At 35.5% G+C, this 50,555-nt stretch overlaps 1 protein-coding gene across 1 annotated transcript; it reads left to right on the top strand.

Annotated features, from left to right (window-relative positions):
* The first annotated feature begins 19,803 nt into the window (after positions 1-19,803).
* On the top strand, positions 19,804-30,264 carry LOC138711765 (uncharacterized). The gene is made up of 2 exons (XM_069842955.1): positions 19,804-20,176; positions 24,704-30,264. The coding sequence occupies exons 1-2, from the start codon at positions 20,099-20,101 to the stop codon at positions 25,589-25,591; spliced, it is 966 nt and encodes a 321-aa protein (XP_069699056.1). The 5' UTR covers positions 19,804-20,098; the 3' UTR covers positions 25,592-30,264.
* The last annotated feature ends 20,291 nt before the right edge of the window (positions 30,265-50,555 follow it).

The raw sequence follows: 50,555 nt of genomic DNA, 5'->3' as shown, positions 1-50,555 counted from the left end.
TTTCGGAATTTACTTTCAACCCTATCGCTTTAATTGCTTCAAGTAGAATTTCCGTGTTTTCCCTAATCATTTGTGGATTTTCTCCTAACATATTCACGTCATCCGCATAGACAAGAAGCTGATGTAACCCGTTCAATTCCAAACCCTGTCTGTTATCCTGGACTTTCCTAATGGCATATTCTAGAGCAAAGTTAAAAAGTAGAGGTGACAATGCATCTCCCTGCTTCAGCCCGCAGTGAATTGGAAAAGCATCAGATAGAAACTGGCCTATACAGACTCTGCTGTAAGTTTCACTAAGACACATTTTAATTAATCGAACTAGTTTCTTGGGAATACCAAATTCAATAAGAATATCATATAAAACTTCTCTCTTAACCGAGTCATACGCCTTTTTGAAATCTATGAATAACTGATGCACTGTACCCTTATACTCCCATTTTTTCTCCAATATCTGTCGAATACAAAAAATCTGATCAGTAGTCGATCTATTACGCCTAAAACCACACTGATGATCCCGAATAATTTCATCTACATATGGAGTTAATCTTCTCAAAAGGATATTAGACAAAATGCCATTACTTTTGTTTTTTCTTTCGAAATGTTAGATTCATATCTTTCGTAATTTTATATAATTCAAATAGTCCCCTTTGTAACATATCCTAGTCACTAGCTAATATGACTTGATCATCAGCAAAGAGGAGGTTTTTTTAAGAATTTTTTGTTTTTGATGTTTTCTGATATGTTCTGCGTGGAGCTGGTAACACCACCAGAGGACTCCAATTACTCGAAAGCTCCAAAGAAATAGCCGGACTGATCTATTACAACAACCTAGGCAAATGAATAAGGATTGTAACAATTTCTGCATCGAATTCCGAGGGATGCAAGATGATTTTTTTTTAATTAATTATACCGTTCTGCATGGATTTTGTTGTTTTGAAATAAATGAGCGTTTCTGAATCACAATTTCACACTGATTGCAAAAATGAAATCCGTTTTCGCGTACCACGTCAGAATTTTTTACAATTTAAAATTTTATGTTTTCAATATTTTTCCTAATATAGTAATATTACAGTGTACTTGTTGTGTGTTAAAAAGGCACGATAGCTTATAATTTAAACTTTATTACTTAAAATGTGACATAATATATTTTATTATGTTTGTATTTGATATTTATTAAAATCTACCTACCATATCCGCCCTTGAGGGATGTACAAAATTGTATCCTCCACCTTAAAATGAACCGAGGTTAATACATCCGTTGTTTATTCTTGGAGATTTTTATCTGTCTGCACCCAACGTTATCTATAAACAGGAAGTTGAAATGTTTAGTGTCTCAGGTCATAAAAAAATTACGAAGGAAATATTTACTCTTAGAGACTGCTATGAAAACTAACAATGAATTAGAGAAATGACGTAGGATCCCTGTGTATATATATTTATTTATGGAAGTGCAATCCAGCTTATGAGGCTACAGATTTCCTTACTGAGATAATAAACCTATCCCCTTTAAAAGTTGTTTTAAAATTAGAGGTTCAGTTTTGTGTTGTTGGTTGTCGTGTAAAAGTGAAGTGTGTGAGTTCTCATTTTTATGCGAGAGTACAACATAATAGTGTTGTGTCCTATCAATGTCGAAACGTGGTTGTGTAAATGATTCAAATTTGTTTTGCTATATATGTGGGTGATATACGTTAGTAAAACAGAGACAGAATATAACAGCTTTTGTAAAGAATACTTATTTTGAATATTTTGGCATTAAATTAGGAGACCAGGACAAATCCTGGTGCCCCCATAAAGTATGTCGTAATTGTGTTGAAAAGTTGAGAAGTTGGAACAATGGGAAAAGGAAGTCATTGCCCTTTGGTATCCTTATGATTTGGAGGGAACCTACAAATCATGGAGACGATTGTTATTTTTGTACAGTTAAGGTAGCTGGATATACTGCTAAAAACAAGAAAGATATTCTATATCCTAACATTCCCTCTGCCATTCGGCCCGTACCTCATGGTCCTGATATTCCCGTTCCGCTACCCCTGAATCAGATACACTGTCATCTGGATCCAGAAGCACTGAAACTGAATCTCCATTGGATCATATTTATGAACCAGACAGTACTGGTGAAAATGGATGTTTTAATCAAAGTGAGCTTAATGATTTAGTGAGAGATTTACATTTTCCTAAAGAATCAGCAGAACTATTAGGTTCTATGTTAAAGGAAAAGAAAGTATTGGTAGAAGATATATATTTTTCATGGTACAGGCATCGTGAGAAGGAACGTCCCTTTTTTTGCTGAAGAAGAAAATTTAGCGTGTTGCCAAGACATCCTTGCCATTTTAAAATTTCATAACATAAACTATAATTCCAAAGAGTGGAGGTTCTTCATAGATTTTTCTCAGACAAGTCTTACAGGTGTTTTGCTTCATAGTGGAAACATTGCGGACTATAACTGGATGATAAAAAGGGACTGCTCTGAACAATATGCGAGGAGGTCAAAGACGAGAAAATTTGAAGTGCAATATTGAGATAAGGTTATGAAAGTGCTTATAATTATTAATTAATATTAATTAATGGTTAATTAGTGGCAAACAACAAATTTTGGCGTAGCTTTTCTCACAACATTCTTGTTGAAAATAAATTTATGACGTTTCACTAAGATATTTTATTTCATTTCTGGTTATTCATGAATTGTCTGAAAACCTGACGTGATGGGGATAAATGGAGATTATTTTCGAATTCAGCACAAAAAATCCGTTTAGAATCGCCTATCAGATTGAAAACAACAGAAAATAAGTTTTGAAATGCAGAACGGTGTTATTTAACGATGCTGTATCAACTACTGAGTTATATAGAATCGATGAAATGTTAAAATGAGACTGAGAATTCACCATACATTAGTGACATTCACCTTACAGTTGGGGGGGGGGGAAGAGAGCACCCTGGCCATTGGGACTGAGGCAGCTGATGTTTATGAAATTATAATTGCTACCTGAATTAGCGTTATGATAACTTCCAAGGCACTCTTAATGACACATCAATGTTTGTGTGTGTTTGTTACAGTACAATTTTTTTTAGTAGTGACTGCTTTTACCGCTTGTGGTGAGAGCAGACTGCAGGTCCTCAGGTAGACAGTTCCGAGAAACAACTGTCACATCTAAGCAACTGTGCTGAACATTTAGGTGATGATTAATCTAAAATGGGACTTTTGTCGAAAATTATTTGATGAAAACTTAATTTTTATGTGAAGGTTTGAAAATATGTATTTATAAAAAAAAAAAATTCAAAATATATGTTTTTAGGTGAAATAAAATTTAAAATACATGCTCAGGTGACCTTGCCTGAAACTTAAAACACAATTGAGGCAATTTCCGGAAGATGGGCCTATAGTCCTATAAGCCCTTTTTCGGGAAATTGTTTAAACGTAACCGCTATATTAGGTAGATTATTCCACCAAAATTTTATTTCAATATCTCAACGCTACAGGTCGGGATTCATTGCTAAAGTACAGGCAGTATCAATAGGCGGGTTTTTGGTTTGGTACGGAAACAACTCACCCCACACTTTCTCTAGCGGTTTATGACCTGAACAAAGAGGCCTTTCTGTCGCTCCGTTCGAGTGTTAGTTATTGACAAGTGCTTGTCTGTGAGACTACTGTGCTACATTTTGTTCGTAAATACAATATAGGGCCTATCTCATAATAAACAGTATATTTAAACAGCTACTAATCATCCGAGTATTGTAATCGCTATCATGTCTCAGTCGGGCCCTGATATCAGAAGCCTTACTAAAGGTGGTGTTTATCAACTTCACTGTTTCTTGAAAGAACTGTGAGGACATTAAAAATGTCCTATCTTCAATGCAGACAGTCACTGTCAACGGCCAGTTGCGCTTCTTTACGATCGGTCCAGAGAATTTATGCAAAAGGGAGAAGAATAGCAGTAAAACAAAAATCCTATGGAGGCTAATTTTACATTTAAATTACTAATATTTTTTTTTTTAGATATTGTAACATTTTATTTTATGTTATATGAAGTTGTTTATTTAAGACATTAACAATGGAAAATTGTTTCATTATTTAGATTGTTGAAGACCATTATTAAGTTAATTTAATTTTTTTTATAAATTGTTCACGGAATAAGGTAAATTTCTTAATAACTTACTTACTTACTTACTTACAAATGGCTTTTAAGGAACCCGAAGGTTCATTGCCGCCCTCACATAAGCCCGCCAGCAGTCCCTATCCTGTGCAAGATTAATCCAGTCTCTATCATCATACCCCACCTCCCTCAAATCCATTTTAATATTATCCTCCCATCTACGTCTCGGCCTCCCTAAAGGTCTTTTTCCCTCCGGTCTCCCAACTAACACTCTATATGCATTTCTGGATTCGCCCATACGTGCTACATGCCCTGCCCATCTCAAACGTCTGGATTTAATGTTCCTAATTATGTCAGGTGAAGAATACAATGCGTGCAGTTCTGTGTTGTGTAACTTTCTCCATTCTCCTGTAACTTCATCCCGCTTAGCCCCAAATATTTTCCTAAGCACCTTATTCTCAAACACCCTTAACCTATGTTCCTCTCTCAAAGTGAGAGTCCAAGTTTCACAACCATACAGAAGAACCGGTAATATAACTGTTTTATAAATTCTAACTTTAAGATTTTTGGACAGCAGACTGGATGATAAGAGCTTCTCAACCGAATAATAACACGCATTTCCTATATTTATTCTGCGTTTAATTTCCTCCCGAGTGTCATTCATATTTGTTACTGTATATGCTAATTATATCTCTGTCAAATGGACTATTATATTGTAGTCTACTACATATTCTTTACTGCTAAATTTTTAGGAGCTCCAGTGTTAGTTATAATTAGGTAAAATACATTACGTTTGGGTAATAAAATAATATTAGGATCATAAAATGAAACATTATTTAATAACTTGTCAATAATACATTAACTTGAGTAGATATAACTGTCACTGGGGACTATTTTATCAACTTTTTTCAGTGAATATTTTCTGTTTCAACACTTCTTGTGTTGAATTGTTGATGGACTTCGATAATACAGACGCATAAACAAGATGAAATTCACAGCACAGAATCAGAATAGTGCTGAATACCCAATTTATAAAACGATTTTTTATGTCATACTTATTATGTTATTTATTTTATTAAGCAAAGCTATTCGTAAGTGTGCTTTCATTACAAAACTCGTTCATGTTATAATATACATATTCCACAATCAGTAAACATACATTAATATTTTGTACTTTAATTTTTAATTTTATGGTGATTTATAAAGTTGGTAAGTATACTGCATAGACATTATTTAGTAATTACTGTTTCAACACAACATTCTGAAAATACATAAATACAAAGTATTTGTGTAATGCTAAATATTTGATTTATATTAGGTTTATATTACACTTTATTACATTTGTGAAATGACTGAACTTGCAAAATATTGTAATGATAATATTGAATAAAGAACGTAGGCCCTATTTGTAATTACTACAAACCTCGTTATTATTTTATTTATTTTCTAAGTTTTCCTGTAGTGAAAAAGTATCAATGGACGAGAAAGTTATTTGGGACAGGACCATACACCAAGCAGGTTCTGAGGGGTGTAGGAGTCGGGGTAGACAATTAGGGGTTCGCTAGACCCGCCGATTTCTTCTGCCCCTAGTATAATACAGCAAGTGTACAGTAAGTTCAGGCTGCGGTTGTTAGTGCAATAGCTGTTCTATACCTACCATACTAATGGGCAAAAAAAAGATTATCTTATGACAATTCGAATAACAAGAGAAAGAAAAGAAGAGAAAATGGTCAGACCTACATTTCAAGCAACGGAATTGACATAAAAGAAACAACATTTTCAGCAGTATCATTGTGTTGTCAAGAACAATGCTATCTCAAAGTACCTATCAGTAAGCAAGAAGAGCTTTGTGGAACGTTCTGTAGTGATCAAGGTAAGGAATACAGGATTCAATTTTAAGTCAATGTATGTCGAAGAAGTCAAATACACACTCGGAAGGCAACTTTAAATATTTTCTCCATACAAATGGCACTAAATTAAAAGTTTGTCGTGGTTTGATATTAAAGCTATATCAGGTATCAGTTAAAATACTCAGTTATTCAAGATAAAACACTGGCCACTGATTCATCTGTGGAGGGAAGAGGCAAACATTCACAAAATAGAGGCTAATATTTGGAAAATGTTAGAAGAACGCCTAAGCACAATTCCCAGCCAAGAAAGCCATTACTGCTGACACAAATCTTCTTTGAGGTATTTCGAAGATCCGAATCTAAATGTCAGAATATTGTACGATCTTTTCTCGGAGAAATTCTTAGAGGATACAGGTAAAAAGCTCCAAAAGAGTTACGTAACTTAAAATATTTCAAACAACACTGTAACTATAGCTTCAAACAGCCTAAAACTGATGTCAGACTGATTTCTGGACAAAGGGCACATAATGGCTTATAACAAATAATATTTTAAAATTAAATATATTGATAAAAATGCTTTGTATTGTGAAAGTGTGTTCATAATGATATTCTACGTATATTTAACTTATTCTTGTATGCAAGAATAAAGTGTTCATTGAAATAAATTAAAACAAAATCTTTAAACTAGGATTACTCGAATCACCATATTGTCTTATGTGCCCTTCTTCCAGAAATGGCCTCAATCACGAGTTTCTATTACAGTGCAAATCAAATATTTATTTACCTAAGAATCCTAGCGCTAGTGATGTTAAAATGGATTTGAGGGAGGTGGGATGTGATGGTAGAGACTAGATTAATCTTGTGTAGGATAGAGACTGATAGTGGGCTTATGTGAGGGCGGCAATGAACCTCCAGGTTCTGTAAAAGCCATTTGTAAGTAAGTACACAGTTTTTAAAGTGATGACTGTTTTGCAGTGAAACATATACTACGGAACATTTCAGGTACTTTATCTTTTCTTAGATGCTACATACATTTAGCAAATTTTCTCTGTAACTTAGTTGGCATTATTATTCAAACATTTGTCATAGCAGGAGATAACTTTCTGTAGACCCTTCCCATACAAGTCAGCCATCTGAGACAACCATCATTCCTGAACTCCTGTTTTCACTTCATCGTTGGTGTTGAAATGCTTGCTGGCGAGGAACCTCCTCAGATGGAGGCAGACATAGTCTGTTGGCGCCAGGTCTGGACTGTATGGGGATGATCCACTTGCTGCCAGCCAAGAGATTATCAGTATGAGGCCTTGCATTGTCGTGAAACAAAAGAACCACAGCAAACACTTTGGTCTCTGTTCCAAATTTAAAAAAAAATCAATTAAAAATTATTGTTTAGAGAGAAAATATAAAGTTTAATTATTATGATATGCGTTTGTCTTTTTCATTTTTCACTTTTTATTCCGCTGGTTAATAAAATATTTGTGTTAAAATTTTGTGGAATGCTCGCAGAGCACCAGTATGTACTGTTTTTTCTGTGTGATGCTAGAGAGATTTTTTATAGATATAAAAAATATGTATATTTGTTCTAGCAATAAATTTATTATTATTATTTTCCCGCTTAGATCGAATAAATGACGCTATAGATAAATTGAACAAAGACATTGACTCGATTGTGACATGGACAAAGAAATTCCATCTTAATATCAATCCTGGAAAGACACAAGCAATCATATTAGGACACAAACGGCAAACCGACGCTGTAAAGCACCTCGACATTTCCCCCGTTAAAGTAAGTACAGTGCATATCCCTTTCAGTTCTTCGGTAAAAAATCTTGGCATTCACATGGATAATAATCTCAACTGGGACATGCAAATCACAGAAGCCTGCAGAAAAGTATATTCTATTATTCATGTGCTAAAAAGGATAAATGTTCATCTTCCCTCTTGCTTAAAAAAGTCCCTTGTGCAGACGCTTGTATTTCCCCATTTTGACTATGCTGACATTTTACTGACTGACCTTTCCAGCGACAACAAAATGAAACTTCAACATGCTCATAATTTGTGTGTACGTTTTGTAAGCAATGTTCGTAAGTATGATCATATTACCCCATCCCTGGAAGCAATAGGTTGGCTTAAACTAGATAAGAAAAGAAATTTACATTCACTTCTCTTTCTCTTCGAAATCTTGAACTCTTCTATTCCTTCGTACCTGTCGTCTCGCTTCACTTACCTTTCTTCCCACCACAATCTGAACACACGCTCTCGCCATGAAACAATACTAACAATACCATCCCATCGCACCTCCTCATACTCATCCTCTTTCACAATAGCCCTGCCAAGACTCTGGAATTCGTTACCTGCTAGCATCAGGGACTGTCGAAATAAAATTCAATTCAAACGCAAACTTACTAGGCACTTGGTCAGTAATTGAGACTCGTTCAGACATGGTTTCTTGTAAATAGTTCTTTTAATCTACCACAAAATATCTCAATATCCGGTAATTTCATCACTATAGAATTTTGTTATTGTAGGTTTAATTTGTAATTTAGTAAATACAAAAATATTCTTTGTTCTTAACTTCTATGATAAAATGTCTAGCTTTCATTAATCAGGTATTCTTGTCGTACTTTAATTTTTATTGTAATTGTAATTGTAAATTTAATATTAATTGTAATCTTATTGTTCATGTTATAGTTGTAATCCCCTGGTAGAGGGGCAGAGAAGGCCTGACGGCCTTATCTCTACCAGGTTAAATAAATAAATCTAAATCTAATCTAATCTAAAACAAACCAAAAGTGTCATTCAGTTTTTTTTTAAATTTAGATGGCTCTGCTGGATAAATGGTTGATGTGACACGGGAAAGAGTATTACCACAAAACTGAGCACCCTCAAATTAGTAAGGTGAGCCAGTGTTTCATCTGTGTTCGAGTGTTCAGTTGCAGAAGCATCCCTTGTTAGATTTACAGCACGTGAAAGAACTCTGTTCCTCGAATGAGTGGGTGCAGTTTTTATTGATTCTGGATACTGTTGACTACATTGAACTCTCCTGTAGCAAAATATAACTGCTGAATAATTCGTTTAATACTTTACATTTTTGTTCTAATAGCATTCGATTGTTTTTCAATTAGTGAGCCATCTAGTATTTTCAATTGGATAACCATCAGCAGAGTAACATTGGCCCAGTAAGGGTAACTTAGGCCCAGCAGAGAAAATATATTTTAATTTTTATATTTCCTACAAAATGTGGTATATCTTACAAGCAAACATTCTGATGGGGGCAGATAAAAAAATTAATTTTTTTTTCTTACACCATGTTGGGCGGCCGGGTAGCTCAGTTGGTAGAGCAGCTGGCTGCCGACTGAAAGGTCCGGGGTTCGATCCCAGGTGGTGACAGGATTTTTTCTCGTTGCCAAACTTTCAGAAAGGCCCCAAGGTTCACTCAGCCTTCTATAAAATTGAGTACCGGGTCTTTCCCGGGGGTAAAAGGCGGTCAGAGCGTGGTGCCGACCACACCACCTCATTCTAGTGCCGAGGTCATGGAAAGCATGGGGCTCTACCTCCATGCCCCCCAAGTGCCTTCATGGCATGTTACGGGGATACCTTTACCTTTTTACACCATGTTAATAATGTCAAAAGAAGTGCTTATACAAATTTTGGCCACTCGACTGCAATTACGAGGTCGTCCAGAAAGTGATTTTCCCTGGGGCCATTTACAGAAAAACACGATTGCATGGATAGACTTATTGAAACAGATACAGCAATTGTTGCGCTATTTGTCAGCATATCCCCACTAGGATTGAGACATTTGTCATACCATAGGATCAATTTTTGTATCTTTGTGTCGTAGAAGTCATCTGCCTGGGATCGGAACCAGTGTTTGACAACTGCGTGCACCTCTCCGTCGATCACATATAACAAATGTCTCAGTTTTAGTGGGGGGGGGGGATATGTTGACAAATAGCGCAACAATTGCTGTATCTGTTTCAATAAATCTTTTCAATGAAATCGTGTTTTCTTTCTGTTAACGGCCCCTGGCGAACTTATTTTTTTACGGCCCTCGTAATTGCAGTTGAGTGGCCAAAATTTATATAAGCACTTCTTTTGATATTATTAACATGATGAAAGAAAAAAAATTAACATTTTTATCTGCCCCCATCAGAATGTTTGTTTGTTAGTAGTTTTAATTGTACTGTGTAAATGGCAGCTTCAGCTAGCTTATACTTGGAGTCCATTTTCTTCGCAATGAAGGTTAATAAATGAAAGAGAAATGATTAAAAACTACTATTCGGATTTGTAACCATATTTATTTATACAGGAGTAAAAGTTGTTTAGCTTTAAATTATGGATCATACGAGTTTTGACAACAACCTTCGAATCATGAATGTTCTGAGAGTGCTCCATTTGGAACATGTGAGTTCAGATAATGACCAGTTGGGATCATGTGAGATTTGACAGTAACAAATTAAGATATTACACAAGAACATTACCTCAAGCATATTTTTAAATTCAGTGTAAAAAAAAATAGTTGTCCAATTATTTATTTATTTGTCTAATGGCCAGTACATGATATTTACTATCATTGACTGAGCGAAAAACAAAGTGGTGAAAAAAACTACAGATTAAGTAATTAAAACCATTCGGGCTCTGGCTTCCCAGTAGCGGTCGACTTCCTTGGAGGATTTCAGAGCAGGGCATTTTGCAAGATGTTGTCTATCCATGTCTTCCTGTTGATGGCACAAAATGCAGGATGCTGATGGAAGGATGCCAAGACGATTGAGGTGTTTACCCATGATGTCATGTTCAGTGTTAAGACGAAAGCTTGCAACTGCCAGTCTTCTGGGTTCAGGAGGTACATCCTTCATCCTACGTTGTTGCGAAATGTTTATGTCCAGTTCTTGTTGGTGATTATTTTTTTGTAGTTGCTTGATATACTGTTTTACTGAGCTAAATGACAAAGGTTTCCGTGGGTTTATTTTGAGATTGGCACCCTTCTTAGCTAATGTGTCAGCCTGTTCATTACCATGTAGATTACATGTCCTGGGATCCACTGTAACACAACTGTTTTGCCACGTTCTTTTAAAGTTGCAAGTATTTTTTGACAATTATTGATTTGTTCTGTGTAGGGGTGATATTTATGGACAAAATGGCTGCTTTTGAGTCCGAGAAGATGACAGCGTTTGTGAATTTATCCATATGGAATAAAAGTTGATTTAAGGCAACATGTATAGCTTCAATTTCTCCATCATAGGCAGATAGATTATAACTAGACTTCGTGGAATTGCCACGAGATTCGCAAGGTTTACTGTGCACGCAGTATAGACTGTATGAGAAGGGGGGTGTCTCTGATGTAAATACTGAGCAGTGTACTGCGGTTACAATAAAACTTGTATCCTGCATTCAAGAAATATAATGAATGATCATTGAAGTAGTAAATGTCTAAACATGTAAATATACAATTATTTTATAGTGAGATATATTAACTCTTAAAATTTAATGTAAGATACATCATCCTTGAATATGTGCATTGCAGTGAAGAATTACGTACATTTTGACCGACTGCAAAATAACCTTCTCCGATGGTCACTCAAAACAGTTTGTATATTGGGAACTTGTAGTTCAACATCACACGATGTAATACGTGCATTTCTTAAGAACAGGAAGTCACTACTTTTTAGTACACCAACTTCAGACGTCTTGTCATGATCTGATAGTACATAATTTATAATACGAAGTTGTGAATAGGCAGAATTTTTAGCAATAATGTTTCTCAACTTACATTTCACTTTTTCTGAAATTAGTGAATTGTTATTTTGGATAACGGTTTGTGATACTTTATCCATTATATTAGGGGCTTCTGAGAGTTGTAGTTTAGACGATTCTAACAGGATGATGCTTTTGGACACGATTTTAAAATTAGAATCAATGACAATATCTTTCAATAGCTGTTCAGAAAGCAATGATTTTACAGCTGCAACAGCGGAACTGTCTGTGCTATCCAATGCATGAATTACCTCCATTATTTTTCCGTAATGTTCTGCATAGTAATTAACAGAATTCAACCACGTTCCCCAACGGGTCAAGACTGGCTGCGGGGGTAAGGGTATTCCAGGAGTAATTGTTTGGAACAGCAACACTCTCATTGTAGTATGTTTCATTGAATTCTTGTCTGCACTGAACAAATGTTAAGCTTTGACTATTCCAACTACAGTAATGCAAAAACAAGTGCTTACATAGATATACATTAGCTGTAGCTGCTCTATCTATTTGGACCGGTCACATCTCTTAATATGAACTGCTTATACTACTAGACCGGGCGGTCGCTCACCTCCTCTATACTGCCGTACATCGGCAACCTGATTGCATGCTGCGTGTGGCAATTCAACGAAGTCTAATTATAACGAACTGGGAGATAGGAGCAAAAAAAGATTACTAAAAATACCAGCTCCTACATTTCCTTGAGGGTCTGTTTTCGAGCCATCGGTATAAATTCTTATCCAATAGTCTTCTGGATATCTGATTTTGACGGTTTCAAGGGCCAATTGTTTTAAATTTTCTTTACTGTGTTGATTTTTGGTGATTTGTTCTAGGAGGTCTATTGCTGATTGAATTATATCTATATGAAGTGGGTTTTGTGGAAGCATTAGAGGTTGAAGGAGATTGGGTATATCGAGTTCTTCTTTTAGTTGTCCAATTATTAAATTCTTCAGTTGAGTACATTTTACAAAATAATACAGGACAATATAAATTGATGGGTCTAATCACAGAGAAGGATAAGTCACAAATCTTGGAATAGGGAAATCAGGTATTCTCAGAACAGTCTGAGAATTTATGGTGAAAATTTAAATTTCAGTGGGCTAAGCTATTGTCAGAGTTATTGCAATTATGACACAACATTCTAAAGACGAGAAAAAACTAAATTTTCTTAGAAAAGCGGGTTCTTCACTTATTTGAGTCAACCCTTCAATTTACAACCTACAAAAGAAACACTGATTATAAATTTTATTAAAACTCAAATTTTTGTTACTACGTTCCTTTATATCACAAGATAATATCTTACTTACTTACTTACAAATGGCTTTTAAGGAACTCGAAGGTTCATTGCCGCCCTCACATAAGCCCGCCAGCGGTCCCTATCCTGTGCAAGATTAATCCAGTCTCTATCATCATACCCCACCGCCCTCAAATCCATTTTAATATTATCCTCCCATCTACGTCTTGGCATCCCTGAAGGTCTTTTTCCCTCCGGTCTCCCAATTAACACTCTATATGCATTTCTGGATTCGCCCATACGTGCTACGTGCCCTGCCCATCTCAAATGTCTGGATTTAATGTTCCTAATTATGTCAGGTGAAGAATACAATGCGTGCAGTTCTGTGTTGTGTAACTTTCTCCATTCTCCTGTAATTTCATCCCGCTTAGCCCCAAATATTTTCCTAAGCACCTTATTCTCAAACACCCTTAACCTATGTTTCTATCTCAGAGTGAGAGTCCAAGTTTCACAACCATACAGAAGAACCGGTCATATAACTGTTTTATAAATTCTAACTTTCAGATTTTTGGACAGCAGACTGGATGATAAGAGCTTCTCAACCGAATAATAACACGCATTTCCCATATTTATTCTGCGTTTAATTTCCTCCCGAGTGTCATTTATGTTACTGTTGCTCCAAGATATTTGAATTTTTCCACCTCTTCGAAGGATAAATCTCCAAGTTTTATATTTCCATTTCGTACAATATTCTGGTCACGAGACAATCATATACTTTGTCTTTTCGGGATTTACTTCCAAACCGATCGCTTTACTTGCTTCAAGTAAAATTTCCGTGTTTTCCCTAATCGTTTGTGTATTTTCTCCTAACATATCGTGGACAGCCGATAAGGGGTGGTCCTCCAGCTTGGGGGTTGGGCGAAGGGCTAACAACCCATCACCGTAAAAAACAGCTTGTTACGAATCCCTACAAGATAATATCTGCTTCCATCAATTCGCACATATGTTCAGTATTGTCCAATTGATTATTCACAGCACCATCAATGACATACATGTAGAACTTGAATATACTGTAAGGATGGAAACATATGAAAATCAACCTGCTGAGGTACATCAGGAAAAATGCGACATATACGACCCCACTATACCATATTATAAGGAAAAATATCATCTAACGTCGATCGAAGTTGTTGGATTACTGATTGGGGCTAGAGGAACCATCACAAAAAGATTTGCGCATTTTTGTAAGCATTTGGTCTAGGAAAAACTTTTGTCACTGAAGTATCTATGTCTGCAGTGAAGGGATCTATAAAAATCCTAAGAAACCATCTCTACAGTTATATAGATTGATCTCTTTGCTATGGCGATCTGCTCACTTAAGTTGGGTCTTGCAACCAGTGCTAAATAGACGACTGTGATCACCCAATAGCTAATAGATACTAGGAAATTTTATGTTTCTTCTGGAATTAATGATGTTTTGTTTAGTCTTTTCCAATTATTTCTAATCGTGCTATTTCTTATTCTTTTTCTTCTCCATTGTTTTATTTTATTTTATTTTTTTTTTTCCATTATACAGTAACAACAATTTTATGGTAAGCTTTGTCTTCTAGGCAGCCTTCAGTTGGAGGAAGCTGAATAAAATTTATTCGAAATAAATTGTGATAAAACACTCGGCCCTGCCTAATTTACCAATACATCAGTAGGAACCAAGCAGAATCAGAAAAGAATATTAAACTTGCTAATTTGGACTGGTTTCTTTTCTTTATTTCTGGAGCTGCTATACATTTCCGTGGTCGTCCTCTCTCTTCAATCGGTAATACGTTCTCTTCCATAATATTACGCTTACAAAATGCACAATTACAGCCGCTAAATTCACTGATATTTATAAAAATAACAAGGCACATGCAAGATATTCATCCACAACCCTATTCTACACAACAAGAAATGGAGAAGTGGGAGGGAAATACTGATCGGTGATTGGTCGAGAAGCACTATACAACAGAACTCACAAGATCCAGTGGCTCATGAGACTTTTGACAAACCGGGAAGTTTGTCGACTGTTTACACAAGCATCATGTAATAAATGTGAAAAATTAACCTCTGAATCGTTTTCTACGCAGATAACTGCATGCGAATACAACAGTATCTCAATTTTTAATTTTTGGAGCATATGAGTTATGACTCTAACCGACTCATATTAACCACTCGACTTGTTCCTAACCTTAAAACTTCTGTGTTAATGTAAGATGTATGGAAAAAAAGAGAGAGAGAGAGAGAGAGAGAGAGAGAGATTTTTTTTTTGCTTACCCACTTCACTTGACCTGATTAGGGTTCACATACTGCTGATAGATGGCAGAACTATGACGTATTTTCAAGTTGCACACCATTTCAGCGGACTACATTATGCTTGATGTGTATCTGTGAAGAGTTATGTCGTGTACTAGATGAGTGTATGTGTAAGTGTTCGTGTAAGTATATCAGTGGCATATGCTGAACCTGGAGTTTGGGTGTTCTGTTAAAAATATATAGTTGCTCTATCTCGCACAATTATTAAAGGCCTAAGTGAAATATCGGGTCAACATTAACTGCCATTTTTAATATGTAATTTAGTATTATTTATAAATAATAACTATGGGGGGGATGTTGATGACCTAAAAATCTACTTAAAATGATCATTAAAATGCCCTTAAACTAAAGAAAAAATGACATAAAATTAAAAGAAAATGACATTTAAATATTATTCAAAGTACTCGCACCACAACTTCTTAAAAATTAATCACCTTGTTTCAATAACTGCCCTGCAAATGCCGGAGAAAGGAGGCAACTACAAATAACGTTAGCTATTCAAAATTGCATTATTTATGATCAAACAATAAGCATGGCCAGCAAAATAACCTGTTTGAAGTTCCACAACCCGCTAACTATTCTACAATTTCATATTGTGAAATAGAAAAATGTCTAGTGTATTGTTCGCTTTTTGTTTTATATTATTGTACTAAATTTGGAAGCGGCGGGGTAGGTCTACCCTTATTCACTATATGTAATTTCTCTCCTAGTGGGCGAGAAGAGAATGGCTTTTGCAAAAGATCTTTATAGTGTACATTTGCAAGTGCTATTATCATTAAATAAGTAATTTAAATTGTTCACCTGCGCTGGCACACAACTATGAACCCTAGTAAAACCTAAACACAGTAAATTCACGTAAACACACACGTCAAACACAATATTTTGTAACGCTATTGACAAGTTGAGCTGCCTGTATACAGGACGACCTGCGAGCTTGAGAGAAGCGAGTATCCCCACCATGCCACCTTGCGCGCGCAGAGAATTATAGCAGTAACTCTCAGCAGGGGATGTTCTTTTGTACGGACAGGACAATCAGACCAGAACTCATCCCACTTCGTCAGGCAGAGCGTACGTTATACAGAGTGATTTATATAGAACTGACACATTTCTTTCTTTAATTATTCCGTTGGAAATTCATTCAATGACCCAATTTTAGCACCAAATTAAGCAGAATGTTCTGAAGTTACGATTCCTTGTCACTAGATGCGCAGATGTTTATGTTTTATTCCTATTGTTGGCAACACTAGATGCGCAGATGTTTATGTTTTATTCCTATTGTTGGCAGCTGTTTTCGACATTTTGTGTCAACGTGAAAATGCAGTACACATTAAATCAACGACTCTTTATGTGAACTTACAGAACTCACGCCATTGGGCCATCGAAAATCCACATGTCATCCATGAAGCACCTATGCACCCGGTTAAAATCGGAGTTTGGTGCGCAATATCCGCACAGAGAACAGTGGGGCCAATTTTTTTAACCAGACTGTGAACACTGCAGAGTACCGACTGATTTTCATGGAGTTTGTTGAGCAATTGGACGATGTAGAGCTGAGTCAAGGATATTTTCAGCAAGATGGCGCTACATGCCATATATCAAATGAATCCATGGAACTAATTGCAAGTTTCTTTGACGACCGAATAATTTCCAGGAACCTGTGACCACCGAGATCTCCGGATTTGACAACGCCTGACTTCTTTCTATGGGGTTACTAAAAGACAGGGTTTACGCCACACGTCCCCAGACATTGGACGATCTGAAGCAAAACATCACACAGGAGATTCAAGCTATTGACAACAGAGTCCTCCAACGAGTGGCCAGTAACATGGAACGACGTGTTGAGTTGTGCCTTATGCAGGATGGAGGACATTTTCAACATTTGCTATAGAGGTAAATAATCTCCGAAAATTCCTCTACATTTTAGGTATAATAAGTTGTCGCTAGCACAATTCGTTTTGAAACAATTAATGAAAGAAATGTGTCAGTTCTATATAAATCACTCTGTAGAACGAAAGCCGTTCTGGGGATGGAGTGCACATTCAACCAGCAGGCATTTAAAATATTTAAATGGTAATGAATTAAAATTAGTCTTGAACTATATACGTTAACTGCCAATGAGATTACCACGCATTTAAATTGTGATAAATTAAAATTATTGTTGCATTATATAAAACAACTTAAAATAAAAAATGAGATTACCGAATTTACAGGGTGTCCAGCGCACACCTTGAACGCCCGCAATATACGCCCCTGAAGTATATTACCCAGGCATAGGGAATAAGTGAGGATGATTATGGTGAGAAAGGGAGACGGGGAAACCCGGTGTCAGCACGTAGCCTACTCCTTTCGAATAGCACCAAGGGGGCTGCTGAATAGGTTTTCTGACCACTGTCCAGTGTATAATTTAGAGTGTCCATTCAGCCAAAAATAATTTCTCAAAAACTAATCGCTCATTTTTCATAAAATTTGATATGTAGCTTCAGTTATTGACAGTAATATAGACGAAAATAGCAAATAATTATACAAAAAATTAAATTAGTAATTGTAATAATTTTTTCGATTTCATGAAAAAAATTAATTAATGTTCATAATGTGGCATGCACTCAAAATTGAAAGAGAACATGAAGGAATATTTCTACATACCATACTCAGTCAAAAGTCAGATGCATTCCCATTGGAATCTGTATCCTCGCTGCCAGATTCTCGTTTGGCACTGCCGGTAATGGAGGCTCAGACAGTAACTGCAGCCATAGGCGGAGTTATGGGATGGGGGGTGGGGAGTTACTGCCCCCCAAACTTGTCTCAACTCTTTTTTTTTCTATGAACATTACAAAATATTGAATTCAAAATATTTTTCTTGCTTTTGCTTATGATTAAGTTTCTGTGCTTAAATTGAGAATTAATGTCTTCAGATCATGTGTCTGGACTGTAATATTTATTTTAAATTTCTCAGTGTTTAAGAATTTCTATACCGGTATCCCATTTTTAAAAAGTGTCATTTTTTGTTACACTCTGTATATGAATCAATACTTTTGTGAGACTACAGCCATAAGTTTTAGTTAGATATCTTCAACGTCCAAGTTGTTGACCTTTTTACTTCGCACTTCCAATGTACGTACGTAACTATTGTTTTATTGAAATGGTTGTCATCCAAAATGCTTATAATAAATGATATCTGGTGGGCAAAGTGAGTGGGAGATTAGTTTTCTTGGAGTATTTAGTTCTCTGCCATTTTCACTCCATCGTATCTTCATTTTAATTACTTACAAATGGCTTTTAGAGAATCCGCAGGTTCATAGCCGCCCTCACATAAGCTCGCCATCGGTCCCTATCCTGAGCAAGATTAATCCAGTCCCTACCATCATATCCAACCACCCTCAAATCCATTTTAATATTATCTTTTCATCTACGTCTCGGCCTTCCCAAAGGTCTTTTTCCCTCCGGCCTCCCAACTAACACTCTATATGCATTTCGGATTCGACCATGCGTGCTACATGCTCTACCCATCTCAAACGTCTGGATTTAATGTTCCTAATTATGTCAGGTGAAGGATACAATGCGTGCAGTTCTGTGTTGTGTAACTTTCTCCATTCTACTATAACTTCATCCCTCTTAACCTCAAATATTTTTCTAAGCACCTTATTCTCAGACACTCTTAGCCTCTGTCCCTTTCTCAAAGTGAGAATCCAAGTTTAACAACCATTCAGAACAACCGGTAATATAACTGTTTTATAAATTTTAATTTTCACTGTATTTTGGGAGCAGACTAGGTGACAAAAGCTTCTCAACCGAATAATAACAGGCATTTCCATATTCTGCGTTTAATTTCCTCCCGAGTATCATTTATATTTGTTACTGTTGCTCCAAGAATTTGAATTTTTTCAGCTTTTCAAACGATAAATTTCCAATTTTTATATTTCCATTTCGTACTATGTTCTGGTTACGAGACATAATCGTATACTTTGTCTTTTCGGGATTTACTTCCAAACCTATCGCTTTACTTGCTTCAAGTAAAATTCCCGTGTTTCCCCTAATCGTTTGTGGATTTTCTCCTATCATATTCACGTCATCTGCATAAACAAGCAGCTGATGTAACCCGTTCAATTCCTAACATCTCTGTTATCCTGGACTTACCTAATGGAATATTCTAGAGCAAAGTAAAAAAGTAAAGGTGATAGTGCATCTCCTTGCTTCATTACCACCGTATAATCATCTGAACTCCCCAAAATCCTTACCGCAGTTGAGAGAGAACGTCAATAATAAAAATATTGTAATTACAAATGCATACATATAATATGCTTCATAATATTCGTCAGGCATATTTGAAAGAACATTTAGCATACATACAATATAACATTGGTTTAATTGTCTTTCATTATGAAATAGCTCTCTGTTTATTCTTTTTTTAATCGTCTGAAAACTTCTATGTAGCGCATGAAACAAAATAATTATCTCGATATTGTTCATTTGCTGTCGAAAAATAAAAAGATAAATGCGCCCATAACTCATTGTCTTATATGTTCAATTGTTTTGCAGAAAACAAAACGTTCAAGTTGCTGTCTTAATTACGCTATAACTTTTATTCCGAACACAAAATTCAAGGCATGCTGATACGCTATTTCATTGTTCTTCATGCAACCGAATTCAAAATTACAGTTAAATTGAAATATAAACGGTTAATACTGATTATTGCTCTCATGGCTTTCAGTACAGGCACTTCTGAGTGACAACATTGTACAAGATTTAAAAATAATACTGATGTTATAATAAATACTTGTGCAATTTAATTATTTATTCACTTCAGCATATGTCAGGAAACAAATGAAATGGGAACTATAACGTATATATTCAGCAAACTTCTTGTTTGTTTGGTTTTGTCAGTAAGCGGAATTGATAACTTCAAGGTAAGATGGTTATCTTAACGATAAGTGCATGTAATTTTGTAAAATTAACGAGAAATTTGAATTTCTGAAGATTACGCTATCAATCTCGATACGTACTGAATTATTTTCCGAGTTCCTGAAAAATCAAGATTTTTTTTTCAAGTGAACGCACATATAAATTATAATGGTAAGTTATGTTCCTGAACTACTGGGTGTTCATTTCAAAGTGTGTCATGACGTCACTGTTGATGAGTCAGCGATTTGAACCGAGTTTCAGCTTTTGTGTCAGAGAAGTTGCCTATTAATCAAGGCGTTCAATCTGAACTTGAGAACGTGTACGGTATAACTTGAACGTCGTAGCAACAGATGGCGGTCTGTACGGTCTGTGTGCTACCATCTCTTTCCAACTGTGTCTTGCGCGGCCAAGTCGTACGCAGGGTATTTGCGTACAGTAACATTCCACAACACAAATCAAATGCTCCGTGTCCATGTTGACCGTCGAAGTTAATGTCAACAAATACGTAAGTAATCGTCTTAATCCTCTCCCCATATCTCACGTCAGTACATGTTTCGAAACAGTTCACATTCCTGATAATACCGGCGATACCGTACGTATCGGTAAGTACTCTTCTGAATGAACACCGTACTTGCTATCTACTCTGGCAGATAAGTAATACACCTCTGCGGAAGTGTAGGAAGATTGAATTCTCTAGGCTCATCAGCTAGCCACGTGACGACATATAGCAAGCCGTGACACACTTTGAACTGAACACGCAGTATAGTCCCGACGCTGTTATTTCCGGCGTGACTCCGCTTCTTTGCTTACGTCTTAGAAAGTGAAGGCTCTATAAAGTCTAGGTAGATAGTATCGTTCGCCATTTTTGTTCTTACGTTGCCGAGCTACCGTACGAGGAATCTATTTGCCACACCGTTAAACATGATCATGTCGTAGCTCCTATGATAATAAATCAAACGCACTGTAATTCAGCAAATAATTGAGCGGCAAATAACGTCTTCGTGTGCTTCTGCGAACGCCAACGAAAGAGCTAAAATGGCGGGCGATTATATTAAGTATTTATCGAGCCTTAAGAAATGAATCAGTGAATCACAAGACGCACACGTTTAAATGTAGCCGACCTGCAACGCGATTGGCTGCCGGAAATTAGAGCGACGGGACTATAGGTAATTACTTCAGAATTATAGGAGCACGATCACCACCAACTTGTTAACGGACCTTGATTCGTTGTTTTGTTTTGTAGTAATTCTATTTGAAGCCGATGCTATTAAATGTTTGAAAATCAGAGGTCTGCATCGGACGTTTTCGCTCGAGCGCCAAGTAGTTCATAGCATAATCCGATAGGTAGCGCACATGCATGATGGTTAAAATTGTCACGAGCGATAAATCCTCAAACGGTATAAGCCGAGCGTTAGACATTCGTTCTTGTTACAGTGATGAATTGTGTAGTAACATCATAGATGTTTATCATTTCAAAACTTTGCAGTGTTTAACTAACCTCTCCATAGTACAACTACAAAACTTGCTTTAAAATGTAATATAAATGTTGTAGGTAAATGTCCCCCCCCCCCCAAACAGGAATTATTTTGTTTTTGCCATATCTGATAGATGTTATTGGATGTAAATGTAATTATTATAAACGGAGAACACAATCACGATAATGCAAGAACCGTATCAAGTTTTCTAGTAATAATAATAATAATAATGATAATAATAATAATAATTAGTGTATCAATCTTTGCGTCTGTAACAGTTGTGCAGCATGATTATTCGTTTTATTATATTTTCTGTGACGTTATCTCTGTACTAATATTGTTATTAATCTACTGCTATATCAATAATATTTTGTAAAACGTTTCTACATTGTCGCAGTATATAGGCGGAACACTATGTATGGACCTAACATATTATATATGTGGTAAATCAAATATTGAATATTAATTATTAATTAGCAATAATAACTGTATATCGAAGTTTTTCATACTATTTTATTTGTAACTTCATGTTTCTGTTTTGCTACGTTCCATTGACTGTTCCATTAAACGTTTGTCATAAACGCAGGAAATAAAGCCTTATTTTTACCGTGTGATCAAAACATATGTGTATCTTATCTGTCGTCTTCCATACAAGATAAGACATGTCGGTGAGATGACCTTGTACTGTGCTTGTATTTATTACGAGCGTATCACGACCGATCGTATCTCACTCGAGGGTGCGACACTCGACCGAGTTCAAGCGAGCGATTTAACTCCAATGCAGCACTCTGTTGAAAATATCAAATAATTTTCTTTTCAAAAATAATCATGTCTGGCTTTATTAGACAAGCATTAAAAATTGATTTTTGAAAGACGAAGTGGTAGCCTGCAGAATATATTTTCTTGACTTATCTGAGAATGGTCCCTTTTTAAGGAAATCAAATACGTGCTTAGTAAACTAAATAATATTTTACCTACTTATGGCTTTTAAGGAATACGAAGGTTTATTGAAGCCTGTCAATCGGTCCCTATCCTGAGCAAAATTAATCCATTCCCTACCATCATATCTCACGTCTCTCAAATCCATTTTAATATTATCTTCCCATCTATGTCTCGGCCTCCCCAAAGGTCTTTTTCCCTCCGGTCTCTCAACTAACACTCTATATGCATTTCTGGATTCGCCCATACGTGCTACATGCTCTGTCCATCTCAAACAGTAACAAATATAAATGACACTCGGGAGGAAATTAAACGCTGAATAAATATGGAAAATGCGTGTTATTATTCGGTTGAGAAGCTTTTGTCATCTAGTCTGCTGTCAAAAAATCTTAAAGTTAGAATTTATAAAACAGTTATATTACCAGTTGTTCTATATGGCTGTGAAACTTGGACTCTCACTTTGAGAGAGGAACAGAGATTAAGGGTGTTTGAGAATAAGGTTCTTAGGAAAATATTTGGGGCTAAGAGGGATGAAGTTACAGGAGAATGGAGAAAGTTACACAACACAGAACTGCACGCATTGTATTCTTCACCTGACATAATTAGGAACATTAAATCCAGACGTTTGAGATGGGCAGAGCATGTAGCACATATGAGCGATTCCAGAAATGCATATAGAGTGTTAGTTGGGAGACCGGAAGGAAAAATACCTTTGGGGAGGCCGAGACGTAGATGGGAGGATGATATTAAATTGGATTTGAGGGAGGTGGGTTATGATGATAGAGACTGGATTAATCTTGCACAGGATAGGGACCGATGGCTTGCTTATGTGAGGGCGGCAATGAACCTGCGGGTTCCTTAAAAGCCATTTGTAAGTAAGTAAGTATTATTTGATCAGTATTGTGTGTTCATTCATAATATGACATTGAGTGTAACTTTAATAAATTACATGGTGTTAATTCATATTAATATATAGCATTTAAAAATAAATGTCATAATCATTTTGTTCATATTTTAACCTTTTTATTGATTTTGTATATTTCATAATACAGTGAAACCTCTCATTTACGGACATCAAAGAGACGTAACAATCTGTCCGCATCTGGGAGGTGTCCTTTATTGGGAGGGAGGCTCCCCAATCTAAAAGTAAATTTATAATATGCATTATGTATCCCTTCACGCTTTAAATTAAATGTATTACTGTAGTTTAATTCTACATGCAGTCTACTGTACTACAGTAAATTCTTTGCAACTTTGAACTACAGTAGACAAGACCGAAAAAGGATAATACAGTACTGTGCCATGCAATTTTATTCTAGATCTACAGTTATGCAGTACTGTAATTTGCAGTTTTCAACTTAACCTTTACGTTCAGGTGCCATGTCTCTCGAGACAGAACAACTGATTGAAGTGAAGAGAATAATCTACTAACCCTATCATGTGTCGAATACAATTTCACTATCTGGGAAACCTTGGACCCATCAGACAGGTTAAATATTATGACTCTGTTTATCCACCCGCTTCCAGCTAACAAGGGGTTGCCGGCTGGGGTAGTGGTAGCCTACGAGACCCTTATTATCTTCTTTCATGTTTTAAGAAATTTCTGTACAGTTCTCAAAACTAAATATTTGTAACACATCAGGTCTTGAAAACCAAGTTCTGTCCGCAGTCAGGAGGTAAAGCAAGCTTTAGGACTGTGAAACAGCTGTCCGTGTCCGTGTCTGAGAGTGTCCGTAAACGAGAGATAAATTTATTATTATTTCTACATTATTTCAGTTGGGACATAAAAATCTGTCCGTATTTGAGGAGTGTCCGTATCTTGAGCTTGTCCGTAAGGAGAGGTTTCACTGTATTCTGATTGTATAAAACTGTTTATTGTCTGTATTCACCAGTGCATTTCTGTGGAGTTAAAAATGTTACAAACTTCTATGATGTGTAATATGACTTTCAATAACATACAATCGTATACTTCGCTTAGTGTACAAAACATATTGATGGAATAACGGCCTATAGTGCCCGTCCGATAGTAAATTTATGAGCGGAATTACGATGTAACATTTTTGTTCCTCCTGGAAGGTTAGCAGATTGTAACATAGACCGTTTTCATTTTGTTAACAGGACGATGACGATTTCCGGAGCAAGCGATTCACCTTAGATATTAACTTCAGTGGTTTGGGAAAGTTTCTTGGAAACTTCTTAGGAAAAATAAATTCCTTCACATCCGCCTCCATTTCCAGGATCTTCGAGTACGTTAAATTTCCGTCTCTGTCAACAGTATTCACATTTTTCAAAGGAAATATAGGAGACATTTTCATCAAACCTGGTAGCAGACCTAAATTATTGTTTAACCCATTTGTTGATGTGTTACTACGATATGGCACCTCTCAGAATTTCTACGAGAGTGCAGTGGTTCATCATTGCCGTCAGTTCCTCAACAGACCTGACTTACTTGCTATTATCGGGAGTGACTTGAATATCAGCGCATTTCAAAATGCAGGGTTGCTCTTGAAAGCTATATTTGAAAGAGCACTAACTTCTGAAATAGTCAGGAAAGATATAAATCTGTATAACAGCCTCCTGCATTGTTACAAAAACTTAGTTTTTTCCGGGCCACCAATTAATGCATTTCAGGAGTTGACTCTTGATTTTGATTCAATATTCAGAGCGTTTGATCTGCAGAAGATTAATATGCAGAACGGCGTTGATAGCCTGAAACGGTTGATACACTTCTTGCTAACGGAATTCAATTTCAATGATTTCCTTAAGCAATTTAAGATACACGCTTGTTACACCAGAGGAGACTTCTTGAGAGCCTTCCTTATACATCTATACGATCACCCTAAAATACCACTTCACTTGAAGTACGATATACAATTGTTGGTTCCACATGTTGTAACTACTGGTGTGGGCGCGAGTCCCATAGATTACGTCATAGCTTCGGATAACATGTCTCAGTCAATGGCTTGCAGTGCTTGTGCAGCCATGGGAAGCAATGTATTTTTTTAAATGTTGTAGGCCTATAAATTTTAACAGATTACTTACAGACATCATAATAAAGTACACTACAAATATCCAAATTCGAAAAAAAAAAAAAATCTATATACAGTGAAAACCTGTTCAAGACGGAAGTGACATGGTCCTAATTTTTTTTTCCGTTGTGGGCAGGTTTCCGTGTTATTCAGGTGTGAAGTTAAAATGGAATATTTTATCATTTACATAAATGAAAAACAAAATGGCATGCCGCAAATTGTAGAAATTACAAAATATTCCGTTTAACACTACTGGCATTAAATCAGCTTCCTGTCACTTATTTAATTGGTGAATGATCTTGATGAAAATCTCATTTCGTGTATAAATTCTATCGTAACTCACTCAATTAAAAACTGTAAAGTTTATTAATTACACTAAATTTAATATCTAACACTATAATATAATACTGTACTGTATATCACAGCACATCATTTAATTGGACTAGGAGCCTAGAAGCCTTGAATTCTGGATTATTTAATTTCTTTGCCAGTTCAAGGGTTTTCTTTGCAGAACAGGTCCAGAAATTTGCGTGATCTTTGAAAGGGCAAGAACAATCCACTCCCACAACAGTTCATTTATTTCTATGTAACCAGTTGTTTTCTCTTTCTTTTTATGTCACCATTATTGACCGCAAGCCACTCACTCATGATACGGCCTTTATTTTTGAAAGTGTTAAGTTACATCTGAGTTTTCCATTCATAAATTTCAACATTATTTTCCATACTCGTCGTTTCTCATTTTCCTCGATAACTTTTACTTCATCAATTAATGATAGTGCAACATTTTTACGCAAAATTTTTTATCACGAAATCGCTAATACACTTGCGTTTTACCCAGCTACGACAGTATACAGGGATGAAGCATTGAACATCTTTGAATGGACTCGTCTGCCTAGTCAATAGGATAATAAAATTCATGACCACCAGGCCAACACATCCTCGCACCCGCAAAAATTTTACAAAGAAAACTTGTTTTTATTTTAGTGACCTATTAGTATTTCGTACATTCCTTGAAAGCACATACTGTTTCAAAATATAGTTTACATTAAAGTAGTATGTCCAAAATATTATTTCCGTTTTGAACAGTAGCAGACAGTTTCCGTTTCCGCGTTGGACAGTTTCCGTTTTATTCAGGAAAAATTACACATAAAACATATGAATTTCGCCAGGACCAATAAATTGTTCCGAAATAGACAGGATTCCGGATTATTCAGGTTCCGATTTGAACAGGTTTCACTGTATATAATTTGAACTGGTAATGGAAATTAAGGGAAAACGGCTGAATGGATTTTAATAAATGACCCCTCATTTTGAAGGTTGGAACTCTACATTTTTCAGAAAAATAGTAGTTTTCAGTGAAATTTCAGTTTTCCTACATCATTTTCCTATTTTCCAAAATCCATCTGTCGTCAGCTTTCAGAAATAATGGCTTTTAGAGAATAAAACAAAACACAAACACACTTCAATAAACAATATTACATGAAGGCTACGACATTTAGAGTTCAGGTGGCTCAGATTCTCTGACATCATAATACCAATATGTGGATTTTCATTTGTGTAACTTTTTCAGAATGTTTCTGTAATATTGGTTATTAAAAACTTCAAGTTTTACTAAAAAAATTTACAGGTCAGATTCTCTGGTGTGTAATTTTCTGAGTACAGCTGTCTGTGTATTGGATATTAAAAACTACAAAACTGAAGAATGTTTGATGACATTATTACCAATAAAAATGAAATATTATTATAGTGAATGCCATAATATGAGTATTTGTAACTTATTATACAGATTGATGCTTTATTGATGATATGAAAGTGAAAGCTTTTGGGGTTATATAAGTAGACGTAGAGAATATCTAAGTTAGATATTCATTTCTATAATATTTACTGAGACGGCTATATAGTAGTCTATACAAAACTTAAGTAAGATAATATTGTTATTAAAAATGAAATATTTTTATAGTTATTAATCAAGTGGTATGGGTATTTTCCATATATTTAATGAAACTCAAGAACTGAAGATGTATAGGTACAATAAAAAATATTTAGCACAAAAAAAACCATTCAGAGGGATATGTTTCATTATTATGGAAGCAAATAACTTCCAAAATGTCCGATATTCTTCAATGGAAATAATTTTGAAAAATTTTAATTTGAACTTCTAATGAACTTAGTTTGCAGCATTTGCTGCACAAGCTACTAGTATAGTCTATATATAATTTTAACTGGTAATAAAAATTACGGGAAAACAGCTGAACGAATTTAATGAATGACCCCTCATTTTGGAGCTTGACATCCAAGGATTTTCATAAAAATAGTAACTTTCAGTGAAGCGTTACTTTTCCTACATAATTGTCCTATTTTCCAAAATCCATCTGTCGTCAATTTTGAGAACTAATTGCATTTCAGAATAAAACAAAACACATAGTACAATAAACAATAGGCTATTATACGAAGGTCATGACCTGCAGGATTGCTGACATATTTAGAGCTCAAATTCAAATTGGTTATTAAAAACTTCAAAGCTTACAAAAATAATATACAGATCTGATTCTGCGGTGTGTAATTTTATGAGTACAGCTGTGTATTGGATATTAAAATCTACAAAACCTGAGGTGGTTTGATGACATTATTATTAGGAATGAAATATTATTATGGCTAATGCCATGATGTGACTATTAATTATACATATATAATTTGAACTGGCAAGATAATATTGTTATTGAAAATCAAATATTTTTATAGTTACTAATCAAGTGGGCTTCATATACTTAATGGCGGTGTGGTGTAGATATTTATATGCGTCATTCTCTTCAGTAATGGCTCGAGAGAGCGCAAAAATTATAGTTCCTAAGGAAAGACCAAAAGGTATTATTTGCTGATAAAATAAGAGGCCTACAAAATTTTGTAGTCTCCCGATCATTTCAGCAAGATCTCTTAGCAGGATAAAATGATTTTACCCTCTACATTTCAAGCTCTACATGCAGCAGCTATACCAAGATGCTATGTCTGTTGTTCGAAAGCATAGTATACCAGACTTTTTTTTAACTTTCACCTACAATCCACAATGATCTGAAATAGCTATTGCTTTACTCCCACATGAAAAACCCACTGACATTGTTACTTGCGTTTTCACGTTGAAACTCAAAAACTGAAGGTGGATAGGTTCAAGAAAAAGTATTTGGCATAAAAAAAACCATTCAGAGGGAGTATGTTTCATTATTATGGATGCAAATAACTTTCAAAATGTCTGGTATTCTTCATTGAAAATAAATCTGAAAAATTGTTATTTGAACGTTTAATTAACTTAGTTTGCAATATTTGCTGCACAAGGCACTAGTATAGCTAGATCTCAAAATTTTGATTTATAGCAGTACTTACACATGAACATATTCTTCTTCGCCTAGTTTCCTTGTCTGATAATGAGAATATTTGTAGTAGTTCTTGTGGGGTTTTATTCCAAAACTCTTTGCTGCAGTAAAATATGCCTACTGTGAACCCAGTTTTCAGCCTGACATTTTCAAACCTGCAGCAATTTCGAAAATTATTGTTGAGGAAAATTATTTGTATATGTTGAATATTTTTATCACACAATAGTAGGGTTAAAACCTGTAAATTCCCATAATCTTGAAACCTCATATCAAGAGGACTCTCTACATTATCATGAGGACCATAGTATCAAAGTTAGACAACTCTATCTTTTGCGATTTCGAGATATCGATTGTTTATCATAGAATTTTGTATGCTGAATGCGATTCTGGAACTGTTTAGGTTTAAAAACGGACAGAACAGAGCGAAAATAGCACTTAATTGTGCGCTTTAGAATCAAAATGTAGAGAGGTCCACAATGGCTTGCTTTCAAATTAGGACAATTCCTTCAGCAGCCAATGAGAAGCCCACACCTTTTCCCATCACGCATCGCGAATCCAACATGGCTGATTGTTTATATAATCGGTTTGTGGATGCATAAGACATATTGTTTTACGTAAATTGTCTTTGTAAAATTATGTTACATCGTTATTTCAATAAGAATATTGAAGTTCATGTCAAAGAAGTTCCTCAAAAGGAAGTGAGGAAGTTTCGTTTGGTTTCAAAAAACAGACAACTCCACTTTAAATATGGCTTCATTTGGTTTCAAAAACAGACAACTCCACTTTAAATATGGCTTCGTTTGGTTTCAAAAACAGAACTCCACTTTAAATATGGCTTCGTTTGGTTTCAAAAACAGACAACTCCACTTTAAATATGGTTTCGTTTGGTTTCAAAAACAGACAACTCCACTTTAAATATGGCTTAATTTGGTTTCAAAAACAGACAACTCCACTTTAAATATGGCTTCGTTTGGTTTCAAAAACAGACAACTCCACTTTAAATATGGCTTCATTTGGTTTCAAAAACAGACAACTCCACTTTAAATATGGCTTCGTTTGGTTTCAAAAACAGACAACTCCACTTAAATATGGCTTCATTTGGTTTCAAAAACAGACGACTCCACTTTAAATATGGCTTCGTTTGGTTTCAAAAACAGACGACTCCACTTTAAATATGGCTTCGTTTGGTTTCAAAAACAGACAACTCCACTTAAATATGGCTTCATTTGGTTTCAAAAACAGACGACTCCACTTTAAATATGGCTTCGTTTGGTTTCAAAAACAGACGACTCCACTTTAAATATGGCTTCGTTTGGTTTCAAAAACAGACAACTCCACTTTAAATATGGCTTCGTTTGGTTTCAAAAACAGACAACTCCACTTTAAATATAGCTTCGTTTAGTTTCAAAAACAGACAACTCCACTTTAAATATAGCTTCGTTTAGTTTCAAAAACAGACAACTGCACTTTAAATATGGCTTCATTTGGTTTCAAAAACAGACAACTCAACTTTAAATATGGCTTCGTTTCGTTTCAAAAACAGACAACTCCACTTTAAATATGGTTTCGTTTGGTTTCAAAAACAGACAACTCCACTTTAAATATGGCTTCGTTTGGTTTCAAAAACAGACAACTCCACTTTAAATATGGCTTCGTTTGGTTTCAAAAACAGACAACTCCACTTTAAATATGGCTTCATTTGGTTTCAAAAACAGACATCTCCACTTTAAATATGGGTTCGTTTGGTTTCAAAAACAGACAACTCCACTTTAAATATGGCTACGTTTGGTTTCAAAAACAGACAACTCCACTTTAAATATGGCTTCTTTTGGTTTCAAAAAGAGACAACTCCACTTTAAATATGGCTTCATTTGGTTTCAAAAACAGACAACTCCATGGCTTAGTTTCTCTTTTGTCCTAAGTTTTCAGTGTTATACGCAAATCACTCAGTCTCGGAGAACCCACGCGGAACCTTTAAAAGTATATTCTGATTAGATAAACCATCTGGAGAGGAAAATGAATAGGCCCAAATATACATTTCAATTTGTTTAATTTTAGTTACCCCAGCAGTGCTTCGTTTGCTTCTCCTATCGGACCACCACTGATCTAAGATATAATTAATGCAATTTACACGAATTTAGTTGTTATAGTATTATTCTCAAATTTGCGAATTTCCTAAAATTGAAATAACTTCAGCACTCTAATTATTATTATTATTATTATTATTATTATTATTATTAATATATATTGTTAACAATGCTAACCTACGTATTGTTAGTAAAATAATTGTATGCATTATTACTGTTTAAAATAAAGTTCAATTTGAAATGTTAAGTCTATTTTTGTCCATTTTGAATCTTGCGTACACCACTTTTAACACTTGCATATAATTAATTGATGAACTAGTGGACTTACTCGTGTTAAATATGTAATATTTGTGCGGCTTACAGCTGTTTCAGTGCTTCACGCACCATCATCAGAACCTACTAGATCGCGGCGTCATCTCGAACTTCTCTGCCTGTTAGGAGAGTGTGTTTTATTGTTGGAAGGTGTTGGAGTGTAGAGTCGAATAGTGTGTGTGTACTGAAATTGATCTGTGTGTTGAGGATTTGATCAGGGTGTGTTTTAGTGTGTTTGTATATTTCGTATTGTTCTAGTGTGTTGAGTTTTTGGTTCTTGGGTTGTGTGTGTAGGATTTCCATGTCTGTATTTATGTTATTGTATGTATGGTTAGTATTGGTTATGTGATCGGCGTATGTAGATGTATTGTGTCCTCTGGTTACAGCTTTAATATGTCCTTTGTAGCGTGTTTGGAATGATCTGCCTGTCTGTCCTATGTAGAACTTGTCGCAACTATTACATTTGAGTTTTTTTTTTTTCTATTTTTGTTGTCAACACATAAGAATTACGCTTCTTTATACTTAAATTACAAGTTAGCTCACAGGGCTATTTGTAACTAAATACAGGGTGATTCACTAGGATTTACTGTCACTTATGGAGCTTATTTCCGAAGACATTCCGAGCAAAATATATCATATAAACAATTTTATCCTAATCGCAATATTTTCATAGTTACATTAAAATACCTTTTTTTTTTTAGTTTTACGGGTAAAAAAATATTACAAATAGAGAATGAACTATTCAGAAGTGTCATTTCTTTAATTGGCTAGTGTTCTGAAGCTAAAATGTGTAGTTAATTGTTTTGTACAGATTTTATCTTTCAACTTTTAACTAAAAATGACATCATTCTTACGCACTTATCACAAAATATTGTTACAAATCATACGACTTTAGGAACTTGATTTTTTACAGTTTAATTACGCAACTTAATGTACAGTCTTAAAGAATTTACAAGAGTGGCGTGATTTGTAACAATATTGTTGTGATAAATGCGTAAGAAAAGGTAATTTTGTAGTTAAAAATTGGAAACAAATTCTGTACGAAGTAACTATGAAATTCACAGAATACTAGCTAATTAAAGAAATGATACTCCTGAATAGTTCATTCTGTATCTGTAATATTTTTTTTTACCCTTAAAACTCAAGAATAATGCTATTTTACAAACAACTAATTAGTGTAATTCTGAAAATATTGAGATTAGGATAGATTTTTTTTAATTGGGTTATTTTACGACGCTGTATCAACATCTAGGTTATTTAGCGTCTGAATGATATGAAGGTGATAATGCCGGTGAAATGAGTCCGGGGTCCAGCACCGAAAGTTACCCAGCATTTTCTCGTATTGGGTTGAGGGAAAACCCCGGAAAAAACCTCAACCAGGTAACTTGCCCCGACCAGGAATCGAACCCGGGCCACCTGGTTTCGCAGCCAGACGCGCTGACCGTTACTCCACAGGTGTGGACGATTAGGATAGATGTTTATATGACAATTTTTGCTCAGAATATCTTCGGAAATAAGCTCCGTAAGGGACGGTAAATCCTCGTGAATCACTCTGTACTGGATGTTCAGTTCAAAGTGTGTCACGACTCGCTGTATGCCGTCATGTGGCTAGTCGATGAGCCTAGAGAATTCAATATTCCTACACTTCCGCAGATGTGTATTACTTATGTGCCAGAGAAGTTGCCTAGCAAGTATGGCGTTCATTCTGAAGAGTACTTACCGATACGTACGGTAACGCCGGTAGTGGCAGGAATGTGAACTGTTTCGAAACATGTACTGAGGTGAGTTCTTTCTTACTGTCGGGATGTGTGGAGAGGGTTAAGACGATTACTTACGTATTTGTTGACATTAACTTCGACGGTCAACATGGACACGGAGCATTTGATTTGTATTGTGGAATGTTGCCATTCACAACCGATGATAACAAATACCCTGCGTACGACTTGGCCGCGCAAAATACAGTTCGAAAGAGGTTATGGTATCACACAGACCGTACAGACCGCCATCTGTTGCTACGACGTTCAAGTTATACCGTACACGTTCTCAAGTTCAGACTGAAGAACGCCTTGATTAATAGGCAACTTCTCTGACACAAAAGCTGAAACTCGCTTCAAATCGCTGACTCATCAACAGTGACGTCATGACACACTTTGAAATGAACACCCAGTATATATCCTTCCTTTAGTCCTTTGTGCAGGATTTTGCGCCAAGGGTTTTTTGTTCAATAGTTACATCCATGGCTGATGATTTCGTCACTATGTTATTAATAGAGTCCTGCGTTTGGTTACTTTGAATACAAGTTAGGTGTACATCGATCATATTAGCTTCGTACGTTGCAAGTCAACAGTTCAGTGAGCCAAGCAGTCTTCCTACTTGCATCAGTACCACTGGGTATTCATTTCAAAGTGTGTCATGACGTCACTATTGATGAGTCAGCGATTTGAAGCGAGTTTCAGCTTTTATGTTAGAGAAGTTACCTATTAATCAAGGCGTTCAATCTGAACTTGAGAACGTGTACGGTATAACTTGAACGTCGTAGCAACATATGGCGGTCTGTACGGTCTGTGTGCTACCATAACCTCATTGCAGACTACCTGAAAAACAGATCATTCAGAGTGCGACAAGGTAATTGCCTTTCCAATTCAAGACAAATTGAAGCAGGAGTTGCTCAAGGCTCTGTTCTGAGTCCAGTTCTCTACGCTACATACGTTCATGGCATTCCCAAGCACACCAACTGCCGGCACGCCTTATATGCGGATGATACAGTCCTTTATACAAAACATCACGACATCAAATGTGCTTTACAACAGATGCAAGAAGCCTTGGACTTACTCACCCAATGGTCTACAAGATGGCGACTGAAAATTAACGGTGATAAAAGTACAGCAGTAGTTTTTACAAGGAGATTTCCACGATTATTACAACCGCTCTCTGTTCAGAATCAACACATTCCCTTCAAAACAATGGTGAGATATCTTGGTCTACTACTGGATAGTCGTTTGACATACAGACAACATATACAGTTAATACGAGACAGAGCTTTGCAAAGATTCTTAGCATTATATCCACTACTTAAAAGTTTCATTCCCCTCAAAACCAAACTATTGCTGTACACATCACTTATACGGTCATACATGTCCTACGCGTCAGAAATTTGGGCTCAAACCCATCCCCGCCAAATCAAGAAACTCGATGCCATCCAAAGAGCTGTGTGCAGAACCATCACAGGAGCTGATTTTTACATTACTAACGCACAACTCTACAGTGACCTGAACATCATTTTATTCAGTGACTACGTGCAGCACCTACGTAAAAATTATCTTCAGAAACTACAAACACGTCCTAATCCACTTATCAAACCATAATTATACATAGCATTCAGTGAACAATCAAGTAATGTTAACTTTTCTGCAAAATCATTGACTCTGAAAGCTTACCTACATGTCCAGCTTACCAGTCACCGTTTCTGATGGAGAAGATGGTCACACTTCATTTACGTACTCATGTTATACTAAGCAATATTCTTGTTAAGGCAAGGGTCCATGTGACCTGGAGCTTGTAATGACATGTGTCTTTATTGACACCATCAAATAAATAAATAAAAAATAACCTCTTTCGAACTGTGTTTTGCGCGGACAAGTCGTACGAAGGGTATTTGTTATCATCGGTTGCATACACCAACCTTCCACAACACAAATCAAATGCTCCGTGTCCATGTTGACCGTCGAAGTTAATGTTGACAAATACTGTACGTAAGTTTTAAGTTTATTTATTTATTTATTTAAATTTAAATATACAGAGTAAATAATATAATTACAAACAAGAGAAATAGAAATAAAATAATACAATCAATATAAAAAGGAGATACAGTAGTATTAACAAAATTTGAGACCGAATGAGCAGCGCTCCTCTCCTCATATTCCGACAGTAAGAAAAAAGACTCATCTCAGTACGTGTTTCCAAACAGTTCATATTCCTGCCACTACCGGCGTTACGGTACATATCGGTAAGTACTCTTCTGAATGAACGCCGTACTTGCTAGGCAACTTCTCTGGCACATAAGGGTATGTACACGTTGGAGCGACGATAAACGATAAAAGAAGCAGCGATGCTATATCAGAGAGAATTGAAGCATGCATTGTTATTGAGGTGTGCATATTGGAGTAACGATAAAAGCGACGAAAAAGCAAAGTTCCATTTTCTTCGCTCTTGTCGTTCATATAATCTCTGATTAAGATAATATTAATCTGTATAAATACCGGTGATTATCAATATATCCGAATATTAATCAATTTATTATTATTTCGGCTTATTAAATTAATTATTTTAGATATTGAAAAATTGATCAATTGTGTATTTATTCGTCATATGTTATGTGATCACAAGAACCAATCACAACACAACGAATTTATACTAGCTTTGGGATGAGAAACGGGTACGTATTTAAGTTATATTAACCTTGAACTTAGCAGCTGATATTTCCTATATATCTTATTTCATTAAGTGGATGCATAGAATATCTTCTACTGATAAATCAAAATGTTCTCTTCCCGCGTCCTCGTTGCTCCGATATGAACACTTGATTCTTTGATAACACCAAAGCGTCGCTAGATCATTTCTCTTACCGTTTATCGTTGCTCCAACGTGTACGTACCCTTAGTCGGCAAACAACGGGAATACCACTTGGATTTAATAACAACAATAACGAAGTAGGTTATATACTTAAAGGCATCTTACATGCAATAAAAGATAATTTTTATTTGGATAGACGAAACTAACATCACATTTCGTCCAGACATGCAATGAGGAAACCATTCGAGGTAAGATAAAAATATACATTTACTGAAATATCTATTCTATACTAATAATAAATCTGTAGCCAAAATGTTTCTGGTAATTTTCGATTTTCCAAAGATAATTGGTGTTAACATGTATAATTAACCATCCTAAAACCGAAAATCGCTTTTTTGAAATATTTGTTTGTATGTCTGTCTGTCTGTCTGTCTGTCTGGATGTTTGTTACCTTTTCACGCGATAATGGCTGAACGGATTTCGATGAAAGTTGGAATATAAGTTAAGTTCGTTGTAACTTAGATTTTAGGCTATATGGCATTCAAAATACGTTATTTAAAAGGGGGGTTATAAGGGGGCCTCAATTAAATAAACCTATATATCTCGCTTATTATTTTCTGTGAAAAATGTTACATAACAAAAGTTTCTTTAAAAATGATTTCCGATAAATTTTATTCTTTGAAAAAGTTTGATAGGACTGATATTTAATGAGATAAATGAGATTTAAAATTAACATAACTGCTATCTAAGGCGGTGTAATGAAATAAACAAATGACTTCGTCTATAAGGGGCCTTGGACAACAACAATCGAAAGCTATGAAACATAGGCTATAGAGAATGTTTCTGTGTTTGTATGAAGTAATATCGGAAGCTAAATTAACCGATTTGTATAATTAATTATTATTTCACCATTGGAAAGAGCAGTTTCTCTAGATGGACATAATGCTATAATGTTATTACAGTAACGTCTGAGTGAATCGAGAACAGGTAAGATTAAAATAGCTTCTTATGCACAGAAAATTTGAGAGGCTATTCTGAATATTCGTTTCCTGTATTTCTTAAAATAATGTTTATGTACACATTAAATCTAAATGATGTCAATGTTCATTAAACTATGGTTGGATGTAATAACAATTAAGAAACATGTTAAAGGAATTATCATTGCACCAAATGAGTGCTCTCTGGACCAAAATGATCGCATTTTAATTATTTAAATACAATTTAAATTAAGTAACATATTAAACGATTTATCCTTCTATCAAACACGAATGTTCCCTGGATCAAACGTCCTATTTTAATTATGTAATTACTTTATATTTATTTCTAACGGGTGAAGCGGAGCGCACGGGTACGGCTAGTATTCAATAATATTAAATATCTATGCCAGTGGCCGGCAGATGCTGCAGTTGTGACGTAGGAGCCAGTCAGATCGCAAGAGCTTGGGAGAGCGAGCAGTTGAGTCTGTCTACAGTATGTCACCCAATTACAGACACGAATAAGTATGTACAAATATTAGAAGAACTGAATCAGGAATTTTATTGCAGATTTCAAGAGTTTGCAAATCTTAAATCTGTTATTTCCATATTTGCGACAACATTTTCAGTGAATATTTACAGTGTTCCATCATCATTCCAACTGGAAGTCATTGATTTGCAAAATGATAGTGAAATGAAAGACCGCTTTGAAAACAAAAAGGATCTATCTACACTTTATAGAAGATTTCCCCAGTCAAGATTCCCTCGATTGCATAGATTTGCTGCTAGGATGTTGAGCATATTCGGATCTACGTATGTATGTGAACAGTTCTTTTCTTGTATGAAGATCTGCAAACCACAACATAGAAACCACCTGTCTGATCTGTACTTGAAACATATTCTTCGCTTGTGTGTTAGCCAGATTATGACTCCAAATATTGCAAAATTAGTGCGCGAAAAAAGAGGAAAAAAATCTCGACAAAGCGTTTAGCTTGGGCACGGTAGTGACACAAAGTGATGGTGTTTCAAAAGTTGAAATATACTTTGCATGCTACTCACCAAGATAGGGCCTATGTAGTTTAATCTGTATATTATGTAGAGAAATGTGTGTTAAAAACACTTGAACTGTTTTCAAGTTTTCGAGTAGACTAAGTGTTGCAGTACTACTTAAAGTATTTATTTATATGCTTCTATGTTTACAGCAGTTCCGGAATTTCATTTATATATGCAAACGCTTCTGCAAGTGGCTGTATTATGAGTTTCATGTTATTGTAAGTACATTAAATTTGATTACAAACCAAAATATTTTGTTACATTGATTTATCAAGGTTGTACAGTTTTGTTTTCGTACAAATGTATTGTAATTGTGCTGTTCCCATACTACCTCAGACGAATGGATCGCGCTCTGTCAGTGCATAGACGCCGCACCACCACTGTTCAGTTGAACCTTCTCTCCACGCTGTGCTCAGTATGCAGAGATTGCCGAGCAAAGAGCAAAGCGGCTACGTCGTATGACGTCACAGAGCACGGAACATGCCGGTCACTGATCTATGCAATGCAAATACACGCTCTCAAAGACTCTTTGAAGCATAACAAATGTAACGATATTAATTTAAAAAGCACATTCGAATTTCTTCCTACAACCGATTTTGTTAACATTATGTGTTAGTCATAGTGACATAAAAGAAATCGAAGTATTAAACATTTCTTAACTCGATAAACAATTCAGGCGGCACCAACGAGCTAGATACTATAGAGAGGCTAAAGACTTCTGAAAGTTGAAGCCAATTGAACATTGGTCCGCCATATTTTGGTTAGTCAAAACAAAGGGGCGTGGCTCGGATGTTGTAGGAAAAGACTGTGATGAAGTTAGTATTATTGTGAATTGAGTTACATATTAAGACTATGTTAATAAGTAAAAAGTAAAATACACACAAAACTTTACGTTTTATAACAGCTGTAGGCCTATGTTTTTATTACTTTCACTAAATATAGCCCGGATATAAAATGACAAGCTATACTCGATGCAACCAAAGCAAAGCACCTAAAGACGGATGAATGTATTCGGCAGAAGAAAAATAAATAATTTTTTGACTTCGTCACAAATTTAATGACCTTACAGCTGATCTAACCTAATATGAAATCATGTAATTCAGTGCTCACCAGGTGATTTCAAGAGAGACGACGTATGTAACTAATAGGAGTAAAATATAGGAAAGGTACTGGCGAAAATTAAAAAAAAAAAATCCAATAATTAAGTTATTGAGGAAAATTAATTTGAAATTGGAATTAACACAGAGAACTTTTGAAAACTGCAATTATTAAAACTACAAATAACCTCTTAGCATGCAACATAATAATTAAAGAATAACACTAATAGAAATTTACTCGTGATCATAACTCACCACATTTATTAAAACGATAAGATACTTAAGGCTGGTTCACAATAAACCGGAAACGAGAATCGGAACGAAAACGGTAAAATTGTTAAAATGTGTACATTTAAATGTGAGCATTCACAATTAACGAAAAGCTTGCCGGAGTCCGGGATCGGGAACGGAGAGTTGGCCAAGTTTCAACTTCGACGATCACCTTTCCGATCACAGCCCACTAGATTCATTCTATTGCCATCTAAAAGCTATTTTGTCGTCGTATATTTTGTAGCAAGAAGACCGTGACATAACCTATGTATTATTTTGTTCTGTGCTGTGCATCATGGAGCAAGTTTTATTTGACGAGATTCTAATATTGAGTGTTGAGGAAAATCCTCACGTTTACGATAAGCGGCGCGCCTCGTATAAAGATGAGAAAATGAAGGAGAATACGTGGCTTTCAATAGCTGCATTTTTGAACACCGATCGTAAGTGAATCATATTTTATTACTGTACCTATTGGTTGTATTACACACTATATATTCATGCTTCAATTCAATAACTACTGTTGTGTTCATTTTTGTTCTATTACAAATGTTTCTTCTCTAATTATTTTACGTTATGGTAGACTTAAAATAGGTTGTGATAATTAAGATGCATGGGCATATTTATAGTACCGTACCTAATGAAATGTATCAGTTGAAATTTCGAAGTTGGTTAACCTGTGTTTATGTTGGATGCCTTGTACTCATGAGAGAACGCCATTGGTCAATTGTACACTAAAATAACATCAGAATGCGTAATATCGACTTTACATATCGTTATTGACATGCATATCGATATGCATAGTCGTCTACGTTCTCGGTTTATTGTGAATCAAAAATTTTCATATTCACGTCCTCTGCTTCTCGTTTTCATTCTGGTTCTCGTTCCCGGTTTATTGTGAACCAGCCTTTACGATTAACATTGTTACCAGAAACAACAGGAGCCACAGCTAGCTACACTTCTTTTCGCGTGATGGAGACATCGTGTACTCTAATATAATTTGAAACAAATATTGTCGCGTGATGGAGACATCGTGTAGTCTAATATAATTTGAAACAAGCATTGATCTCACACGTGTCTCGCAACTAAGCAGAGGCTTTTGCAGAATAAAACTGTTCTTACATTATTTTGAACAATAATGACAAATTGTGTGTGATGCAAGTGCTAACTTTCCTCTTTGTTAACAAAAAGAGTCCTACGCATTAATAAAAATAAAATTGGAGTAGGCCCTATAAACACAATAAATACTAAACTCTTGATGGTACAAACTTATTAATACAGATATTTCGCTTATGCTCAGTCCGTCTTATCTTATAATTCTCTGGGGCAATGGTATCTGTATTGAGAGGGTTTAATTATCCAGCAACGAATATTATGATTTACGGTACATTTCATTTAAATCCGAGGGAATGAGACATTTTTGGAAATTTTAAAGTCTTAATTATTACTTTTTCATTTATAAATCAGCTTTTTACAAAACCTATAGCGAAATGTTTAAATGGAATATTGATGTATCCGAAAAATATAATTTATTTTATTTTACTTGGCAGAGTTAAGGCCTGGTAAGGAAACACGACCTCATACAGTACTGGTTGAGCCATCGTACGCAACGGCTGTAGTACTACGAAGTTCTAAGTTCCGCCGCGCCGCGCCGCGTCTCTATTCGCCTTTGCCGAGTAAAACACTCGTATCGCGGCGCCACGTTTACAAGGATAACAAAACAATAATAAACACCCTTGAAGGATAGCACTCTCCCAGTCCACAGAATTTGAAGTATGTTTTAAATTATATTTTAAAAGAACACAAACACTCTCGGCCTATGATTGTGTGAAAGAACGACATTAAAGAAATGTACCGGATTCTATGTAAGTTGAAATTAATAATTTCAATACAATTCACGGACTATAAAACTTAAGTTTGTGAAATAACGTTACATGTTGGATATTTTTCAATATTATATTGGTGATCGTGATCAGTACCTGGAAATTATACAGACAGTGGACAAAAAAATGGCGCAAAATTTGAAATACTCTCTTTTCGGAAATATGTAACATTAATTTATAATGAATACACTGTTGTAAAGAGTAGACTTTAAAGATGAGCAGGACTTTTTAATATGTTTTTTGAGGCTCAATTAAAATCTTATGGAGGTCAATACACAATGATGCGAAAAATGTGGTTTTTTGAAGACAATTTATTACTTCAAAATGCAGAAACTGAATGTTGGTAAAATTAATAATAATTAATGATTTTTAAAATAATCAAAATTAAAAATGATGCTCTATGTGACCGCCATTTGCCCGCACAACCATTTGTAGGCGTCTTCTCCATTGTTTAATAGCACTGGATATCTGTCTAATCAAGCCGGTCCCAACATTCAAGAAGGCGTTGTCTTAAATGTTCAATATTACGAATTCTTGTTTTGTAGTAAACTGCTTTTTGTAGTTGACTCCATACAAAATAGCTCATAGGATTAAGATCTCGTTTGAAACTTCAGCGGAAACCATCAGAGAATCTGAGAAATGGGATCTTTCACGCAATAATCTCTCAGGAGGGATATCATGTCCGTATCTTGCTAATCAAGCGTTGTATACTTGAAACAAACCATACTCGCTGAGCGTAGTTCTTTACAATTTGACGGGCAGATAAATTATCATATTGGTGCAAATGTTTAATGAAAATCTTGTCTTCGTTCGTTGAGCGACCCATTATTCACAAAATGAGAACTCAAAATGGAAGAAAACAAATGATGATAGCACAACAAACGGCTTGGCCTGCTAAACTCGTAAGACAATAATGCTTAGATCGGCATAAACGATCGATTTTGCACTACCTTACAAAAAGTAAAAAAATAATGTTTGATAAATGGTAAAAATAGTAATATGCGTTACAAGAGCGGTATGTTGACGTTTTCATGTTCGAGGAAAATATTGAAAAAGCGAAACGTATTTGAGCTTTTTTAATTTCCGAGAACATGAAAACAAACATACCGCTCGTGTATCGTACATTATTTTGTGCGAAGATCGTTTATTACATACCTGAAAGATGAATTTCTAATTAGTTGCAATGAAATCTCCATCTTGCTTTATGTTCAATGACGGCAAATTTGCAAAACAAAAATATCTATCTTCAACATTGTTGCTTTAAAATGTTTTCTGTGTTCACTATACTCCAGCAGGCCGTGATATACGTCTGTCTTTTTTTTTTTCCCCAGTCTATGATGAGTCTGAAATCTTGTTGATTTTTTCACGGCTTCCTTAATGTTACTTGCATCACGAATGCAGTAACTTTTGTGGAGTTGTAGAGTTTACTTAATTTTTGTAAATATTTAAAAACAATAATTAACAGTGAAATTTAGGTGAAATTGCAGTGGTAAGTTTCCAATTTATAATTATTACTATATTGAACGTCACTAAAAATAATATGTTGAAAGCCTAAAGCAGTAAAATCAATATGTCACTTAAGCGGTAAGAAGAGGGAAATTGTTATGTGTGTTAGGTTGGGAATACTGAATGTGGAATTTTAGACTTTCCGCGGATTGGTTTTGTGCGGAAACCAAGCAAATTCGCACGATCTCGCACAAAAATAGTTATTAGCAATTATAGACCACAAAAACTTGTTGATTGGTGTAATAGTGATGTAATAAAACAAGTGTATATTAAATGTTTTGTTTGGTGCATCAAATTTTAAGCAAATGGACATCTCCAATTACGTTTGAAATGCACAGTATCTCTAGTTTTGAAGTGAATTCTGAAAGAAAATCTACCGATACATATTTTCGTACAATATTAAGGAATGAACAAGATATGAATGAAATCCTTCCATAGGAAAAATAACGAAGTATATTCAGTGTATTCAGTATTGTACACTTAGAGCACACAACATAGTGCAATTGACAAAGTCAATAAAAAGTAAACAACAAAACAATAAAATTAATTCAAAAACTCTCAACAACGTTGACATTAAAAAACTTATTAATTTCATAAAATGGTTTGTTGATTAACCAACCAGAGACAAGTCTGTTAAAAGACTACCTTTCCAGATTAAAAAGATATCTCGGAAATTTATTTGCTATTTTTAACGACATAATAAAATAATTATTCATTGTTTTAGTTAGCCTACACTTAGGTATGTCAAAAAGGTCACGGTTTCTGGTGTTGTATATATGAACATCATTCCTATGTGTCAACATATGTGAATTTTCTTTGACGAAATTTAGGGCTTGATAAATATACAGTGATGTTACAGTCATTTACAAATAACGGTCTGCAGTGTGCCTTCATTGATGAATTAGTTATAATTCTAATAGCTTTTTTTTGTAACATAAGTACCTTATAATTTGCCATGTACACCAATGTATATGCGGAGAGACTGTGGATTCCTTTGGACATCATGCCTTAAGTTGTGCCAGAAGTAAAGGCCGCCTTCCTAGGCATTCTGCTATTAATAACATCATTAGTAGATCTTTAACCTCCTGTGACATTCCAACTCTTCTTGAACCATCTGGTATTAGCCGGTCGGATGGTAAACGACCTGACGGCTTGACATTAATTCCTTGGTCCAAAGGTAAATCACTCATCTGGGATTTTACATGTGTAGATACATTAGCCCTTTCCCATTTAAAATCTTCTGTCAATTGTGCCGGATCTGCTGCTGAATCCGCTTATCATGCTAAACGACGCAAATATGAACATTTAACATCAAATTACATCTTCGTCGCTTTTGCAGTTGAGACCTTTGGTCCGTGGTGTAGAGACGCTAAAGATCTACTCACCCAAATTGGTACACGCTTACTGTCCCGTACCGGCGATCCTAGATGTATCAATTTCCTTCGTCAACGCATTGGAATAGCGGTTCAGCGAGGGAATGCTGCCTCCATCCTGGGATCATTTCCTAACTCTATTTCGTTAGAAGAGATCTTTCTCATTTAATGTGTAGCGTACCTGCTTGAGCACGGGTAGAAAGTTCGCAAGAACAAAACTTCCACGAAGAAAGGAGAGAGGATGTCCGATCTTTAATGAAGCCATGGTCGAGAATATCCACAAGGCGAGGTGCTCCCCATCGGCAACATGAAGGATCACATTGAAAGCTGCTCTTTCCATTGTTTTTGTGTTGACGTTGCGATGTAACTGCATTATTAAACATACTAGAGTATACATAAAGACTGGATTTTGAGTACCTTATTAGTATGAGAACTATTACCCCATAAAAGTAGTCCATAAGAAAGTATTGTATGAAAATAAGAAAAATAGGCAACTCTAATGTAATTCTTCGGAACATACATTTTCAAATTTCGCAGAAGAAATATTACTCTTGACAATTTTTTACAAACAGACTCAACATGGTCTGCCCAAGTAAGTGTGCTGTCCACCGTAATACCAAGAAGTTCAAAATTATTATTTTCCATGACTGTACTACTAAACAACAAAGATGCAGTTTTACTTTCATTTAAAATAAATTTATTAGAACTAAACCATTTCTTGGCTTTATTGAAAACGAAATTACTAAGAGTTTTCAATTCATTAACATCACTATGACTTGTCAAGAAAGTGACGTCATCAGCGAATACCACAGAATAAGCAGAGACATTACACATCAAATCATTAACCATTATTAAAAATAAGATAGGACCCAACACTGATCCTTGAGGCACACCATATTTTACATTCATGAGTTTAGATTTATTGCCATCAATGAAGACACACTGCTGACGGTTACTACAATAAGACACAAATAATTTTAATTTATTACCTCTAATACCATAATATTGTAATTTTTCTAATATAACACCATGCGAAACACAGTCAAAAGCCTTACTTAAATCACAAAATGTAGCAGAACTGAATTTATGGTCCTCAAGACCTTCTAAAATATAACTGATAAAAATAACGAAGTGACAGTGAGATTATTTTTTTGGTATCATGCGGTGTATTATTGATAGTGAAATAAATACCTTGACTTTTTCATAGTAGGTAGGCTTTATTAACATAATTTTCCGAATTATTGCCCAGAATCCTGGTAGGAACAAGTTACTAGGTTGAGGTCTTTCTCGTGCTTTCCCTCAACCCATTAAGAGCAAATGCTGGGTAACTTTCGGCACTGGACTCTGAACTCATTTCGTCGGTATTATCACCTTCATCTCAGACTCTAGCTCAGACCTGCAGAACTGCAGCTCCTCAGAGCGACTGCCTTACCATCCCTTCTGCCCCTCTCACCTTTTCTACCAGTGCGACCGCGTTCTAGTTATACTCGGCTGCATCAACATTCATTCTCGCGGCGGCAGGTACACAATACGCTATCAGATAATAAAATCCTTAGGAACATACCTTCAGAAAGTAAGAGAAAAACGAACGAGGGAAATAAGTAAGTTAAAAGACATGAAAAATAAATTTTAAAATGAATGTAAGAAGGTCTACCTGTGTATATATCGTCTTATTACTAGTAAAGCTGATTAAGTCCACTTTTTGTGTAAAATAAGTTAAGTACAGTCCCCGACTTGTCTTTCCGTGCTCTGTATTCTACTAAAATGGAATATGTCCGAAATGTTGTACCCAACAAACCAATTACTTTATTTGAAGAATTTATTAAGATTTTTCGTCGATTAGTAAAGTTTTAATTCCTGTTTTTATCAAACTTGTATTACTGGTCTTAACTGGTTTTACTAGTAATAGGACGATAAATAAATTGTACGTTGATAAGTGAGTGATAGCTATATGACCGGATGTCAATGCTGTCATTCAACATTGTAACGCACTCCAGCCAAATAAATAAATAAATAAATATATATATATATATATATATATATATATATATATATAAACACATAAAAAATAAATAAATACACAATACGCGTACTGCAGTTTAAAGAGAACAGGAACATGGCAAAATCTAAACCCGTGAAGAAATACTACTTCCAAAGGAAATGGGAATATGATTATTTTGTTGTTGAAGAAGAAAGAATTGCTTTTCTACTGTGTCCCATCCAATTTATTTCCACTCGTCATTTCAATATTAAACCACATTTCAACAAAGCCCATATTAAGAATTATGGAAAGCACAAACTTTCGGGTAAGTTCATTATTACGAACTGTATATTGATTATTTATTTATATACTGTTAAATTAAGGACGTCACTCGTTGTGTTCATTTTGAATTGAAATTAATAGTGACTTTCAAGGTTCATTACTTAAATGCTATAAATTCATATTTCCGTAGATGATGATAGGAGGAGAGTTTTCGAAAATCTAAAGCAGGCTAGGTGCAAAAAAATCTCAAAGAACCTGTCGACAGGAAATCTAGCATAATTGTAAACCTTGGACCGAGATAACGCATTATAAATACAATGAATTTATTACAATCCTTATTGAAAATTACAGTGCCGCCACTGATGGGCTTTGCACGGGAAAAGAATGTAAAGTCGGAAGTCGATCATCCCCAATAGAAGTGGAGTGAGGCTGACGTCATATTTCCCCCACTTACGGGTTCTGCAGGCCTGCTCTAGATAATCATAGCAGTCGATAAAGCGTCGTAAAATAATCAATTAATAATTATTTTCCAGATCACGATGATTCGTTTGCGAGGGTGATTACCATGAGGGGCACGCGTGTGCATGAATCTCCGGACTTTGGATGAGGAGTAAAGTATACGTTTGAAGTAAGACAAACAGTCACCTTTACTGAGAATCAGCATGCGTGTATGTATGTGATTTCTCAAAAGAGACTCTTTACATGAAGTATTTGATTTAATGATGTATGGAAAAGAGGGCTTTACAGCTTGACTAAGATGTTGAAACAATTATTCAACCTTCTTGTCTTCCTCTTTACTACCCTTCATTTGCATAGTTTTCTTTTTTAAATCCTCTCTTACTTCTTTCTCCTTACACCCCCTCTTTCTTCTTCTTCTTGTGCTCTTGATTCTTACTTTCTACCTTTTTCCTTCATTTCCCACTTTTCCTAATTATTTTTCTTATTTCCGTTCACTCTTCTTTTTCTGCCTCTTGGTTTTTTCTTCTTGTTTTTCTTCTAAACTATAAGCGCTTTTCTTACTTATTATAGGTAGGTAGGAAGATAATGCTGGAGACATTTAAAATCAGAATTGGGCATCGGATCCAGACTCTAAACGGGGACACTTAATATTCATCCGTCACTACATCAACGCTGCGCGGTGTTCGACGGGGAAGAAAGGGGATGAAGAGAAATCATATGGCTCCCCGTGAGAGAGTAGAATCCGCTCTTGCTGCCAGGCCTTTTTAAAATGTATAGTAACGTCAAAACCAAGATATACTACCAATTAATGTTAAAATATTCATCAAGGCCATAAAGAGGATTTGCCTTTGTCTTGAGCGACTTTTTAAATAATTGGAAAGAAGATTCCTTTATATAAGAAGGTAATCTATTATAAAGTCTTATTGCAACCGTATCAAAATTGTTTTGAGTAATACTAAATTTATTCTTATTAGGATATAGTAATATGCGTTACAAGAGCGGTATGTTGAAGTTTTCATGTTCGAGGAAAACTTTGAAAAAGCGAAACGTAGTTGAGCTTTTTTAATTTCCGAGAATTGAAAGAAAACATACCGCTCGTATATCGTGAATTATTTTGTGCGAAGATCGTTTATTACATACCTGAAAGAGGAATTTCTAATTAGTTGCAATGAAATCTCCATCTTGGTTTCTGTTCAATGACGGCAAATTTGCAAAACAAAAATATCTATCTTCAACATTGTTGTTTAAAATTGTTTTCTGTGTTTACTATACTCCAGCAGGCCGTAATATACATCTGTCCTTTTTTTCCCCCCAGTCTATAAATGCGAACTTAAAACAAACGGTAAGGTTGTGTAATGATTTATTTTTCATTTTAATATTTTAACAATATTATTTATATAACATATTGCAGTAATAACATCGGCATCTGGAATCATGTTGATTTTTTCACGGCTTCCTTAATGTTACTTGCATCACGAATGCAGTAACTCTGGTGGAGTTGTAGAGTTTACTTAATTGTTTCAAATATTTAAAAAGAATAATTAACAGTGCAATTTAGGTGAAATTGCAGTGGTAAGTTTCCAATTTATAATTATTACTATATTGAACGTCTCTAAAAATAATATGTTAAAAGCCCAAAGCAGTAAAATCAATATGTCACTTAAGCGGTAAGAAGAGGGAAATTGTTATGTGTGTTAGGTTGGGAATACTGAATGCGGAATTTTAGGCTTTCCGCGGATTGGTTTTGTGCGGAAACCAAGCAAATACGCACGATCTCGCACAAAAATTATTACAATTTATTTCTGATATCACAAGATGCGTATTTACGTTTTAAAATTTCCATTACTAAACCACAAGTGCAGTACATCATCCCCTTCCTACTCTAAACAGAGAGGAAGACAAATGCTAGAGTTGCTTTTGTTTACGTCTGCCACTGATCTACATCGTGTTGAACTAACTCGGTCCTGCCACAGTGCAGGCCGCACCTTCTAGAGTTATTGCAGTAGTCGTGATATTGCCAAATGTTTCGTAGAAAGAATGATATCCTCTAAAACGGTGAATGTTAGAAAAAACTTATTTGATATTTCAAATTTCTCATATTCTATTACCAGTTTCAATTTGGTGCAGTAATTACTTTCCACCCTGCATTCCTCAACATCGAATTGGTCCGCCGCAAATTACAGCTAGGATTTGAACCTGAGACTAGACTAGACGTGGAAGTGGGTGCACTAACCACCTTCCTACTGCATATTGCACACGATGCTAAAATAATCTCTCGTCCCATTGAAACACTTGGTCACGCTTTGTGTGTGTGTGTGTGTGTATGTATTTTTTTATTTTACTTGGTTATTTACCGACGCTGTATCAACTACGCGGTTATTTAACGTCGATGGGATTGGTGATAGCGGGATGAGGCAGATGATTCGCCATAGATTACCTGACATTTGCCTTATGGTTAGGGAAAACCTCGGAAAAAAACCCAACCAGCTAATCGGGAGTCGAACCCGCGCCCGTACGCAACTCCGCAACGACAGGCAAGCGCCTTAGCCGACTGAGCTACGCCCGTGGGTGTATGTATGTACGTACCGTATGTATGTAGGCCTACCGTATGTATGTACCACAAGTATGTAGGCCTATGTACCGCATGTAATGTATGTATGTATATGAAGTCTATATACAACAGGTTCACACCTGTGGAGTAACGGTTAGCGCGTCTGGCCGCGAAACCAGGTGGCCCGGGTTTGAATCCCGGTCGGGGCAAGTTATCTGGTTGAGGTTTTTTCCGGGGTTTTCCCTCAATCCAATACGAGCAAATGCTGGGTAACTTTCGGTGCTGGACCCCGGACTCATTTCACCGGCATTATCACCTTCATATCATTCAGACGCTAAATAACCTAAGATGTTGATACAGCGTCATAAAATAACCCAATAAAATAAAATAAACTATATACAACAGCATGCTCCACCACTAGTTCCTACAGTACTACATGCCTTGGTTTACATTTGACAACACGAATATATCTATATACAATATTAACATGTGATGAATACTTCCTTGCTTACATTTAACGTTATATACTCACTAATCCTGAGCTATCTAGTTATTATTCATAATTACATTTCATTGAAATATACTGTTCATTGATTATAACATTGACTTAGCTTAACAAGTTATGGTTCTTATTTGCACTTACTTAAATTATAATTGTTCGTTACTCATCCTAACAAGATGTGATTCCTATTTTCACTTATAACACTGACTAATCCTGACAAGTTGTGATTAACATTTACACTCATTTAAATAATATAATGTTCATTACTTGTGACTGGACACGGGAATACAAATGCCTATTTCCATCGCTTCAAAATCAAGGACAGTGCTATGTGTGTATGCGGTGTAGGCGAACAAACAGTGGACCATGTAATATACGACTGCATCAAATTTAAAAATGAAAGAAAAACTGTAGCAAATTTTATACATAGGAGTGGTGAAAGGTGGCCCATAGACAAAGACAAATTAGCTAATAATTATACAAAACAATTAATCAAATTTGCGAATAGTATAGACCTAGGAAAACTACAATAAAAAGACATAACAAAGACATAAAATAGGAATCACAACTTGTTAGAATTAGTGATGTAAGTGTAAATAGAAATAATGTACAGAGTGGCGTAAACCCTGTCTTTTAAGTAACCCCATAGAAAGAAGTCCGGCGTTGTCAAATCC

This window comes from Periplaneta americana, chromosome 13 (assembly GCF_040183065.1).
Source record: "Periplaneta americana isolate PAMFEO1 chromosome 13, P.americana_PAMFEO1_priV1, whole genome shotgun sequence".
Taxonomy (NCBI): Eukaryota; Metazoa; Arthropoda; class Insecta; order Blattodea; family Blattidae; genus Periplaneta; species Periplaneta americana.
This window is presented reverse-complemented; position numbering and strand designations above follow the sequence as displayed.

Excerpts from the sequence above, each read along its gene's own strand:
- LOC138711765 (XM_069842955.1), top strand. The coding sequence starts at position 20,099 with ATGGGAACTATAACGTATATATTCAGCAAACTTCTTGTTTGTTTGGTT. Across the intron at positions 20,177-24,703 it reads GCGGAATTGATAACTTCAAG|GACGATGACGATTTCCGGAG; the intron begins GTAAGATGGTTA and ends TTTTGTTAACAG.